Source organism: Trifolium pratense, linkage group LG6 (assembly GCF_020283565.1).
Source record: "Trifolium pratense cultivar HEN17-A07 linkage group LG6, ARS_RC_1.1, whole genome shotgun sequence".
Classification (NCBI taxonomy): domain Eukaryota; kingdom Viridiplantae; phylum Streptophyta; class Magnoliopsida; order Fabales; family Fabaceae; genus Trifolium; species Trifolium pratense.
The window spans coordinates 3369472-3427944 of NC_060064.1; the positions used below are offsets into that span (position 1 = coordinate 3369472).

A 58473-nucleotide genomic window follows, 5' to 3' on the forward strand; every position below is an offset into this window, starting at 1 on the left:
TTTTGATTTGGTGATTGGCAGTGGCGTCTTCGAGTTTTTGGAGGCTCTGTGTAAAACATGAAAGTTGGTCTTTAATAAAAAAATAGTAATTTTTTTTTATAAAAAATCATCATCGATTTAAATTGCTAATAACATAAAAATATAATCATTAAGATTCATAGTCTAACAATAACAACAAAAAAGATTCATACTACTGTCGCCGATGATGGTGGCATGTCGACGTCTGGCGGCGGTGGTGGTGGTGAATTAATGGAGTTTTTTAGAATAGAATGTTTTTGATCGTACTGGTATAAGCTTCTCTTCTCAGCTACTTATTTTTTTTATTTTTTTTTATAATTAAAAAAACGGGTTGGGCCTTACAACATGTTATAACATAAATAATTAATTTTTACACCCCTTACCTTACTAATACTACTTTTCTATAAAAAAAAATTTGTGACCCTCATTTTTAAGAGACCTTGTGCCACGGCCCATGTCGCACATGGGTCTGGGCCGCCCCTGGTGATTGAGGTTATCAATGGTGTATCTGGCTGGTGATTGGGGTTATCATTAAGGAGATCTTGTCTCTAAATCGGTGTAAGAACAAGACCGTTTTGATTAATTACTCGGTGGAGTAATTTTTGGTGTGACTAACCTAGCAGTGATAGGGTTCATACATTTATTGGTGACGGTGTGGTTCGGAATAATACCCAACTGTGGGGTACCGAACCTTAATACCCAACGGTAGGGTATTTGTGTCCAATGGTGGGACAACTTACTCTGCGGAGCGGTGATATCCGGATCATATAAGGTGCATTAGAGTATCATGTAGACTAACCTCTAGGATTTGGTGAGACATTGGAGGGTGTAACTATGATGTCATGTGGTAAGTGATTGATATCTACTTATTTGATTGTAAGTGCATGAAACACACTTCACAATGTCACACCTAATTAGAGGATTACTACCACTAGTTATAAATCAGATTTGGATCATATTCAATCTTCCTTTATTTTTTCTCTCATTTTATTTAATCCAATAATTAATTCTCTATAATTCACCAACCCTTACATTAAAAAAAAAAAAAATAAGAAAAAATTGAAGAGGATCGAAATCCTTATAAATGTAACCCATGATTAAAAAAACTTTATTCTGAACTTAGAGGAAGGAATCAATTACTTGTGTGATCAGAATCCACAAAGTACCATGTACCACCAAGAATCAACAATGATCTGACGTGGCATGGACCCTCACTAACTAATGACTGTGTTTGTATCTGTTTTGTTCCTTAAAAACAACTCAACAACATGTTTGTTTGGTACTATTCCCAAAACACTTTCAAGTCCACACACACCAAATCTCATCTTACTCCCTTTTCTTTGATCTCTCTTTAGTTCCTTTCTTCCATTTCACATGATCCTCTTTTCTTCTTTTCTCCCATGGAAAAAAACCAACCTTTTCTTCTAACCAACCGTCAAAATTTACCCTTTTCTTCTTCAAAATCCTTCAACGATTTCACCACCTTACAACCACCACAACCACCACCACAATCATCATCATCATCATCAGAAATTCAATCCTGCAACAACATCACTCCACAACAACCATTTTCACCTCCCAAACAAAAAAAACTCAGCCGTTGCAAAACAGCACCAGCCATGTTCATTCTTTCAAACCTTAAACCAGAAAACAATCATCCTCAACTACCTAAACCACAAACAAATTCCATTATCCGACAAGGCATTTGGCTTCTCTTAATTTACCTTTCTGTCGGTGTCACTATTTACTCTTTCAACACAAAAAAATTCTCTGGCATAGAAACTCACCCTGTTGTTGATGCACTTTATTTTTGTATAGTTACTATGTGTACAATTGGTTATGGAGACATAGCTCCATTAACCCCTTTTACTAAACTTTTTGCTTGTGTTTTTGTTTTGGTTGGTTTTGGATTTATAGATATACTTTTAAGTGGACTTGTTAATTTTGTTTTGGATTTACAAGAAAACACGATTTTAACCGGGCTTAAAATGGGTGCTAGGGGAGGTTTTTCTGCTAGGGATTATATTGTTGATGTTGCAAAAGGTAGAATGAGGATTAGATTGAAGGTTGGTTTAGCACTTGGTGTTGTTGTTTTGTGTATTGGTGTTGGGAGTTTGGTTTTGTGTTTTGTTGAGGATTTGAATTGGGTTGATTCGATTTATTTGGCGGTTATGTCTGTTACAACGGTTGGTTATGGTGATCGAGCGTTTAAGACGCTTCCTGGGAGATTGTTTGCTGCAATTTGGTTGTTGTTTTCTACTTTGATGGTTGCTAGAGCTTTTCTTTATTTGGCTGAGGCTAGAATTGATAGAAGGCATAGGAGATTGGCTAAGATGGTTTTGCATAGAGAAATTACTATTGAAGATTGGCTTGCTGCTGATATCAACAATACCGGTTTTATTAGGTAACATAACATACAATGCTTCTTTCTTTTATTTTCAGTCTAATCCGTAGTTCTAAATTGTGATCCGCGAGTGATTGCAATATAAAGGCTTTACTGCTTTAGAGATCACTGCAATTGTAGCTGCATTTGCCTGCATTTTGTTACAGTTTCAAGCTCTGCAGCGTAACTGCGACTGCATTTTTGTTAGCAATGCACACACAAAAACATGGTAATTTACACTTTTTATCATAAGTAGTTTATAATTGTGGTCGCACGGTTGCATTTCTGTAGCATTGTGATCCTTGCTGTTGTAGAAAACAATGGTCAAATGTTACTGATACGACCACAATTATGGTTACAATGCGGTTAGAGAAACATAAAATGTTCTCAATGCAGCCACAATCACAATTGCAGTCAAAATTTGTAAAACTTTGCCAAAGAGTGTTCGCTATTGAGTTCAGGAATTAGTACTAGTAGAACCATAGAAGTACTAATCACGGTTGCCCAATTGAATTTCACCTGCATTGTAATCCTTGCTATTGTGAAAAACTATGTTTAAATGCGGCTAATGCTACTAAAACCTTCGTTAGAGAAACACAAAAAAAACTTGATGCAGCCTCAATCGCAACTGCAGATAGATTTTTTAAGACTTTGCTAAAGAGTGTTTTGACTATTGAGTGCAGGATCAATAAGACACTGCTATCAATTGGGGGTCTGATAGCAGTATTTTGGTCGTCAAACCAAACAAGAATACAACCTTGGATGCTAAAATAGGATAATCTAATTAAGTTTACTGCTTCTTAAGATAATTAGTTAATTACAACTAGCTATAATCATCTGTGGCTTATGTAAGCATTAGTCACTAATCATGATTTCTAGATATATACCAATATATTCTTAGTCATAAGCAGACATAATTATAATTTGTTTAATACAACATTAGCTTAGATGGGATTATTTTTTACTATTGTTTATTTTAGCAAGCTGTCATCTCTTATAAAAATATGTTATTAACAAAGTCACTTTCTGGAATTAGTCTTATTAAGATGTTTCATGCATTATGCATCACAGTAAACAAGTAGGGGCATAATGTGAGTGTGACATTCAATAATGTATGCATTATTCAAATATTTTGTATGGTAATTATTTCAAATGATTATATATATTTTTAGATTCTTTTCTCACTAGAATTTTCATTGCTTTGTTTTTCAGTAAGTCAGAATATGTGATCTTCAAGCTGAAAGAGATGGGAAAAATACAAGATAAAGATGTAATGGAAATTTGTAATCAATTTAGAAAGCTTGATCCTTCTAATTGTGGGAAGATAACATTACCTCATCTCTTGGAGGGTAGGTCATGACAAAATAATTATAAAAATATAATTGTTTTAGCACAAAAGCTAGTGGTGAGGCATAATCAATAGTGCAAAAAATCTACAAAATGTACATGAATTGTTGGGAGGGAGATTTTGTACAAAAATTATAATTTTTGGGATTAGAGTGAAGGAAGAAATTATTAGAAGGTTGATAGAAAGAAGAGACTCACCATCATGAATATATTAGGGGCATTATTTCATCTCTTTATGCTGAAATTTTAATACTATTTTTTATGTCTTATAATTGAACCACATCAAACCTGTCCAAATCTAACCAAAGTTTTATTAACTTTAATGAAATTTTCACTTTTTTAAAATATCATGAATAATAGCTGGTCTACTTTATAATGATTTATTGTTTGAAACAAACTACTAATTGGTAGGAAGTAATTTTATTTTGATATATTATGTCAAATGATTGTGTATAGTACAATTTAGGTTTGTTGGTGCAAAGTTAAGACTATTTTTTTTATAAAAACAAAATATTAGATGAAATAAATCAAAATGTTTTCCATTCAAGAAATAACAAATCAACTTAATTTTTAAAATTCTTATTGGCAATGTAATTTTCAACCTCTCTTATTTTTTTTTTTATAATAATTTTGGGCCCACTGGTCAAGTCAAAAATCATTTTCTTATTTTCTCATCCTGTTTATCTGGTACAGTAGAAGTTTTCATAACTACTATATCTATGATTATTATGGACGTTTGCCAATGCTATTATTGGCAAGGACCACAAAGTCACCAAGCGAAAGAAATTGACACTTTTATAATGATTGTTTATTTGAACAATTAAATAATTACTTACTATACCAAAACCTCATTTACTTTTGTATATATAAAAAAAACTTATTTATTTAAGTAGGACTCTTAACACACCAAGCCACTAAGTTTAGGGGTGAAAATTATATTTTTATAAGTTATTTTATCTTAAACTAACTTATAATAGTACATATTGATTCAAAAAAACTTATAATAGTATATAAAAATTTATATATTTGCATATGCTGTTTGAATAAGCTGAAAAATAAGCTAATCCAAACGGGCTCTTAATCTAGCGGTAAATAATTTAAGTAGTATGCATATTCTGTGTTTAATCATCCACTCCATTGTAAACTCTTAACACACCCTTATATTTAAGACCGAATATTTGGAGTATGATTCGAACATTTACTTATAAACTCGTGTTAAAATTTTATCTTATTCAAAGAAACTAATCACATTAATCATGACAAATTTTGTGATTCATGTTAGTGATTCTTGTTAATCATTGTCAAGAAATTAAATGATTCATGTTATTTTTTGTTAGTGTAGTCACATGCTTCACATACTAAAAGAAAGGCTCAATAGTTCAGAAGTTTTAGTTCAACTGATAAAAAAAATGTCAAAATTAATAAAGCGGACGCCATAATTATGGTTCAAAACTCTGAGTTTCTCACCCGTGTATATGAGTTTATGATGATTTTATCTTTACGTCTATATATATATATATATATATATATATATATATATAAACTTTCTAAAAAAAAATAAAATAAGAAAAAATCCAGTAGTACACCATTTTCTACACAGTGGGCCCGGTAAGACCCACTTCACCAAATCATAAACCATTTTTGGATTTTTATTGTGTTAACAAATAAAAGAGGTGTATGCTGTATGCACATGACATGAAAAGGGAAAAAAAAATGTGCAATGATTCATTTTTCTTATTTAGAACTTTGTTACGATTTAGAAATATTCTTTCCTACCAGGCATATGGTAACGTGTGTAACTTGTAGATATTTAGGTCCCATATATCTATCGACCACAAATAATATAAAGCATTGCAATGTATTTTTTTCTTCGTAGACAAAATTATAAGTTATTGAAAATTCACATATATAAAATGAAAGAATCGGAGTTTGAACCTCCAGTCATAACGTCCGACCTAGTAATTGCTACAAGTGGAGTTAGAATTTGTGAATGCAATATATTTTTATCTAATAATTTAATGTAGTTAGTTACAAATCTGATTTACATTATTGGGTGTCAAAGTTGATGATAATTGATAATTAATTTTTAGACCTTTTTTGGTATTACTACTTAATGTTACAATACTACGATATATCAAAATTTGAGTTGGTAAGTTAAGAAGAAAGCATTGTAGCCTAATGGAGACATGTTTCAATTCAACTTGCAGTACACAGTACAACGATTGTAGTGAACTCATATTTGATAGTACATGCTTGTGAAAATGTGAAGTACATCATAGTACTACTACTAGTACTAAGTTGTTGTTAGTTATTATATATATGGAGTTGAATTGCATCATGGGATGATTCAAAACTGTGCATAATCTAATAATTTGAGAAAACATTATTAGAAGAGTGAATTTATTTTTCTTCTTGCAAAAACATCACGAAACATGTAGTGCCTTTAAAGCAAACCATCTTACTCTTAAATTAATTGGTGAAAAACATGGCATGTAATATGTTAAAATAGCCTATCATATTACTTTAGGATATATTCGGGACAATTTCTTTCGGGATATCTAGCATTTTTCTTTTATTTGATGATGATTGCTCTTCTCTCATCTTCGTATTACTCAAAACATGCAAAATACATTGCCTGAAACTAATTTGTTCCGATAAAATTTGGAGGAATTCGGAGCAACACTAGAGAAAAGAGCAATCATCTTGATATAACTAACATCAAAGGACTTGGATAACTGAATAGGGGGAAATCACATAAAAATGAAGAAGAAAAAAAAAACAGCATCAAAACAAAATTTGTATAGCTACAAAATATATTTAAGCACATATATCATACAATTTCCTATAATTGAATGAACATGGTGGAATCAACATGTTATAACAAATATATTCTAAGAGAACTAAATAAAAAGGGGTTTACAAGCTTTAATTATCATCATGAGATGATAAGATCAAAGACTCCTTACTTTCAACAAGGGCACTAGGCTGAATTTCTCCAAGTTTATAATCCAATTTTCCAGATTCTATAACATGCAAGTCCTCAAGAAGGATCACATAATGCTGTTGAACCTCCCCTGCACTCTTCTCACCCCCAACCATGGCTGCAACTACCTCCCATCTTTCGGGGTGTTTCTCGTCTACCATTGCTAAAGCAAGCTCAAACAACTTGTTCTCTTTCCAACTCCACTCACAAAAACTCCTAGCCACCATATCATCCATGTCCCTAGCTTCACTCACTTTGATTTTGTTCGTGTTGCGATTCGTGTTGCAATTGCGTATGTAATGTGTAAAGACATAAAAATTCTTGATGACACACTATATCAAGGCAGCCAACATTTTTATAGAACTCTACTCTTCATGGTATGTTGATTTTCTGAACAAATGGTGGATTCTCTTGCAATTCATTCACATCATGGTGAGTATGAAGAATATCTTGTACATTGAGAATGTCACTGACATCTAACTAGTTTTATATAAACTCTTGAACAAAACTTGACACCCCTTGTAGGTTGGGGGAGTCAGATGTTACATACAATATGACATGCCAATTAGTTTCTTTATCAAGAAAATGTATTTATTTGAATATACAAAATTATCCATCTTAAATAGGTGAAATGGGTGGGTACAATTTGGTCAAACCCGTTATCTTATTTGAATTGGCTTATTTAAGTTTATCTATTTGCGTAAGTGTTTGGAGACAAATTGGATGAACTTATGAAAACAGTTTATAACAATTTTTATAAGTTTTTTTCAACTCATTTTCATAAGTTCTTCGATATAACATAGGAAAACAACTCATAACATATATAAAACAATTTATCTTTATTTCATCTTTTTGCTATAAAAATATACATAACTCCAACCATGATAAGTGTTTATATCATAAGCTGCAAATATGTATATTTTTCTCTTAAATTGACCTGATTATCCCGAATCTTAAACGAGATTTGGTATAGTGGTTATGATATAACGTTGATAATGAAAGGTGCATCTTTTTGCACTGAAACAGGAAATATAACATAAAATAAATACACATTAGAATACCTTATCATCAATTTCTTGCAGAAATAGGGATATCTTGATGTCATGTGGACCTAGAACCTGAGTCATGTTGAAAAGCATATATACGTTATATTTCTACAATTTATTTCTAGAACGTAAACGAAGAATAAACGCAAGCTATCTATTTGTCATTTATTTTTTCTTTTCAAATTTCAATATTTTATCTTGCAAGAAAAGCAAGTGACTTTTGTGGTTACGAAATTATTAATGCGTTTATCATTCTAATAGATTTCACGCCATTGTAGCAGGGTCATTTTCAAGTGTTTCTATGTGTAGAAAGACCAAGATCTTTGAAACCAGAAATAAGTAAAGAACCGCTCTCGGCGTCCCGAAAGAGCACCGCAGTGTTGTAATGACAGGACAAAAAGTGGTGGGTGTGTGATCATAGATTCGATAAAGATTAGAGTAAGGAAAAATAAAATAAGATTTCTTATCATCGACAACAATAATTAAGAGAACTGAGTTTGGAATAACAATCATCTGCTATATAGTATATAAAGCATGCATATAATACAAATCTATAATTTTCTTTTGACATTTTTCACTCTAAAGTGAAAAATTATTTTAGAAAAACTAAATGCATGTTATTATCATGTAGTCAAACACACATCATTATATGACATGCTCTTCCTCTGCCTAACATCTCACGAAAAATATGAAACTTTTTTTTCTTTTCAATAAGTGAATTACAAAAATAAAACATTGAACTGATATTTTAATGTTAAGCAAAATTTAACACACTGGATTTATGTAGACGAACTAAAAGTTGCAATTGCATCCATTTCTTCTTTCAGAAGAAGAGCATCAATGAAGACATCAAGATTCTCTCCTTGCATCACATCTTCTATGTTGTGATATGTGATACCAACTCTATGATCAGTTACACGGCCTTGAGGAAAATTGTATGTTCGGATGCGTTCAGATCTGTCCCCACTACCAATCTGAACAATATGAAACGTGAGTCAATCCAGAAAGAAAAGAAAAAGGTAGAACAAACTGACAGAGTTTACAAAGAGATCTCATCTCTTCTACCTGCTCTGATCGAAGCTTTGATCGACTACTTTGAAGTCTGAGCCTTTCCATTTCATATAGCTTTGCACACAGTACCTTGAGAGCTTTGGCTTTATTCTGAGCAGAAATGTGAAGGCAGAGGTAGCACGTAAGAAGAAGAAAAACAACAAAAAGAAGAGAAATTGTAGAACCTATCAACTATGTCAAATACCTCTTACAAAAAAGGAAAAAAAAACAGCACATTATCATTAGCAGTAAAAAAATTTAAATGTAAATCATGCCAAACATTTTGGAATATTTACCATATGCTGAGAACGTTCATCTTGTATAGCAACCACGATCCCAGTTGGAAGGTGAGTTATTCTAACAGCACTGTTAGTTGTATTTGCATGCTGACCACCTGAACCACCAGATCTATACGTATCAACTCTCAACTCTTCATTCTTTAACTGGACATCGACCTATAACAGGGGCATGCACATAATATAAGATTCTAGAAAGAACATCATAAAATTGACTGCAAAAGATATTAACCAGCCCTTCACAATTCCATTAATCAGTCATCAACCTGACAGAACTGAAGGGAAAATACAGACGGATAGAAATTGCATTTGTATGGGATGATTTTTATTTTATCGTTATTTTAGAAGCCAAAGTTAAAAAAAAAAAAAAAAAAAAAAACAATCAGGTTCCATATCACAGGGCATTGTTTAATAATGGAATTTATTAATTACCTCATCAGCCTGAGGAAGAATTGCAACAGAAACAGCACTGGTATGAACACGTCCCAGTTTTTCAGTCACAGGAACTCTCTGTTAAAAAAAAAGAATGTTACTAGTTGTTGAAAGAGATATATTCATATATCTAATGTGAGAGGCAGTGACAAAAACCTGTACTCTATGAATTCCACTCTCAAATTTTAGTTTACCAAAAACACCAACTCCAACAATTGCTGCACTAGCCTCCTGAGAAAGTGAAGTGAAAACCAAAATACATCAATTGATAGACAAAAAATTGGGGTACACATTATAATGGGAAGGTTCTAATGCATGGTGGATGATGAAATGAACAATTCAAAGCACTTCACAGGAATAATTACAGTACTGAAAAACAGGTCATATTTAGTACACATTAATGCATGAAATACATACCTTGAATCCCTTCATATCAGATTGAGCTATATCTACCACTTCAAACTTCCAACCTTTGTTGTGAGCATACTTCTCGTACCTACATTATGCAAGACAAGATCTCTTTTAAAAAACTATGACAACAGTTTATGAATGTGACCACAGTGATAAATGTAACCTTACATCTTAAAGATATTCATTGCAAACAAGGAAGCTTCCTCCCCACCAGTCCCTGTAAAAATAGTATAAACAAATGAACATGGGAATAACGGAAAGTGTAGGGAGACATGCTAACAGCCATAAAAGTAAAACGATCAACAGGACCTAAGACAAGTTGGCGGACATTTATTAAAAGATGTGTTAGATGAAAACAAACGATAGATCTCCATTTTCAACAGTGATAATTTACCTGCTCGTACCTCCAAAATGCAATCTCTTTCATCAGCATCATCCTTAGGAAGTAATGACTTCAACAGCAAATTCTGCACTTTTCTTTCTTCCTCTATGGCCTGGCCCATTTCCTCTGTTGCCATATTAAGCATGTCTTTGTCTTCAGAACATTCAGTTATTAGTGACTTCAGGCCATCAATTTCCTGCAGAAAGTAGAAAATAGTATCAGATGATATTGAAAAAAACCAACAGCCAAAATTTAACTTCTAAAAATAGAACTAATATTATCTTCACAGCTTCATCCTTATCATTTTCTCTTTAAACTCCAAAACACAGTAAATAAATCAACATGGGAAATGTAACTAGAAAGTATGCCACCTAAAGACATAGAAAAATAACCATGGAAAAAATAACAATAACAATGACAACTTTTTTCAACTAAGTGGAGTCATCTACAAGAATCAAATGACAGTTATGTATTATATCATGAATCAAGTCTTGGAAATACATAAACAAAAAGTATATATATCTTCAAAGACATATCTGCTAAGCATATATGCTTAGTTGAACACAAGAATGAAGTCAAAAACATATCTTTAGACAGCAAAATAACACTCTCTCCCCTTTTAAGAAGGATAAATCTAGTTAAACTCCGGTCCACTATTAAGCCACACAATACTTCCAATTTTAACTAAACTTAATAACATAACTTAGTGATTCTTCAACATAAAAAAGTAGTCTTTTTTCCAAAATAAGATCGTCTATGCTGCCAAATCATTAGTTGAATATCATAACTTCAAGACAAAGAACCACACAACCATAAAATTACCTTCTGTTTGGCCTTCAACTCATTAATAAGTTGCACAGAACCACTTAGCTTTCTAAGCTCTTTGTTAGCTCTTGCATACTCTGCCGGTGTCGCTTCTGGCTGTCTTCAATCAATAACATAAATTAAACATAATAAGATAATTAACTCAAATTAAATACCATATTCAATTATTATAACAACATTATACAATTAAGTAAATTAAAATTGCATTACCTGATTCATAAGATTGTCAAGACATGTAGCCCTATGCTTAATAGCAGAAAATCTTTGCTCCATTATGTTTAACAGATCCGGTGAAATTTCAGTTTGCACTTCTGTTATCAAAAATCACTTCATTCATTCATTCATTCAAAAAAGTAAAAAAAAAAAATGCAATCGTTAACACATTAAATTTTTTTTTGAATTGAAAATTGAATAAAAACCTAGAAATTTTGAATGAATAGATTGAAGAGATGAAAGAAGGAACTAAAAGTTACCGGAAGAGTAAGAACGAAGCAGGAAATTTCGAAGTGGAAGTTCGGACTTTGATTGGAAGTGATTCCGCAACCGAAAAAGATAACTGAAATTGAGAAATCTACCATCAATTCTCATCTTTAACGCAGAATTCGAAGTGAATTGAATGAAAATTCAGAGAATCTATAAGCTATTTTGCTGCAAGAATCTATAAGCGCTTCTTCTCTGCTTTTCGCGTTTCGGCAGAATTGAAAGTGGAAAAACAATTGGGCCGCCTTAATAAGCCTAAAGCCCCATTGGGCCGGCCTGTTCGATCTGTTTTACCTCATTTTATATTTTGACACCCCCCTTCCTTTCCCATAATAAGAACGCATCATGTTCTGAGTTTGAGGTTTTTGAGAGTAAAAATAGAATACTTATCCCTTATGCATGAGAAAGGTATATATATATTGATACGCAGGGCCATGACCTTCAATGTGAGGGTAGATTCGACGGTCTCGATGTTGATGGTCGTCGAAATAACAGGGGAAGAGCCATAATTGACCGTAAATATCAATCATTCTGATATCAGCCGTCGTTACAAGAATGCAAACTTATGTGACCGTTGAGTAGGAACGCGTGGCCTTAAACTAGAGTGTGATTGGGCTGAACTCAACGCTTAAATGGGCCATACTCGACTCCGAGTTGGACTAAAGTTGAGTCCATAACAAAGTAGGTTTTTTTTTTTTTTTTTTTTTTTAGAAACAATATAGATGTTGAAACTTGAAAGCAATTTATTGTACAAGTTAAAACTATAAGCTTCTAAGTCTCAATATTTTCTGTAATAAAACTTCTCCGAACTATACTGAAAGCAATTTACACCAAGAGTGCATTCATGATAAACTCTTAAACAAATATACCTTTTATTGTTAAAGAAGTCTCACATCGCTTGCGAGATGGCCTGAATATGTGTTTATAAGTGAGGACCATCCTCACCTTACAAATCGGTTTTGTAAGGATGAGTCAGACTAAATACCCAATTCTAAGATGCGTTATATATGTATTTTAATGTATTTTAAGTTTCTATTATTTAATATTCATCCGGTTGTATTTTATGTATGTTTGTATTAATAAATAGTATTACCAAAATATACTATAAAGTGTCTAAAATATCATTAAACTTGTAAGTATCAAGAATAAGTTTAAGGTTTATAATTTAACTTAGCAGTTATAGATCATCCCAACTAATATTAAATTGAGCTTGTATAAATGTTGCCATCGAACAAAAAATAAAAATTTAAACCGTATCTATAAGTTATACTTGGCTAGACCAAACATAGCTAGATGCAAACATGAGGATTATCAATTATGATATAATAATACACAAATGGTACAATGCATGATTACATTACATTACATAATAATACTACTATTAATTCAAAGCCACACAAAAAAGAAACTAATTTTCCCCCGAAAAAGAGGCAACTCTAGAAATGGTTTCCTTCAGCTAATTTTAGGCAACACTAATTTGGATCAACTTTGTCTAATTCACCTCAAAATACAAATTAAACTTATTATAGAAATGTTTTGTTTCAAAACATCACAACAAACTGCCACATTTAGAAAACAAAATTAGTGGTAGATTGTTTCAACTTATTCCTAATGATAATTATGTGCCTATCATTTATGAAATTGCTAAATATAGATTTTCTCTTTGGTTGGCTGAAATTTGTGAGTTACCTATAAAAGCCAAACATGTCTCAGCAAAATCTCCAATAAGCCTCCCCAACCAACACCCAAAGGGGAGGAGTCTAGTGTTCTAATAAAATTTCTGAGCAGAAAAATAAAAATATAAAAAAATGTCAGGAAAGATAATTGTATCAGTTGTTTCGCTTATCCTTGTTGTAGGTGTTGCCATCGGTGTTGTTGTCGCTGTTCACAAGAAAGGTGAAGATCCTGAGATTCAAACTCAACAAAGATCTCTTAGAGTTATTTGCCAAAATGCAGAAGACCAAAAACTATGCCATGAAACTCTTAGCTCTGTCAGTGGCGCCAACGCTTCAGATCCTAAGGCATACATAGCGGCTGCAGTGAAAGCAGCCACTGACAATGTCATTAAGGCATTTAACATGAGTGATAGACTCACTGTTGAGTATGGCGACAAGGATAGCGGCATCAAGATGGCTCTTGATGATTGCAAAGACTTGATGCAGTCTGCTTTAGACAGTCTTGATCTCTCCAACACATTGGTTCGTGACAACGACATTCAATCTGTTCATGCCCAAAATCCTGATCTCAGGAATTGGTTGAGTGCAGTTATCTCTTACAAACAAGCTTGCATGGAAGGATTTGACGATGAAAAAGAGGGTGAGAAGAAGATTAAGGATCAATTACAATCTCAGACTATAGACCGCGCGACAAAGATCACCGCTGTTGCACTTGACGTTGTGGCTGGTTTGTCCAACATACTCCAAGAATTCGGTTTGAAATTGGATCTCAAACCCGCTTCTCGTCGTCTTCTATCTGAGGAAATCCATAACGAGCAAGGATTCCCTGCATGGGTCTCTGCTACCGATCGCAAGCTTTTGGCTCAAATGCAAGGAAAAGGATGGAGATCAAAAGTTAAGCCTAATGTTGTTGTTGCCAAGGATGGTACTGGCCAATTTAAAACAATTATGGATGCCATTAACTCTTACCCTAAGGGAAACAAAGGAAGATATATTATCTACGTTAAGGCTGGTATCTATGACGAGTACATCACTGTCCCCAAACAGTGCGTTAACTTGCTTATGTACGGTGATGGCCCTCAAAAGACCGTTATCACCGGTCATAAGAACTATGGCAAGGATGGTATCAAGACCATGCAAACCGCCACCTTTGGTACATAATTCAATTCCTGTCATAACTTAATTTTATTTTATTTACATTATGGATGAGATTACTAATTGATTATCCATGCGTGCGTGCAGCCAACACCGCAACTGGGTTCATTGCAAAGGCAATGACATTTGAGAACACTGCCGGTCCTGATGGTCATCAAGCTGTTGCTTTGAGAAACCAAGGAGATATGGCTGCTTTCGTTGGTTGCCATATCTTAGGTTACCAAGACACCTTGTACACTCAAACCAACAGGCAATTCTACCGCAACTGTGTCATCTCTGGTACCGTTGATTTCATCTTTGGAACATCTCCCACCTTGATCCAACACTCTGTGATCATCGTAAGGAAGCCTAACAACAACCAATTCAACACAATTACCGCAGACGGATCAGCGGATTCTAAGAGCATCAACACTGGTATTGTGATCCAGGACTGCCAAATCGTACCAGAGGCAGCATTGTTCCCCGTAAGGTTCCAAATCAAATCTTACTTGGGCAGACCATGGAAGGCATATGCAAGGACAGTCGTTATGGAATCCACCATCGGTGACTTTATTCATCCAGATGGATGGGCCCCTTGGTCAGGTGATCAGTTTTTGGACACACTTTACTATGCAGAGTATGCCAACACTGGACCTGGTGCCAATGTTGCCGGAAGAATCAAGTGGAAGGGTTATCACGGTGCCATTAGCCAGGCCGAAGCTACGAGATTCACCGCTGCTGAATGGCTCCAGGCTGGACCCAAGTCTGGAACCGATTGGTTGAAGGCTCTTCATGTTCCTCACTACCTTGGCTTCAAAGCTTGAAAATTAATTAAATATGTAACTTACAATATGAATGATGGCACACAGACAAATTGTTATTCTTTGTAATTATCTTTCCTGTTTTTGTCTAGGAGATTCACCATAAATACATCTCAAAATTTGCTCGGACTAAGATTTATTATAAGCTTCAATTTTCATATTTTATTCAGTATCTTTATCTCTCACTTAGCCTTAAAAATATATTCTGAAGTCCAAAAAACAATCTATTCTCACATAATAGCCGTTCTCGTATGCAAGTGAGAAATAGATTGACTTTGTAATTGAAATTACTCTATTATCAAAAGAAATTACTCTAATAATGTTCATGATTTCTTATGAATCAGTTTTGCTTCAACTAAATATATGCAAGTAAACAAATCATTACCTTTAACTAAAGAAATTGCTCACATAATCCGCTCTCATCTAGACGAAGGCAAACCTTCATGGAAACAATTATCACTCACGCAAAGAAATACGTTCCTTGACTTATTTCAGGTAATTAATGTTAGGATCTAGATAAAAGGGGTGCAGCTAAGATGTCGCAGATAATGCAAGACGTTCGAAAAGATTTAGAAAATAGACCAAGTTGGATGGGAGAGAGAGTGTGGGATATGACTTGACAAAATATTGGAAGTCGTCCAAGTTCAAAAAATCATCTGAAACAAATAAAAGAAATCGCGATTCTATGGCCGGTGCATCTCTTCACACCGGCGGATCAATTACTCATTGTTTGCATTGGAATAGAATGGTATCATCAGTTATTTTTCAGTTAGTTTTACAATGACAATTCATGCTTCTTGTTTCTGTCTTTGAAATTTATTTCAGCACAACATGTTTGAAGCTGTCTCATTTAGTTTTTATAATATTTCATAATTTAGTGTTTACAATTAATGACACTAAACCTTTTTTTATAATTTATAGAAAAAGGAAAAAGGTGAAGATTCATCTTCTCAGAGTTTTATTTTCGTACTCATCGGAAAAGGGATCAAAGTTGAGTGTGTGAATCATGCTGAATCTGCTTATATAAGTCTTTTTATACCCTTTGCTTTATAATTAGAAGATGGAGAGAACTAGAGAATTTATAATGTGATTAGAAGAATGGGATTATGGATAGGTCTGCATCACTATATATGTTTTTGTGGTAATGGCTTTATATATAGAGTGTCCTTATCCTGAGAAATTCTTAGGTACACTATACACATACAAGTGTTGTTGCTAACTCATAAGAGGTTAAGTTCATGCTTTAAATGAGTCGTTACAAAGACAAGAACAAAGAGAAGTTGCAGATGAGGCAACATTAATTGCAACGACAAGAGCACGAGATAAAGGAAACAAACAAGAAGCTCTCTTTTTTTATGCAACATCTTCGATTTGTAGTATCTTATTCTCATCCACCACAAGCTAACAATGAAAAGTTCACTAATGAAGATGAAGATGGCAACAATGAATTTGAGGAAGACCTTATGGAAGATGACAACAGTGAATTTGAAGACCTTAATTAATGATCAGGATTCAGGACATTTTGATGAAGACTTTAAGTATGATTAGGACATTTTGATGAAGACTTTTTGATTTGTTACTTAATATCAGGATGCTAATGATTAGGACATTGATGATTTAATGTTATGTTAGGATATTCCTAGAGTAATTTAACTAAATGGTCATTAGGAAGTTCTTGCGGATTTTACAGAAACATGTTTCCTGCAGAATGTCCTGCGAAAACACGTTTCCTGTGGGTATTACTGCAGATTTACCTGCGGATTTGTTCTTATTTTTGGTAGAAAATTTCGCAGGAAAATTTCACGGGGATTCAAAAAAACGTAGGAAACAATTATACATGAAGGTTTTAGCTGGAACCCGAATCCGCACGAAACCTGTTTCTGATTTTTTTCCCCAAAGCAGCAGAAAAATAACAAATTTCTAGTAGTGACTACACATGCAAATAAGTGTGTGGGTCAATTTTGGTCTAATTTTGGAGCATTTCATTTCATTTTCTCTATATCTCTCTTTGGACTGATCTATCAAATAGTGCATGGTGGATAATCATATATAAAATATAAAATGCTATACTTAGCTAAAAAATAGCAGTAGATTGTTTCAACTCATTCCTAACGATAATTATGTGCCTATCATTTGTGAAATTGCTAAATATAGATTTTCTCTTTGGTTGGCTTAATTTTTTTTTGAGTTACCTATAATAACCAAACATGTTTCCATATCTCAGCGGGATCTCCAATAAACCTCCCCAACCAAACACACAAAGGGAAAGAAGCTAGTGTTCTAATAAATTTTCTGAGCAAAAAAATAAAAATAAAAATAAATGTCAGGAAAGATAATTATATCTGTTGTTTCGCTTATCCTTGTTGTAGGTGTTGCCATTGGTGTAGTTGTAGTTGTTCACAACAAAGGTGAAGATCCTGAGATCCAAACTCACCAAAGATCTCTTAGAGTTATTTGCCAAAATGCAGAAGACCAAAAACTATGCCATGAAACTCTTAGCTCTGTCCGTGGCGCCGATGCTTCAGATCCTAAGGCATACATAGCGGCTGCAGTGAAAGCAGCCACTGACAATGTCATTAAGGCATTTAACATGAGTGATAGACTCACTGTTGAGTACGGCGACAAAGATAGCGGCATCAAGATGGCTCTTGATGATTGCAAAGATTTGATGCAGTCTGCTTTAGACAGTCTTGATCTCTCCAACACATTGGTTCGTGATAACAACATTCAATCTGTTCATGCCCAAAATCCTGATCTCAGGAATTGGTTGAGTGCAGTTATCTCTTACAAACAAGCTTGCATGGAAGGATTTGACGATGAAAAAGAGGGTGAGAAGAAGATTAAGGATCAATTACAAACTCAGACTATAGACCGCGCGACAAAGATCACCGCTGTTGCTCTTGACGTTGTGACTGGTTTGTCCAACATACTCCAAGAATTCGGTTTGAAATTGGATCTCAAACCCGCTTCTCGTCGTCTTCTATCTGAGGAAATCGATAACGAGCAAGGATTCCCTGCATGGGTCTCTGCTACCGATCGCAAGCTTTTGGCTCAAATGCAAGGAAAAGGATGGAGATCAAAAGTTAAGCCTAATGTTGTTGTTGCCAAGGATGGTACTGGCCAATTTAAAACAATTATGGATGCTATTAATTCTTACCCTAAAGGAAACAAAGGAAGATATATTATATACGTTAAGGCTGGTGTCTATGACGAGTACATCACTGTCCCCAAACAGTGCGTTAACTTGCTTATGTACGGTGATGGCCCTCAAAAGACCGTTATCACCGGTCATAAGAACTATGGCAAGGATGGTATCAAGACCATGCAAACCGCCACCTTTGGTACATAATTCAATTCCTGTCATAACTTTATTTTATTTTATTTACATTATGGATGACATTACTAAATGATTATCCATGCGTGCGTGCAGCCAACACCGCAACTGGGTTCATCGCAAAGGCAATGACATTTGAGAACACTGCCGGTCCTGATGGTCATCAAGCTGTTGCTTTGAGAAACCAAGGAGATATGGCTGCTTTCGTTGGTTGCCATATCTTAGGTTACCAAGACACGTTGTACACTCAAACAAACAGGCAATTCTACCGCAATTGTGTCATCTCTGGTACCGTTGATTTCATCTTTGGAACATCTCCCACCTTGATCCAACACTCTGTGATCATCGTAAGGAAGCCTAACAACAACCAATTCAACACAATTACCGCAGACGGATCAGCGGATTCTAAGAGCATCAACACTGGTATTGTGATCCAGGACTGCCAAATCGTACCAGAGGCAGCATTGTTCCCCGTAAGGTTCCAAATCAAATCTTACTTGGGCAGACCATGGAAGGCATATGCAAGGACAGTCGTCATGGAATCCACCATCGGTGACTTTATTCATCCAGATGGATGGGCCCCTTGGTCAGGTGATCAATTTTTGAACACACTTTACTATGCAGAGTATGCCAACACTGGACCTGGTGCCAATATTGCCGGAAGAATCAAGTGGAAGGGTTATCACGGTGCCATTAGCCAGGCCGAAGCTACGAGATTCACCGCTGCTGAATGGCTCCAGGCTGGACCCAAGTCTGGAACCGACTGGTTGAAGGCTCTTCATGTTCCTCACTACCTTGGCTTCAAAGCTTGAAAATTAATTAATTAAATATGTAACTTACAGAGTGTGAATACGAATGATGGCACACAGACAAATTGTTATTCTTTGTATTTATCTTTCCTAATTTTGTCTAGGAGATCCACCATAAATACATATCAAAATTTGCTCGGACTAAACTATATTATAAGCTTCAATTTTCATTTTTGTTTTGATCAATTATATATCAATTCCATATTTGACTATAGAAACAATCAGTTGCTAAGGAATAATTGATCATTCAAGAAAAAATATACTAAATTAGGATTCAGAAAAACACTTACCTCATTACGTTGAGATGAGAAAGATAGTCTGTGTCTAGACTTTACCCCTTATGACAAGATAAACCACATGCAAGAAATCTAAAAAGCAAGCGATAGTTTCTTGACGCTATAGTTTCTTGTTACTTGTTATACAAAAACATTTATCATCAAGTATTTGGCAAGTCAAACAAAAAAATCGGGCAAAAGTGGTTAATGAATTCCCTCTAGGACGAATAGTTCGGAAAAATTTGAGTTTGATTTCTAATGAGAACAATTCTTGGTAAGATTTTACTTACAACCGAATTTTGTATAACCGAACCCCTTCCCCAAAATTCAGAGGGTTAATACTAAAGAAAATAAAGTATTTGGTAAATCAAGCCTTATACATTTCATTCTTGTTAAAACTTGATTTTCTATTCTTAGTGAATTATCATTCTTAATAACAGTCCTTAACTATTTCAAATATATTATCTTTCAAGCTTAGTACAGTATATGAATTCAAAAATAGTCTACTTCAAAAATTGATCTTTACACTTAAAATTATTGTTCAACCCACTTTTTATAATTATTATATTTTCAAACTTAAATCATTTTACCTTTACTTCAATTTTAGTCAAAATAAATTTTACAAAATCAATAACTCGATCAATAACCAAACAAGCTTTTAGTTCATAGTAACAAGCTTGTAGTTCATATTTCAAATACTGCAAATAACCTTCACTAAAATAGATATGCTCAGAACACATTATTTAAAATGACAACCAAATAAACTACAAGGCAGTTTGATGCATGTGTATCCGATTTGTATTACATGTAAGTTTGCGATGAAGATTTGGTATAAGATTTGTGTATCGATATCCCACTGATTGATTTAGTTGGCTAAAGTTTGCAGTGATCATTAACAGATGTAGAAGTAGAACAACAATCTGCTACCAAAGGTTGGAAGAAAACAAGCCTTAGGAGAAAAACTGGGATGAAGAAAATTCAAGATTCTTGGAAGACCTTCAAGCAAAAAAACCTTCTAAGGCTTTTTCTTCATCCCAGTTCAAGATTCTAAGAAATTCAAGATTTTTGGAAGATCTTCAAGCGAAAAAACCTTCTAAGGCTTCTTGAAAGAACTTACTAAATAAGAATCTTGAATTTTTGTCTCATTGTTCTCATCCTAGTCCTGCTACATTTATAAATATTTTAAATTGTATTCAATCGATTGTTATGAATAAAATCATTTAGTCAATTAAATATACATCTAAAAAGAGACATCCATATATGTCCAATGATTATTCAACTAAATTTACCTCTATAAATACGACACAGTAGATTCATCCAATTTTTTTTTAAATCTTTATCGAAAAGAAACATTTATATTTATAGTGTCTAAGGATTCTTCGAATAATATTTTCTTTAACAAATGAATGCATATAGACTCATTCAAAATAACTAAAGTCCGGTCTAAACTATAAGAAATAGAAACAAGAAATTGTTAGAGAAGTCCTAGTCCGATTTTCTAGTATTGGCAAATGTTGCACCCATTTTCTATCTATACAAACAAAAATTGCCACTAGCAGATGGAAATGTACAAAAGGTGTATACAACTTGAAGTCATTTATCATTCAAAGATTTGTCATTTCCTATATTATATATATATAAAATATAAATGGTCTATTGTACTAAAAATAGTGGTAGATTGTTTCAACTCATTTCTAACGATAATTATGTGCCTATCATTTATGAAACTGCTAAATATGGATTTTCTCATTGGTTGGCTGAATTTTTTTTGAGTTACCTATAAAAACCAAACATGTTTCCATATCTCAGCAAGGTTTCCAGACTCCCCAACCAACACCCAAGGGGAGATCTCCAATAAGACTCCTCGCCCAACACTCAAGGGGGAGGAGAAAAAAAAAATGTCAGGAAAGATAATTATATCTGTTATTTCTCTTATTCTTGTTGTAGGTGTTGCCATCGGTGTTGTTGTTACTGTTCACAAAAAAGGTGAAGATCCTGAGATTCAAACTCACCATAGATTTCTTAGAGTTATTTGCCAAAATGCAGAAGACCAAAAACTCTGCCATGAAACTCTTAGCTCTATCCGTGGCGCCGACGCTTCAGATCCTAAGACATACATAGCGGCTGCAGTGAAAGCAGCTACTGACAATGTCATTAAGGCATTTAACATGAGTGATAGACTCATTGTTGAGTACGGCGACAAGGATAGGCACACCAAGATGGTTCTTGCTGGCTGCAAAGAGATGATGGAGTTTGCTTTGGACAGTCTTGATCTCTCCACCACTGTGGTTCGTGACAAAAACATTCTATCTGTTCATGCTCAACATGCTGATCTCAGGAATTGGTTGAGTGCAGTTATCTCTTACAAACAAGCTTGCATGGAAGGATTTGACGATGAAAATGAGGTTGAGAAGAAGATTAAGGATCAAATGCATGCTCAGACTATAGACCGCGCGACAAAGGTCACCGTTGTTGCTCTTGACATTGTGTCTGATTTGTCCAACATACTCCAGGAATTCGGTTTGAAGTTAGATCTCAAACCTGCCTCTCGTCGTCTTCTATCTGAGGAAATCCATAACGAGCAAGGATTCCCTGCATGGGTCTCTGCTACCGATCGCAAGCTTTTGGCTAAAATGCAAGGAAAAGGATGGAGATCAAAAGTTAAGCCTAATGTTGTTGTTGCCAAGGATGGTACTGGCCAATTTAAAACAATTATGGATGCTATTAATTCTTACCCTAAAGGAAACAAAGGAAGATATATTATCTACGTTAAGGCTGGTGTCTATGACGAGCAAATCACTGTCCTCAAAGATTGCCGTAACTTGCTTATGTACGGCGATGGCCCTCGAAAGACCATTATAACCGGTAGTAAGAACGAAGCCAAGGATAAAATTGATATCAATCATGGCGCCAGCTTTGGTACATAATTCAATTCTCGTCATAGCTTTATTTTATTTACATTATGGATGACATTACTAATTGATTATCCATGCGTGGGTGCAGGCAACGATGCAGAGCGATTTATTGCAAGGGACATGACATTTGAGAACACAGCCGGTCCTGATGGCAAACAAGCTGTTGCTTTGAGAAACCTAGGAGATATGTCTGCTTTCGTTGGTTGCGAAATCAAAGGTTACCAAGACACCTTGTACGCTCAATCCAATAGGCAATTCTACAGCAACTGTGTTATCTCTGGTACCATCGATTTCATCTTTGGAATGTCTAGCACCTTGATCCAAGACTCTAAAATCATCGTAAGGAAGCCCAAGAGCGATCAATCCAACGTAATTACCGCAGATGGAACCGTAGATTCTCAGTATACGAACACTGGTATTGTGATCCAGGGCTGCGAGATCGTCACAGATGAAGATTTGGTAAAGTCCCAAATCAGATCTTACTTGGGCAGGCCATGGAAGCCATATTCAAGGATGGTCTTCATGGAATCCACCATCGGTGACTTTATTCATCCAGATGGATGGACCCCTTGGATAAAGGATGGTATTGAGATAAATATGGATTTATGTTACATAGCAGAGTATGCCAACACTGGACCCAGTGGCAACATAGGACCTGGTGCCGATGTTTCCAAAAGGATCAAGTGGAAGGGTTATCGCGGTCTCATTAGCCGGGATGAGGCTGAAAGATTCACCGCTGCTAATTGGCTCAAGGCTGAAAACACATCCGCAGCCACCTGGTTGAAGGCTCTTCATGTTCCTAACTACCTTAACTTCAAAGTTAGATCTTAATTAAATATGTAACTTACTCATGAATATGAATGATGGCACACAGACAATTCGATATTTTTTTGTAATTATCTTTCCTGTTTTTATCTAGGAAATCCACCATAAATACAAATCAAATTTTGCTCCGACTAAACTATATTATAAGCTTCAATTTTCATTTTTGTTTTGATTTTTTTTACTGATCAATCATATATCAAATCCATATTTAACTATAGAAACAATCAATTGCAAAAGAATAATTGACCATTCAAAAAAAATAGTCTTGTGTCTAGACTTTACTTTACCCCTTATGACAAGATATATACCACATGCAAGAAATTCAAAAAACACACGATTTTCCTAATTAAGGTTGTGAGTGTTTTGTTTGTGAGTGTTACAAACAATCAATCAAAAATGGATGCAAATGAAGCCCTGAACATACAGTTGTAATTATAGGAGAAACTGAATGTTGATGAATGATTTTATATACCTTATTATATTATTTCCCCAAATTCAGTACTGGTTATTGACTTACAAAAGTGTTTAAACTCCTCAGCTCATCAATCCTTAAAATAATATCTTTGATATTTTAGTTCAATTCACAATTTATACTTAGAGCATTGCATCCCATGAATCATGAATAGCGTATGGCCATATAGCGAAAAACTACGTAAATATGATCATATTTTACCTATATATTTCATTATTTTGCCTTCCTCCCCAGCTCCTAATTTGAATGAAACATTAGGTTGTTGTCCTAGTATACTAGCCCTTATCTTCCCTACTGCTTTTTTTTTTATATCTGGTCATGCAACTTCTTTCAAAGTACTGAATAAAATTCAAAACACAGGTGGAAAAGGAGAAGCTTCAAATTCAGGTGAATTCCTATTCCGAATCCTCAGTTCTGTGCATCATTTAAAAGCAATTTCCCTCCTTCTCTTTACCTTATTTAAATGTGGCATGATTGTTATTCATTAACATCGAAACCTATATGCTACTGTCGCGCAGGGCTTACAAAAGGCAAAAGGAGGACTATCCTTCACACAATCCATTTCTTCCTTGATGACTCCTGAGCAGGAATCATGCATGCCTGAAACTTTATTCTTATATACTTCAATTTCAATTGATGGTTATTAATACTTAGTATATACTCCTACAATTTATTATATTTAAATGTAAGTGAAAATGAATAATTTGAATCAATAAAAGTTTACATGATCAGTGATTGCAAAGTGAACTCATCCTGATTCTTTGAAGGAATGACAATCCATTTTATTCTTGCTCTTCCTGGGCACACTGAAGAGCCAGCCTTCCCTTTGTCTTCCTGGGCACATGTAATAATCTTCATGATTTCTTATGTTGTGAAAATCAGTTTTGTTAGCTTCAACTAAATATATGCTAAAGTAAACAAATCATTACCTTTAACTAAAGAAGTTCTTTTTGTGTGCTGATTTAATTTCCATCAAATATGTAGCAAATTTGGTCTTAACTCTAGTTTCTTGTTACTTGTTATACAAAAACATTTATGATCAACTATTTGGCAAGTCAAACCAAAAAATTGGGCACAACTGGTTAATGAGTTTCTTCTAGGACGAATCATTCGGTAAAATCCGAGTTTGATTTATAATGGGAACATTTATAATGGGAACAATTCTTGGTAAGATTTTATTTACCTCGCGGCCAAACTTTGTATAACCGGACCTCTTCTCCTGAAAATCCGAGGGTTAATACGAAAGAAATAAAGTATTTGGTATGTCAAGCCTTATACATTTCACTCTTGTTAAAACTTGATTTTCTATTCTTAGTGAATTATCATTCTTAATAACAGTCCTTAACTATTTCAAATATACTATCTTTCAAGCTTAGTACAATATATGAATGGTTCTTCTAGAGAGGCCAAGATTGATTCTAGAAATGTATAATTGATTTTGACATGTTTTATTTCTCTAGTGTAAAATAGGTTCTAGTTGAAGTTAGAAATTGTAGTCTCTACTTCAAAAATTGATTTTTACACTTAAAATTATTGTTCAACCCACATTATAATTATTGTATTCAAATACTGCAAATAACCTTCACTAAAACTGAAGATGCAAAACTGAAGATGCAATTACATGTAAGTTTGCGATGAAGATTTGGTATAAGATATGTAATTGGCTATAGTGTTCATTGTACTTTCTTCTGGGGCGAGTACCCCTTATACTTCAAGTCAATTTGTGGAGAAAAGATAGCAGGGAAAGCAATGCCACAAAATTAAAAATCTGCAATGATCATCAACAGATGTAGAACAATAATCTGCTACCTAAGGTTGGAAGAAAACAAGCCTTAGGAGGAAAACTATTGAAACTGGGAAGAAGAATTTCAAGACTAGTGAAACCTTCTTTTCAATCCATCTTATTAGTTGTTTAGAGCACTCAAAGTCTAAAGATCGATCCCCCGCAACCGCGATCGGGAGGGGGCTGGAAACAATTGATGCCAGGACCGGCCCCCGAACCAGATTCAACTGGTGGTGAAAAACCAAAAAACAAAAAAGAAACTATACAAAAGTTGAAAAGTACATGTTCTAAAATATTACGATGCATATGTGATTCTGATAAACTCATTTTGATCAAATTGGAGCATTTCATTTCATTTTCTCTATATCTCTCTTTGGACTGATCTATCAAATAGTGCATGGTGGATAATCATATAGTATAAAATATAAATGATATACTGTACTAAAAAATAGCAGTAGATTGTTTCAACTCATTCCTAACGATAATTATGTGCCTATCATTTATGAAATTGCTAAATATAGATTTTCTCTTTGGTTGGCTTAATTTTTTTTGAGTTTAGCTATAAAAACCAAACATGTTTCCATATCTCAGTACGATCTCCAATAAGCCTCCCCACCCCAACACCCAAGGGGAAGGGGTCTTATTCTAATAAAATTTCCGAGCAAAATATTAAAAAATGTCAGGAAAGATAATTATATCTGTTATTTCTCTTATTCTTGTTGTAGGTGTTGCTATCGGTGTTGTTGTTGTTGTTCACAGAAAAGGTGAAGATCCTGAGATTCAAACTCAACAAAGATCTCTTAGAGTTATTTGCCAAAATGCAGAAGACCAAAAACTCTGCCATGAAACTCTTAGCTCTATCCGTGGCGCTGACGCTTCAGATCCTAAGGCATACATAGCGGCTGCAGTGAAAGCAGCCACTGACAATGTCATTAAGGCATTTAACATGAGTGATAGACTCATTGTTGAGTACGGCGACAAGGATAGGCACACCAAGATGGTTCTTGCTGGCTGCAAAGAGATGATGGAGTTTGCTTTGGACAGTCTCGATCTCTCCACCACTGTGGTTCGTGACAAAAACATTCAATCTGTTCATGCTCAACATGCTGATCTCAGGAATTGGTTGAGTGCAGTTATCTCTTACAAACAAGCTTGCATGGAAGGATTTGACGATGAAAATGAGGTTGAGAAGAAGATGAAGGATCAATTGCATGCTCAGACTATAGACCGCGCGACAAAGGTCACCGTTGTTGCTCTTGACATTGTGTCTGATTTGTCCAACATACTCCAGGAATTCGGTTTGAAGTTAGATCTCAAACCTGCCTCTCGTCGTCTTCTATCTAAGGAAATTGATATCGAGGAAGGATTCCCTACCTGGGTCTCTGCTACTGATCGCAAGCTTTTAGCTCAAAAGCAAGGAAAAAGATGGAGATTGAAAATTAAGCCTAATGTTGTTGTTGCCAAGGATGGTACTGGCCAATTTAAAACAATTACGGATGCTCTTAATCACTGCCCAAAGGGAAACGAAGGAAGATATGTTATGTACGTTAAGGCTGGTGTCTATGACGAGCAAATCACTGTCCTCAAAGATTGCCGTAACTTGCTTATGTACGGCGATGGCCCTCGAAAGACCATTATAACCGGTAGTAAGAACGAAGCCAAGGATAAAATTGATATCAATCATGGCGCCAGCTTTGGTACATAATTCAATTCTCGTCATAGCTTTATTTTATTTACATTATGGATGACATTACTAATTGATTATCCATGCGTGGGTGCAGGCAACGATGCAGAGCGGTTTATTGCAAGGGACATGACATTTGAGAACACAGCTGGTCCTGATGGCGAACAAGCTGTTGCTTTGAGAAACCTAGGAGATATGTCTGCTTTCATTGGTTGCAAAATCGTAGGTTACCAAGACACCTTGTACGCTCAATCCAATAGGCAATTCTACCGCAACTGTGAGATCTCTGGTACCATCGATTTCATCTTTGGAATGTCTAACACCTTGATCCAACACTCTACGATCATCGTAAGGAAGCCCATGCAGGGTCAATTCAACGCAATTACCGCAGACGGATCAGAAGATTCCAAGAAGTTGAACACTGGTATTGTGATCCAGGACTGCAAGATCGTCGCAGAGCGTGAATTGTTCCCTGTAAGGCACCAAATCCAAACTTACTTGGGCAGGCCATGGAAGACAAATGCAAGGATAGTCTTCATGGAATCCATCATGGGTGACTTTATTAATCCAGATGGATGGGTCGCTATGAAAGCTAAGGACGGTACTGATCTATATTTGGACACATGTTACTTAGCAGAGTATGACAACACTGGACTTAGTGCCGATACTTCCAGAAGGATCAAGTGGAAGGGATATCGTGGTAAGATTAGCCGGGACGAGGCTAGAAACTTCACCGCTGCTAATTGGCTCCAGGCTGAAAACACTTCTGCAGCCACCTGGTTGAATGTTCTTGATGTTCCTCACTACCTTGACTTCAAAGTTGGAAATTAATTAAACATGTAACTTACTCATGAATATGAATGATGGCACACAGACAATTCGATATTTTTTTGTAATTATCTTTCCTGTTTTTATCCAGGAGATCCACCATAAATACAAATCAAATTTTGCTCGGACTAAACTATATTATAAGCTTCAATTTTCATTTTTGTTTTGATTTTTTTTACTGATCAATCATATTATATCAACTCCATATTTAACTATAGAAATAATCAATTGCAAAAGAATAATTGACCATTCAAGAAAAATAGTCTTGTGTCTAGACTTTACTTTACCCCTTATGACAAGATATAAACCACATGCAAGAAATACAAAAAGAAAAAACACACGATTTTCCTAATTAAGGTTGTTGTGAGTGTTACAAACAATCAATAAAAAATGGATGCAAATGAAGCCAGAATCCTACTCGGTTTCCCGCCCAATTCGCGTCCAACTCCTTCCCAGGTAGTTACTTCTTTCTTTTTAGGGTTTTTATTATTCTTTCAATTTCTATTTCTATAATCTAAATTCAATCCCTTTATCAACTCAATTTCACTTTTTGATCCCGACCCTCTTTAATTCACTATCATAATTTTCCAATTATCACCTTCGTGCTTTGTTTCCCTAATTTTCAATCATTTCTTAATTATTAACTTGATGATGTTTGTGTTTAGGTTAAATCAGCTTACAAACAGAAGGTTTGGGAATCTCACCCTGACCTTTTTCCATCTCATCAGAAGCCTCTTGCTGAGTCCAAGTTTAAATCAGTGAGTCAGCAATTCAATCAATTTCTTTTCCTTTTTTTTCTATCTCGTCATAAGAATTTTGGTGATGAATTGTGATGGTGATCTTGGGGATTTCACAAGATTTTTTTTTTTTTGTATGTAAATTATTAGTGGTTTATTTGTTTGTTAGAGGAGGGGAATTTGTTCTAGGAGTTCGACATAATATTACAACATTTGTTATAAGCCAACCCACTTAGGTTGGTCTGGTGGTATTAGCTTGGGACGTGGGAGTGTGCTCCTCCTTAAGGTCTCAGGTTTGATTATCTCTGGTGCCAATTTGGGTGGGCTAATTTAGTTTCTTCAAAATTACAACATTTGTTATAAGCCTAGTATTGTTCTAGTGTTTTAATCTTGTGGCTTAAGGTGTGTTGTGATTGTAAAGAGGAAACTGATATGAGTATGTGACTCAGAACATAAAAAGTTCGTCATAACATCCTCACAGGTTAATTGTGTCTTGAATGAATATAGTGGCTGTTTATCTGTTTTAGAGATTCGTGTGTCAATGTAATAATTTCCGTAATATTGATTTTAGTTGGGAGTTTTTTTCTTCATAGAACACTTTGAAGGCAGTAATTCCCCTTTGTTAACTGGAAGACGTGATAAGTGACTGAACTTATGTTTTGCTGCAGATTTCCGAAGCTTACACATGTCTATTGCCCGGTAATTCTCCAGAGTCCTTGTAGTCAGAATAAATATTCCAAACGTCGTTCATGGTATGCAAACCCCTGAACATACAGTTGGAATTATAGGAGAAACTGAATGTTGATGAATAATTTTATATACCTTATTATATTATTTCCCCAAATTCAGTACTGGTTATTGAATTACAAAAGTGTTTAAACTCCTCAGCTCACCAATCCTTAAAATAATATCTTTGATATTTTAGTTCAATTCACAATTTATACTTATAGCATTAGCATGAATCATGAATAGCGTATGGCCATCTCAAAATGAGTACTTTGACTACTAGAAGATTGGATTATTGGAAAAAATAACTTTCGAAAAGCTCCACTATGTTCTTGATATATTCTGGGAGCTATCAGCATCTATAGGCAATTTCATGCTTGAATGTCTATGATAAATATGCATCATGTAGCGAAAGATTATGTAAATATGATTATATTTTACCTATATATTTCATTATTTTGGCTTCCTACCCAGCCCCTAATTTGAATGAAACATTAGGTTGTTGTTCTAGTACTCTAGCAGTTACAATTTTTTTGTTTCTTTTGTCTCACAATTCCATCTTCGGTAGTGGCAACATGTGATTAAGTTACCTAGAGCATAGATAAGGGTCTGTTGGGTCTGTTTACATTCTTTTTTTTCATTTTTTCTTTTCACTTTTAATTGCATAATATCACATTGTTTTTGCTTTTTATTTTCTGTTTTCAAATAATTATGTATAAAATATTTTGAAAACCAAAACAAGGTGAAAACAATGTTTTTTATAATTGAAAGTGAAAATTAGAAATGAGAAGAGAAAATTGAAACCAAAACAGGTCCTTAGCTTCTTGATGTGAACTCATTGGGAAATTATATTATTTGTAAAAGGCCCTTATCTTCCCTACTGCTTTTTTTTATATCTGTCTTGCAACTTCTTTCAAAGTACTGAATAAAATTCAAAACACAGGTGGAAAAGGAGAAGCTACAAATTCAGGTGAATTCCTATTCCGAATCCTCAGTTCTGTGCATCATTTAAAAGCAATTTTCCTCCTTCTCTTTACCTTATTTAAATGTGGCATGATTGTTTTTCAGCTGAATATTGGCGAGTTGTGAGAACCGGTGTTCCAAGAGCCAATGGAGGAAGAAAAAATCATGCCATGATTAAAGTTCCATTCCTTTTAATTATTCTGGGAACAGTTGCGCTTGGTGGCTTCAATGCTTCAAGGTGCTTGCTTGACTACAAATTTCGTGGCTTATGTTTCACTTTTTTTTTGTATTTTGTATATATATTACTACTACAAATGAACCTCGCACTTATTCATTAACATCGAAACCCTTTATGCTACTTTCACGCAGGGCTTACAAAAGGCAAAAGGAGGACTATCCTTCACACAATCCATTTCTTCCTTGATGACTTCCGAGCAGGAATCATGCGTGGAACTTCATATATACTTCAATTCCAATTGATGGTTATTAATACTTAGTATACTCCTACAATATATTTAAATGTAAGTGAAAATGAATAATTTGAATCAATAAAAGTTACATGATCAGTGATTGCAAAGTGAACTCATCCTGATTCTTTGAAGGAATGACAATCCATTTTATTCTCGCTCTTCCTGAGCACACTGAAGTGCCAGCCTTCCCTTTGTCTTCCTTTCCTGGGCACATCTAATAATCTTCATGTAAACAAATCATTACTTTTAACTAAGAACTTCTTTGTGTTTGCTGATTTCCTCAAACCTGTAGCAAATTTGGTCTTTACTCTATAGTTTCTTGTTACTTGTTATACAAAAACATTTATGATCAACTATTTGGCAAGTCAAACAAAAAAATTGGACACAAGTGGTTAATGGGTTTCCTCTAGGACGAATCGTTCGGGAAAATCTGAGTTTGATTCTAATAGAAATAATTCTTAGCAAGATTTTACTTACCTCGTCGTTGAACTTTGTATAGACGGGCCCCTTCTCCGGGAAATCAGAGGGTTAATACTAAAGAAAATAAAGTATTTGGTAAGACAAGCCTTATACATTTCACTCTTGTTAACAGTCCTTAACTATTTCAAATATACTATCTTTCAAGCTAAATTAGTACAACATATGAATGGTTCTCCTTTTGGAGATGCCAAAATTGATTCTAGAGATGTATAATTGATTTTGACATGTTTTATTTCTCTTAATTCTACTTGAAAATAGAAATTGCAGTCTCTCTACTTCAAAAATTGATTTTTGCATTTAAAGTTATTGTTGAACCCACTTTTTTTTTTTGCCATGATTGAACCCACTTTTATAGTTATTGTATTGAAACATAAATCATTTTACCTATACTTCAATTTTAGTCAAAATAAATTTTACAAAATCAATAACTCAGATCAATAACCAAACAAAGTTTTGTGTTCAGAACACATAATTTAAAATGACAACCAAATAAACTAAACAGGCTTGTCTTAGTCTACAGAACAAATCTGAAGATGTAACCATTTGATGCAGTACAGTCAGGAGGCTGTTTGATGCATGTGTATCCGATTTGTATTACATGTAAGTTTTCGATGAAGATTTGGTATAAGATATGTAATTGGCTAAAGTGCTCAATGTACTTTCTTCCGGGGCGAGTACCCCTTATACTTCAATCTAATTTGTGGGATAAGTGCTCGTTGTACTTTCTTCCATTTGAATAATAAATTTATGGTTAAAAAAAAAAGTATCCGATTTGCATGCCATGCATTTGAGTCTGGTTTCTATTGTTCACAGATTATGGGTTCAGGAGATGCTGTATGTTCTACATGGTTCATTTCCATATTTGGGAAAGAATTGAGATATGGGAGGTTGTAGAATTGCAGGAAGGAGCTATATGTTTTGTTTAGTGCTTATGGATTGTGTTGTTGAAGATAATTGGGACGTATAAAGTTGACTGTAAAGTTGTATTCGAAAGTATTCTAATTTCGATCGATTATTTAAAAAATGGGATTTTAATGGATTTTGATGGACTATTTAGTGAATTTTAAGCGATATCATGAGATTTCTGGATTTTTATTATTTGCTTTTACATATCTCTTCTCTCCTTCTATCTCATGTTTCTACCTGGAACGTCAGTGCTGATTTTCTTGTCGCGATCCATGGTCAAGGGAAGGATAGAAGCAGAGGAGGGCGAGAAAAGATAGCAGGGAAAGCAATGCCACATAATTAAAAATCTGCAATGATCATCAACAGATGTAGAACAATAATCTGCTACCTAAGGTTGGAAGAAAACAAGCCTTAGGAGGAAAACTATTGAAACTGGGAAGAAGAATTTCAAGACTAGTGAAACCTTCTTTTCAATCCATCTTATTAGTTGTTTAGAGCACTGCAGATTCTAAAGATCGGCCCAACGTAGTATCATAAAAAATTTGTTAGATTCTAAAATATTTTACAAAAGTTGAAAAGTATATGTTCTAAAATATTACGATGCATTTGTGATTCTAATAAACTCATTGTGATCAAATTGGAGCATTTCATTTCATTTACTCTATATCTCTCTTTGGATTGATCTATCGAATAGTGCATGGTGGATAATCATATATAAAATATAAATGCTATACTGTACTAAAAAATAGCAGTAGATTGTTTCAACTCATTCCTAACGATAATTATGTGCCTATCATTTATGAAATTGCTAAATATAGATTTTCTCTTTGGTTGGCTTAATTTTTTTTAGTTACCTATAAAAACCAAACATGTTTCCATATCTCAGCAAGGTCTCCAGACTCCCCAACCAACACCCAGGGGAGATCTCCAATAAGCCTCCCCACCCCTACACCCAAGGGGAAGGAGTCTTATTCTAATAAAATTTCCGAGCAAAATATTAAAAAAATGTCAGGAAAGATAATTATATCTATTGTTTCTCTTATACTTATTGTAGGTGTTGCCATCGGTGTTGTTGTTGTTGTTCACAAAAAAGGTGAAGATCCTGAGATTCAAACTCAACAAAGATCTCTTAGAGTTATTTGCCAAAATGCAGAAGACCAAAAACTCTGCTATGAAACTCTAAGCTCTGTCCGTGGCGCCGACGCTGCAGATCCTAAGGCATACTTAGCGGCTGCTTTGAAAGCAGCCACTGACAATGTCATTAAGGCATTTAACATGAGTGATAGACTCACTGTTGAGTACGGCGACAAGGATATGCACACCAAGATGGCTCTTGATGGCTGCAAAGAGATGATGGAGTTTGCTTTGGACAGTCTTGATCTCTCCACCACTGTGGTTCGTGACAAAAACATTCTATCTGTTCATGCTCAATATGCTGATCTCAGGAATTGGTTGAGTGCAGTTATCTCTTACAAACAAGCTTGCATGGAAGGATTTGACGATGAAAAGGAGGTTGAGAAGAAGATTAAGGATCAATTGCATACTCAGACTATAGACCGCGCGACAAAGGTCACCGTTGTGGCTCTTGACATTGTGTCTGATTTGTCCAACATACTCCAAGAATTCGGTTTGAAATTGGATCTCAAACCTGCCTCTCGTCGTCTTCTATCTGGGGAAATTGATAATGAGGAAGGATTCCCTACATGGGTCTCTGCTACTGATCGCATGCTTTTGGCTCAAATGCAAAGAAACAATTGGAGATCAACAATTAAGCCCAATGTTGTTGTTGCCAAGGATGGTACTGGCCAATATATAACAGTTAAGGGTGCTATTGAATCTTACCCTAAGGGATACAAAGGAAGATATATTATCTACGTTAAGGCTGGTGTCTATGACGAGTACATCACTGTCCCCAAATATTGCACTAATTTGACTATCTATGGTGATGGCCCTCAACAGACCGTTATCACTGGTCAAAAGAGTGGTAACAAGAATGGTATCAAAACCAATTATACCACCATGTATACCGCCACCTTTGGTACATAATTCAATTCATGTCATTATTTTATTTTATTTACATTATTGATGACATTACTAATTGATTATCCATGTGTGTGTGCAGCCAACACAGCACCTGGGTTCATTGCAAAGGCAATAAAATTTGAGAACACAGCCGGTCCTAATGGTCATCAAGCTGTAGCTTTCAGAAACCAAGGAGATTTGTCTGCTATTGTTGGTTGTCATTTCATTGGTTACCAAGACACCTTGTACGTTCAGACCAACAGACAATTCTACCGCAACTGTTTTATCTCTGGTACCATCGATTTCATCTTTGGAACGTCTAGCACCTTGATCCAACGCTCTGAGATCCAAGTAAGGATGCCCAACAACGACCAATTCAACACAATTACCGCAGATGGATCAGAAACTTCCAAGAAGACGAACACTGGTATTGTGATCCAGGACTGCCAGATCGTCGCAGAGGAAGCATTGGTAAAGTCCCAACTCAGATCTTACTTGGGCAGGCCATGGAAGATAAATTCAAGGACAGTCTTCATGGAATCCACCATCGGTGGCTTTATTAGTTCAGATGGATGGATCCCTTGGAAAAATAATGTCACTGGTCTTGATGAAAATTTCGACACATGTTACTATGCAGAGTATGCCAACACTGGACTTGGTGCCAATATTTCCGGAAGGATCAAGTGGAAGGGTTATCACAGTGCCATTAGCATGGCTGAGGCTAAAAATTTCACCGCTGCTGAATGGCTCAAGGCTGAAAACATGTCCACATCCACCTGGTTGCATGATCTTCATGTTCCTCACTACCTTGGCTTCAAAGCTTGAAAATTAATTAGACATGTAACTTACTCATGAGTGTGAATGATGGCACACAGACAATTTGTTATTCTTTGTAATTATCTTTCCTGTTTTTATCCAGGAGATCTACCATAAATACAAATCAAAATTTGCTCGGACTAAACTATATTATAAGCTTCAATTTTCATTTTTTCTTTTGATCAATCATATATCAATTCCATAGTTGACTATAGAAACAATCAATTGCTAAGGAATAATTGATCATTCAAGAAAAAATATACTAAAGGATTCAGAAAACACTTACCCCTTATGTTGAGATGACAAAGATAGTCTGTGTCTAGACTTTACCCCTTATAGTTATGACAAGATAAACCACATGCAACTCCTTCCATATTTTTCCATTATCTTTATCTCTCACTCACCCTTACTAATATACTCTAATATCCAAAAAAACAAATCCTATTTGCACATAATAACGTCACGTAGCGTATATGCATGTGATAAATAGATTGACTTTGTAATTGAAATTACTCTATTATCAAAAGAAGTAAGTATAAAATACCATAATTGAGAGCATTGAGTATCAACTTATAAATTTTATGTATATTTTTATTTTATTTTTGAAATTTCACAAAATTATATGTTAAAAGATGGATGTCAATTCTGTAAACTATTGTTAATCCAAATTTTAAAATAACAGTCCTTAACTATTTTCAAATATACTATCTTTCAAGCTTAGTATATGACCGTTCTCTTCTAGAGAGGTCAAAATTGATTCTATTCTAGAGATGTATAATTAAATTTTGACATGTTTTATTTCTCTAGCGTAGAATTCATTCTACTTGAAACTAGAAATTGTAATCTCTACTTCAAAAAATTATTGTCCAACTTACTTTTACATGATTGTATTCAAACATAAATCATTTTACTTTTACTTCAATTTTAGTCGAAATAAATTTTACAAAATCAATAAGATACCAAACAAACTGGCTTTGAGTTCCAAATAACCTTCACTAAAATAGATATGTTCAGAACACATAATTTAAAATGACAATCAAATAAACTAAACAGGTTTGTCTACAAAACAAAACTAAATTGAAGATGTAACAATTCGATGCAGTACTGTCATGAGGCTGTTTGTTGTAGTATCCGATGTGCATGCCATGCATTTGAGGCTGCTTTCTGTTGTTCACAGATTATGGATTCAGGTAATGTTGCAGGGTTCATTCACTATTTGGGAGAGAATTGGGATCTAGGAGGTTGTAGAGTTGCAGGAAGGAGCTATGTTTTGCTTAGTTCTTATGGATTGTGTTGTTGAAGATAATTGGAATGCGATAAGTTGACTGTAAAGTTACCTACACATCAGCAAATAAGTGTGCGTCAATTTTGGTCTCATCGTTCTCTTCGTAATACTTTTATGAATATTTCAAATTCGAAGCCTAAGAACTAGTCCTATGTGGTATCGAAGAAAATTTGTTAGGTTCACGACGAGTCATCATATCATATATTACAAAAGTTGAAAAGTATAGCTTTTAGAACACTATGATTCTAATAAACTCATTGCAAACCATCACAACAAAGGATTAGAAAGAAAAAAATATATCATTTAGTCAATTAAATATTCATCTAAAGAGACATTCATATGTGCAACAAAATTTGCCTCTAATAAATACGACATTCATCCAACAAAATTTAAAACTTTTATCGGAAAGAGACATTCATATTTAGTGTCTAAGAATTCTTCGAATAATATTTTCTCTAACAAAAGAACGCATATAGACTCATCCAAAAGAACTAAAGTCTGGCCTAAACTATAGAAAATAGAAACAAGAAATTGTAGAGAAAAGTCCAAAACATATATTAGTATAGGCAAATGCTGCACCCATTTTCTATACCATAAAAAAGTTGCATTTTCTGTGTCAAAAAACAAAAAGAAAGTTACATCTTCTATACCAACAAAAATTCCCACCAGCAGATGGAAATGTACAGAAGGTTGTATACAACTTGTAGTCATTCATCATTCAAAGAATTGTCATTTCCTTCATATACCTAACTAGAAAACCTCGTATCCTTGTCAAACCTCAGATTATGTTGCTATATTCTTGGTGTGATGTGGTCATAATAAAGTCACTACATTTTGATCCAGAAAAAGACCACAATTACTATCTGTATCATCAATTATCATCTTTAGCCTCTGGAAGTGAAATGCTAATTGGCTGCCATTTAGAATGATAATCAGGTATAATCCATTTCTTAGTTGTGATTATAATCTCCAATATTTTAAGTACATCACCCAACACAAGCTCTTCAAGGCACAATCTCTTAAGAATTAAAGATGCTTCATATCTAATAAAAACAGATATAAAAGTTAAAATCTTATTACATCAGTAACTTAACAACTAATAAAGTTTCAAGAACCTAACAAAAAATTTCAAAAAAAAAAAGTACCTAATGAAAACAAACAATAAATACATACCTGCTAGGAGAAGCCAAAATTGCCAATCTTCCTGAGGATGAAGCAAGGAACTTCTCTATTCTAACCCAAATTGTTGTGGGGAAATGACTCGGTGATCCACCCAAAGGATTCACACACTTCCATAGTTTCTCATTCGCAACAACATACAAATGTAATGGACCACAGCATTGTTTAACTACCCTCCGTTGCTCAATTGCACAATCCAAAGCCTTTTCAACATCAATTTTTTGATACTTAGGATCACCGTAACGAATACAATCAGTTATATTTCCTTTAGTTGGAAGAATCATTTCATTCTTGAGTGTATTCAATGTTACTAGAATACCATCAACAAGTTTTGACGACTTTGATTGTTCAGCAGAGCTATCATTGTTGTTATCATCACTATCTGGTTCTTGAATTTGAACAGATTCTATTGAATTTGGTTTAGGTTGATAAATGAGTTTATCAGAGAAATTAGGGTTTTGATTTGTAGCATTGTTGTGAGGGGGACCGCCGGAAATAAGTGTATGCCAAGACCAAACAAAGTTAGCGGCGGCGACAAGAGTTTGGGAAGCACAAAAAGGGTGAGCAAGAAGAATATTATAGCTTCTCATACGAAGATTATGAAGGGCATTTGAAAAAACTCTATTACCAGAAATCAACAAATAATTTGCAGGTGCAGGATTATCAATAGCCCATAGTATCATATCAACAAGTATATTCTTATCAACTTTCCCACCTAAAATAATGAAAAACGATGAATGAATCAGTAACTACGATAACAACTTCAAAAAAACAACAACAACAACTAGGGGGATTAATGAATGGTACATACCGGCGGGGACATGGTTGAGGGTGACACCTGTGGAAGTGATAGCCTGTTGAACGTGAGAAGGGATACCAGTGGTGTCGGCGTAAGCGGAGATATAGATGGGGCCGTGGAAGTTGGAATTGATGAGGGCGGAGGTGATGTTTATAGCGATGGTGTTAGGGTTGAAGTTTTTGGGGACTTGACAGTTTTCTATGTCCCACCAGACTGAAGTTTTTGCTGAAGAGAATGGATTTTCTTTCATTTTTCATGCAAACAAACCAATGGAACCGCCGCCGTTTGTTCACTTCTTATTTATCGTACCTGCACCATGCACCATGCACCACATCGAATGAATGTTTTTTTCTGCCTACTATAATACTCTACTAGTACACAACACAACAAGAGAACAAGGACTTAGGCTCTTTCTTAAAAAAAAAAAAAAAATCAATAGAGAGAATCCATAACAAATGAATCTGATTTATTATTTTTTTTATAACAATAAAAAAAGATTTTTTTTTTATAATAGTTATTTAATGAATTTAAAAAATAGAATTTTTTATAGTTTTAAAAAATAAATTTATACTTATAATTAAGAAGTGAATAAATATTGGGATCAGTGTTTTAAAAACCGGACTGGTCATCGAACCGGCGAGGGCACTGGGTCACTGGTTCATTTGTCGAACCATTGGGTCACTGGTTGAACCGCATGACAAACCGGATTAAATCAAATTAAATCGGTAGAATGAATCGGTCTTTATATAGTTATTGAACCGGTCTCTATATATGTAGTTAAAAAAATTCATGAACTCATAATGTCACATGTTCTTAAATTCAAATCCTAAACATTGTCATCACACACGTTAAAATAGTACAAAATACAAATCCAAACAAGGAAGGATCCATGAATTTATAATACGGGGGGCCGACGTACTACCTTAAATCGTGGTTCATCGGTATCTACTATTTGCGTAACAGATGGCAATGCCGACGTACTACCTTGACAATCTTCATTAGCTTTTCTTTTAAAATAAGCATGAATGGTGGATGATTTTCCCATAAGTCTCACTAAAATAATATTAATTTATAGTTAATAAAACAGAATTGACAAGAAAATATACAAATGCACATACATAAAATCTTTAAATTGATTTACAATATAGCAGTATTTGAAAAGAAAATCATTGAAGGCAATGAGAACTAACTTAATTAGGTTGAGAAAATTAAGGCTAATTTTGTGGGATTTGGAGTTAATTGTTATAATTACTAAAACAAAAACAAACAGAAAGTTTGCGGTGGGTGCAGATTATGCAATTATTTTGCCAGGCGGTGGTTAATTATCAAATATCATACATCATATGTGTGTATATATAAGTATATGGAAGAAAAAAAATATGTCAAGAGGGGGGGCTCAGCCCCTACTTGCCCCCCATGTCTCCGTCCCTGAATCCAAATAAATTTTAAACATCAAACACAAATAAGTTTTAAACAAAGTGTAGTTGTAACATAAAACATAAACGGAATAACAAAGTATCTAATAAATTAATAAAGTGCCTAATATATATCGAACTGAGTCGGTTGTATAATTTTTGCCGGTACAACCTGTTATCCAGTGGAAAAAGAAAAAATTATCACTATTGAGATGTGTTTAAGGAGTGTGCTAGAGGGTGTGACCGTAGCACCCTCAAATTGTAATTACCTCGCCAAAAAAGATCAAAAATAAACCTCACGCTCTAGCATAGTTGTAAGAACATATGGAAATTGAATTCCCTTCCCTTGCAACCAACACTTTCCCGCAGTCATGACGTTGGTGGCCGCACAAAAAAAACTGATTTTTTTAATATTTTATAATTATAAAATACTAAATTTAAATTTAGACTATCCGATAAATCAGACAGCCACCAACGTGTGACTACATGAGTGCAGAGACTTGCTTTGCTTACTATAGCAAAACTGGGTCCAAACGAAGAAAAAAAAATAGCTTTATTCTATTACATTCCAATTTCCATTCTAAGTACTAAGATGGAGGTAGATCACCAAGAAAATGAGAAGCCATAGCATTGTCAACCGTTGTCATTTCAAATTAACAGTCAGTAAAAACAGTTAAAAATAAATATCGAGTACACTAGCAACTTCAGAATCATCGATCAGAGTTATATCGATCCATGTGGAACAAATAGAACCTTCATTGCATGGTCTAGCCAGAGCCTATACAAAATTGAATCATCAATTTACTAATGAATACTTACTTCTATAACATTAAAGAAATCAACTCTGCCGAAAGAATAGGTATGTTTCCTCTGCTCTGTTTTCTTTCTTCATTTGTTTTTCCTCCCACTTATAAACGATGTCTTTATACGTTCTTTTGGGATGAAAGGTTAAGACATTTACTTGATTTGGTTCCTTAAAACTCAGATTGTTGATAAGTTAGCTTTCTTCCAAGATGAATGTTCTTTTGCCTCTAAGCTAGATTGCAGCTAAGCTGGTTTTCTTCCGAGATGAGATATCCGTGATGAATACATTAAAGGCGCTTCTTCATCAAAATGAGAATGATGATGAGAATCAGAAACTGAATTATTCCATATATCCTCATCATTATCATCATCTCCCTTTTTCTCCGTTAGCAGCTCCTATATATTGATTTAGAATTAGAAAGGAAAGAACAAAATTTGAACAACCAATGTATATGCTTCCTCAAAAACAATCATACACAAGTATATATTGCAAAGATACTTGAATCAAGAGCTATGTTATTATGCAAAGATACTTGAATCAAGAGCTATGTTATTATTGAATAAAACTAAACATAATGGCAGAAAGGAGAGGGGATGGTGAGATCAGATTAATAATCAGCATACACTGATACTATTGTTTGAATAAATAAATTATCAAGACAGAAAGCACCGAATTAGATTCTTAAAGAACTTTACTTAATTTTTTTATCCATAAGGCGGCCAGGCTATAAATAAACACTCCCCTCAAGCAGGTGTGTACTAATAATATGGACCAAACTTGTGAAAAATGAACTGAATATGATGAACTCAAAAATACTTTTGAGAATGTCTGAAAGCTGTCACTAGAGTTGACAAACTCTATAGCAATTTTGTGAGAACTTTTTCACAGATAGAGTGACAATGAATTGATATATGTTTGGTTCTTTCATAAAACAACTTGATTGTCGTAAACAATTTCAACTCATCAATACTTTTCAACAGATGTGGAACAATTGGGTATTTCCTCGGAACATGTGGGGAAGTATGAGACGTGTATCGGGTATCAAATAAATGTTCAACACTGATGATTTTCCATGTTTGGAGTACCTGAGCTTCATAGTTGTAATGTATTGGATACAATACACCACATTGTTTTCTTATGTTTTCTTTATGATACATTGAATAGTGATTGAACTTGAGAAATCATAAAATTAATAAAATGGAAAATAAATGAATGTGTGTTAGGAAAAACAAATAAATCTCATTTCTCAGAGAATGAAATCACCAATCCCACCTCTCTAGTAAGGAATGGTTATGGAATGGAATCACCGTTCCACAATTTTTTCTACTAACATGGGAATGTGAATGGAATAAAGCATACAATGGAATCATTTTTCAATATAGCATAAGATAACAAAGTCAAAGACATTTTAATAATGCATGAATACTGATCAAACTAGAAAACAAGCAAAGTTTACTGAGAAGGCTGACCTTTGCTGATTCGTCGGGGTTAATTTGAAGTTGAGATCTGCGCACATCCCTGATCTTCAGGTAGTTGTAACAAACAACACCGCTTAAAGCTGTCCATTCAAAAATAATTCATATAAATAAACGCTTGGAAGAAAACCATGCAAAAAATGAATTTTAAATTGCCGAGATGTCTTTTCAATGAAGAAGCATATACCAATAGCATAGCCAATGACATTCAGTCCTGTAATCTTTGATTCAGGAAATAAGACAGTTGAAAGAGAGATAAGTAGCCAGTCTTTCAAAACTCCAGCCACTCGAATAGTTACAGCCCCAGTTCTACCAATCACCAAGAACGTTGAGAAGTTCAATGCCAAAGCACAAAGAGCATTTGAAAAAAATATCCAGAAGTTAAACTCCATATGTGGAGCTTCCATCTCAGGCTTCTCAAGGATATACCATGGAATAAAAAGGAACACAAAGCTGCATAAAATAATAAGTAAATGATCATTATTCAGCTAGATAAATGAATATATAGGTTTGAACTTTGATGTACTTATTGACATTTTCAATACATATGTATCCCAAAAATGTGCCTCTCAGCTCCACTCCTGTTTTTGTTTCAAAATGAGTATGGTATAAACAAGCATAAACCGGTACTCAAGCAGGAAGCAACAGAGCAATCATTAACATGTGAAGGACGCAAAAAATGGCACACATAATATTTACTCAGAAGGGCAAAAATGAGATTATCATCGGATTAGACCAACATCACATCCTGCAGCATTTTGACCGTAAGCTTGTCTGAACACAAAATAAGCTAATTCAAAGTTCAAATACACACAAACAGCCAGATGCAGTAGTGAGGGAAGCTAACCACACCATTTTCAGTACCAATATAAAAAGCACGGTTCAAAATCAAAATTAACTAAAATCAATAGAAAGGGTTTAATTTTCATGAGCTTTTTTTCCCTCCCGCCAATATAAGCAGAACTATCTACATGTTTTCAAATACATAAGAACATAACTACCTGCAGGGGGCTATGTAATACAGGCTGGTAATAGGATTTAGTGTCAAGCCTTTATTTTGAAGAAGAACTTGAGTTAAGACCAGCCTCAATGCTTCAGCAGCTATTCCCGATACTTGATAAACCGTACCCAGCACGTTAAAATGAATTTCCCCGTAGGAGGAAATGACAACTCCAACACTAACCAACACCATGTTCCAGAATACGTCACACCTTAATTTCTCAGTTCCAAGAGTAACAGCCACAAGAAATGTTGCCACTGGCACTGTAAATGAAAAAACAAATAAATCAAAAAGGAAAAGAACAATACTTCCATTAAGGAATGTTATAAAAAATATCAGATGGAAATATGATAAACAAAAACTGACTCACTCAGGGCTTTAAGCATCTGGATGAAAGCCACAGAAATGTACAAATAAGCAGTGTTCCCAAACCTAAACAGACAATAAATCAATTAAATTAAACTAATCTACATACACACACACACATAATACACACCCATGCATCGGGAAGATAGTTTTCAAAGTATTTAATATAACTTCATAGTGCATGTAATACAGTAATCACTACTAATACAACTGCAAAAACTATTTAAGATAAATAACCTATTGTGCAATATAAAAACAATCCAGTTCATTAAATCTCCTAAATGATATGCAATTGGCGATTTTAAAGTGGTTTGTTAACTTACAGGAAAACTATTGTGAAAACATGAGTTCTATCAGCTAAATTCCATCTAACTACATATCGTAGTCAACAGAATGAATAACAAATATATTATAAGATTATAGGCAACCCATAGTATGTTATCAAAATCTTCTTAATTTATATAATCGAAAACAGAAATTGGTGATTATACATTACCGGACCATATTTGTTTCAGTCAACTTTGTAATGAAGCCTTTTGTTTTATTTTATCAGAAAACTTCAAACTGAATGTAGAAGGTGATCAACATAATGTTAGTTGAGAATTTACAATCATCCTTTCTGTGCTATAACATTTTTTTGCACGGCTTCACACACATGAACATGCATGCACACAGAAAAACTTTCATGACCCAAATGAGTATTCGAAAATGAAGACCACAAGCTGGAAGCATAAATCTTGATAATACTGTACTGGTCAGACTTTTATATTAAAAAAAAGAAGACAAAAACACGATCATCAATTTCAATAAAATGCTAGCAAAATTTTACATTGGCATCAGCTAACTTTCACCATCATAGAATTGAACATGGGACTGTATCAGACTATCAGGCGCATACATAATACACTTTACAAATAGATTTGCATGAATTAACATTTGATCAATATCATCAATTGCTTACCACAGACTTGCTGCAAAGAAGGCGCTTATAGGGACCACACAGGTTATATATCTGCAAATCAAACATTTTGTGTGAAGCCAGCCAGAAATATTACATGAAATTTAAAACAGGGTGTCTGTGTAGAATTCTTACATGTGAAATGTCATTTTAATAGGCGCTACAACCTGCAAAAATTGAAAAGACAAAAAAAGAAATGGCATCCAGTTAATTCGGTCATATATCAAAGAAAGGCTAGTCTAAAACTAGTGATCCGACAAACTCAAACAGACACATACCTTCAGAACACGGATAAGGAAAAATGCAACTCCACCAGAAAAAGCCATATGGATCATAGTGAGTGTTATTGGAAATGGAAAATTAAAATACAGCGTAGAGAGAACCCACTGCAATAAACCAATGCCCACAAAAGGAAACAGGTTGAGCATAATATATTGCAGTACAAGATAAACCACAAAACATAATCAAAAGAAATTGTTGAGAAATTCGTAACCCATTACCTTGTTATACAAAATAACACCCGAGGAAAGTGAAATGTAAACCAGAAGGTAGATGTAGGTCAGCAAATGCTGCCTATTCATTATTGTCGCCATGACTGCCATATCTCAATTCTGCAATACATAATGCAATGTAGCATGTGAAAGATCTCAACATAAAAACACCGGCTATCACTGTTAATTATCATTGTGGTATAACCAACTTCATTAAAATTGCAATTTTTCTTCAAATACTCTATTAGATTTTTATATTAGGTCTAACTCATCCTTACAAAACCAGCTTATAAGGTGAGGATTGCTTCTACTTATAAACTCATGTCCAGACCAACTCACATCTGTTGCGGGACTTCTTAACATACTCGGCCACCCGGTTTAGTATTAAAGGGAATGAGATAAATATCGTGATAAAAACATGAGAAAGCAATAAGAATCGTTGAATCGATAATCAATTAACAAGTACCTACCCCCTTTCAATTAGAACTTCCCCTTTCAAAATCACTTATACCAAAGATTATCACTTATAGGGAAACTTATTAGCAACAAAAACATAATTACTTAGCTAGAAAGGCATAAATAGTGAAATGATTTTGTTTTATTTTAATTTTAATTATTAGAAAAAGTGTAAAGCATGAACTAAAGTGGTAAACTCAAATTAAGAAAAACATACTCAAAATTGGATTCCTATAATTAAAACATTGTAAGCCAAAGCTAATGTTTGTTGTGTCTGTCTGAGAGGGAAAAAAAACATCCTAGTGTTGTTGTACCGACCAACATTAATGCGACCTAATAATAGACCTTAGAACTACAACAACGAGGATACTGTGTGATTCGTTATGTATTTGAAAAGTTTAGAAACTACAAATACAGTTTCGATTTAACGGTACAATGCTGAATTCATATGATAGAATACAAAATCATAATAGAAATTAACGAGAAGAAATGATAAAAGAGAAAGATTAATAGAGAGATTTAGAGATGAGTATGTTACCTAGCGAAGAAGAATGGAATGAATGAATGAATGGTATAGTGATCTGAAAAATGGAATACAGAGAGAGAGAGAGAGAGAGAGAGAGATTTGAGAATACAGAGCGAATAAATTTGCAAGAACACGCAGGATGGTGTCAAAACGAGAATTCCGAGATTTTGTCTTTTCACTTCAAAGGGAAAAAGGAAAACAATTTCATCTCCAATTTTTTTTTTTTTTTTTTATTTTTTTTTTTTTTTTTGTCTATTAGTCTGGTTGTTAAATTAGGGTAGTGTCCGGAATTCGAATATCGACTTTTGCGTATATAGTGTGATGTTCTACCGACTGAGTTCAGCTCACTGAGACAATTTTTTAAATTATTTTACAATATTTTGACATATATGACTCCATTATTTCATTTAATCTTCATACTTCTTTATATTTTATTTTTTTACGGTATTTCATAATTCATTGGTTAAAAATGTAAATATGAATGTCCGGTGAATTAGCTGAGTTGATAGGGATATGATAATATATATGCAATGGATTGGTATTCAAACTCTAAACATTTCACTTATTCATCTTAAACACTTATTCACCTTAAGGGTGAATTTGATCTGTTAAATGATAAGTACCGGATAAAACAGAACAACCCAACATATGACAGAATAACACAAAACAAAACAAATTTTTATGATATTCACAAATTTTTATCTTATATGATGTTTAGTGAACAAAATGATATTTTGGTATTTTAAACAACTTATACTTGACGCAAAAAGTTATGTTGGATTTAGTGAGTGACAAAAATTTCTCTTTTGTCCCTGGCCTCCCGGCAACCAACCCTAGATGTAGAATTTTTAATCACTATAGTGCTTGACAAAAAAACAAGGCTTTTAAATATAAAAATTATCCCTGCAAATATTATAATTTTACAAGGACTAAAATGAAAAAATAATAATAATTTTAGGATAACTAAAATCAAAACTCTTTATGTTTCCGGTGACCATTTTCATATTTAAGAAAGAAAGAAAAAATGAGTTAAACTACCAACATGTTTGCACAATGTGAATGGGAAAACATGAAACATTGTATACAAGAAAATAAAATACTTATGAGTTAAACTATTTTCATTTTCCATTAAAATTTTGGAATGTAAAAAAGTTTACACCATTACCATTAGCAAGTTATGATTAAAGTTATAAAAGTAGCAAATTGATTTATTTTTGGTTTTCAAAACACTGGAATTGTCATTTGAATCTAATCTTTAATAGATAAAAGTAAATAAATACTTATGAAGAAGAAATGAATTTTATTCTTTTATGAAATAAAGTACTTATATGATGATAAAGTTATACCACTACATCAACATATGATGTAAGTACATAAGGTACACAAAAAATAAATAAAACACAAAAACAAGAAAAATGAAATTAAAACAATAGAGTGACCATGAAAGCATGATGTCACAAAATCCCTAATATTTTTTTTAGCGAGAGACAAATTTTAAAGGGTGAAATCCAAGTTCAGCTCCTTCGAGGTTGATTGAGTTGACGATGAAGACCTGTTTGAATTTGTTTGAATTAGGCCTTCTCCAATAGGACTAGTATGAGGCTCAGCAATTAAAGGGGTTTGATTAGCTTGAGCAAAGAGTTCCAAACCCGAAGTGTCCGACCTTTGTGGAATTGGTAATGCAATATTTTGACCTCCGCCCAAAAAATTTGTTGTCCCTATTGTTGTGAGGGATGAACTTGGCATTCGCATTGCAAGTTGGGGTATTGTGGGGGGTGTATTTGGCATATACAACCCTCCATAGCCACCATAAGAAGAACCACTAGCCCAAGAAGGCATGGTATTGTTCGTATGGTGACTAATTGGGTGGTGCAAGTTAGCACTACCTAAATAAGAATACCCTTGGTAGTGATTAGGGCTTGAAATTGGATAAGGGTATGGTTGATGAACAGATCTAAATCTAAGATTTGAAATCAGTTCATCTTCCCTCCTCTGTTTTTCCATTTTTATGAAGGCACGCTCACGCTTATGAGCGTTTTGGTGTCCTCCAAGTGCTTGAGGAGTGGAATATTTCTTATCACAATAAGGACAAGAAAATTCCGTCACTTTTTGCTCGTCATTTAAAGGTTCGACATCAACGGTTTGGGGTAAAGGTTCAACAACGACATTTTGAGATGAATGTGAATGTTCACCAATCTCCAAGGATTTGATAGAGGACTTGGTGTGAATGCCAAGGCTTAGATTAAGTAAATCTTCAGCATTGGATTCAGAGGTCGATGACATGACCTTCGATTCCTTCTCAGGTCTCGACTCTGAGTGCTCCTCTATTCTACGCTTGAGCTTTCTGTTCTCATCGTTTCCAATGGAAATTTGCTCAGACATTATTTAAAATTTAGAGTTAAAACTTTTCAGTGAGAAAACAAACTTGTGTGATTTGAAGATTGTTGGAAGGGGTATTTATTGTTGTTCGGGTCACTGATGAATGATCTCTACAAGTAAAATTTAATTTTACGGTCAATATGGACCAAAACTTTTAAGGAAATATCCAACATTTAATTTTTTACGGTCAAACATTTGCAATAATGCGACTAAAGAATATATTTTTTTTATCAAGTTATTTTGACTATTACATATTATGTTTTATATTAAACGCGTGCTGAAGATTATTATTAATATTATTTTGACTAAGACTGATAAAATATTGTCAAAGTTAATTAAAAAAAATTGTTATTTATTAATTTATGGGTTTACTTACCTTCTAGGATGAATTTTTTGGGAGAATTCGAGTTTGATTTCTAGTGAAAACAAATTTTTTGTCAGACTTTACTTACTTCACGCTGAATTTTTAATTAGCGGAACTCCCTTCTCCCGAGAACCAGAGGATTAATAAAAAAATAAATTTACTTATTTAAAAATAAATTTTCTTTTTTGGTGTCAGTGACTCACGTTTTTTTAACTTAAAATTTAGCAAATTACTTAATTGCCCCGAATATCTTCACAATGTTCATTAGGATTGATTCACTAACACTCTGAAACTCGCATTCTTCTTAGGAAACTCTCAAAATCCCTAAATGCTCCAATATTGAATCCCTAATTAACCACACTCATGTTCATCACGATTCAGCACCGAATCACACTCAAAATCCTCAGTGTTCATCACAATCAACACTGAATCCCTAACTCACTCTCGTTCTCGTTCATCACGATTCAACACCGAATCCAGAACTCGGTCTTGTTCATTCACACCATCACTTCTTTAGAGTAATTTTAGTAGCAATTGAAGACCAAATGCAAGCAAATACCTAAAGTTACGAAGTTACTTAACCAAGGATGAAGAAAAGTGGAAAATGCACAAAAAGGGCAGAAAAGGAAGAAATTGAAGAAGCCATCATACTTATGGTGGATGGTCATCGTAGAACGATGAAGAAATACCACATCGTACCAAAAATGCCATAACTTGAGCTACAATTGCCCGATCGAGGATCGTGACCATGCGTTGGAAAGCTAAGACAAAGAGACAACTTTCGTGTTCAAGAAAAAATCAAATTATGGACGCCATCGTGGCTACGATGGGTTACATCGTGGCCACGATGACAAGCAAACATGGCCGAAAATGCACAAACTATTGTACCCACGATGAGATTGATCGCAACACGATGAAAGGCGGTTTAACAACAAAGAATATCTGAAGCAAATCTTTCACCATACCACGATAAGACCTATCGTGGCCACAATGAGGCGAATTTGAACGCCATCATGGCTACGACGGATCACAGGAAAAAGCTCAAACCCAGCTGAAAAACTATAAATAGAGCTATCCTCCACAATTATTCATTTAGAAGTTCCGAGAACTATAAGCTCTCTAAGGAGCAAAGGAGGAGGAGGCAAGGAGGGCTAAAGAGCTCTCAAGAGAGGGAGACTCTCTCCCACCATCGGGAGACGAAACTCCCTCCGCAAGGAATTGAGTTTATTTTTATGCATGTTTTCTTTATTGTTCAATATGCTTAATAGTAGTTAAGTCCCTTTAGGTTAGGGCGAGTAGATGAACTCCCCTAGGACTGCTTGAGACATGTAATCTGGTTATTTTCCAAGTCTATTTACAAATTGTTATTCATTTATTATATGTTAGTATCTGTATTTATCGTTTTATACACTAGCATATATGAACGCGCACATATTCTGTTAGTAATTAGGGTCGAAGTGGATATCGTGACACGTCTAAGACTTCGGAAACAAAGAGATACTATAACCTACTTATATTAGACCATTAAATTCAGTATCTGCAGTTAGGTTTGAGATTAAGAATCACACATAGTTAAATTCTGTACTGATATTAGGGAACCAGTCACGCTACAGAACCTGTTAAATTAGTAACCTAGTTTGATTAAGAATCACACTAAAGATAAGGATGCCCATTAAAGGTTGAACTCGTTAAGGTAAGGACAAGAAATAACGAATGCTAAACCGAGTTTGATTGATTCACCCTAAGCATATTACAATAGAAGTAAGTATAGTTATATTAGACTTACTTTAATAAAAATTAATCTCAAGATAATGTTTCAATAGTGAGCAGATATAGCGCCAGTTACCAAGCAAAAATAGCGGAGGGATTCGAAAGCACTTAACATACTTTTATCATCTTGAACTCTTTCTTTTATCTTTAGTCTTATACTATATAACTCTGTCTCAAAACCTTTATCAAACAAAGCGAAAGCAAACTATCCTAATTCTTAACTGAAACTGGTAGCTTTGGCACAATCCTTGTGGATAGAGCTGCCAAAACGGGCGGGCCGACCAATTTCGGACCGGCCCGGTCGGGCTTCGTCGGGCCGGGCTAAAAAGCCCGGATAAAAAATGGGTTACCAAAATTAGTGCCTGAGCCCGGCCCGGTACGGGTATTCGGGCTTTCGGGTGGCCCGGTTTATTTTTTTTTTTATTTTTTTTTACTTCTAGTGCTCAAACTCAACCATGTAAATAGCATATAATAATTCTCGCGCGCCGTATTTTTACTCATCTCCTATCTACGAGTTTCTCACGCGCCCTATTTTTACTCATCAACTACCTACGAGTTTCTCGCGCGTCATACTTTTACTCATCCGCTACATACGACTTTCTCGCGCGCCCTATTTTTACTCATCCGCTACATACGAGTTTCTCGCGCGCCCTATTTTTATTCATCCACTACGTACGAGTTTCTCGGGCGCCATATTTTTACATCATCTACTACCTACGAGTTTCTCGCGCCCTATTTTTATGCATCCGCTACTTACGAGTTTCTCGTGCGTCATATTTTTACTCATCTTCTACCTACGACTTTCTTGCGTGCCCTATTTTTACTCATCCGCTACGTACGAGTTTCTCGCGCGCCCTATTTTTATTCATCCACTACATACGAGTTTCTCGCGCGTCCTATTTTTACTCATCCGCTACCTACGAGTTTCTTTGGTGCCCTATTTTTACTCATCTGCTACTTAAGTAGCGGACGGTGTTTTATAATTTATATTACAAACTAATTTCAAATCATCCAAAACAAATTATTTATTTTTATATTTTATTTTATTTTTTTAATTTTAATTTTTTCGGGCTTGCGGGCTGCCCGCAGCCCATTCGGGCTAGCCCATATTTTAGTCGGGCTTTGTCGGGTCGGGCTAAAAAGCCCGGAAATAATCCGGGCTAGGATTTTCAAAGCCCGAGCCCGGAAAAAAATCGGGCTTGGCGGGCCGGCCCATTTTGACAGCTCTACTTGTGGAGACGATAACTTACTACTTTATTACTTGGTAGCGTTTCTGTACACTTGCAGAGCCACCATCATCAACTAGCAGTTGACTAACGGAAGTCCACGTGGCGTCGACACGTTGGATTCCATTGACATTGGCATCCTACGTGGACTGCCACATCATTTTTTTTACTTTTTATGTTTTTTAAATAAATTAAATAAATTTTTTTAATTTTTTTTTTTTGCCAATAATAAAAATTGATGGAATTGAAAAGGTGCGAACGAGTGAGAAAGAGCGATGGAAGAGAGCGATAATAGAAAGGGGTTAGGATTCTTTTGTTTTAATCTTTTTTTATCAAAATCTATTTTTTTTTTAGAAAAAAAAAAGCAATGTTTATTTTAAATCTTTAAAAAAAAAGTAAAATAAAACTGACGTGACAATCCACATTGAATGTCATGTGTCAACAAAATTCAACGAACCTCCGTTAATCAACTGTTAGTTGACTTAATAGTTGAGACTAAAATCAAAACTAAAAATTAATTGAGGACTAAAAAGAGTGATTTTAAAGTATAGAGACGAAAACCAAAACTCAATATAAAAGTAAGTCACTGTTATAAGCAAAAATTTATTTTTGAAATTCATTAAATAATTGATGTATGATTTATCTTATTCACTAAACTTGAAAAATAACTTTCTATATATAACACCGATAGAAGAAAGTAGTTATTTTAAAATGAAGAGAGAGCAGGTGTTGTCCTTTTTTTTTGTCAAATTCATCTTAAAGTTGAATGAGTTAAATGTTCGGAATTTGAACTATGACTTATGTACATATGGTGCGATGTCTATGCTAACTGAACTAAGTTCATGAGAACGCAGATGTTGTCACGACTCATTGGGCTTTTTTCATAAGGATAAATTATTGGCATGCATCTTGACAAAAAATAATGAATTATTGGCATATATTTGTCAAAAATAAATAAGTTATTGGTACATACATATAACATTCCACAGGAACATTTAGCTGAAAATTTAAGAAGGGAGGGACAAAACAGTGATCATGGATGACTAAGAAGGAACCGATTTAACCGACAATGATTGATTGTGTTGTTGTCATGCAATATTGTGAGTTATATAATCCTACGACTCACTGCGTTAGAAAACATGTTCTTAGCAATAATGGTGTTTTTAAGTGCATTTTTTAAACTTCATATAAAACAAATGTTGTTAGCTAGGAACGGAACTGAACAAATTTATGCATGTTGTTGCTAGATTATATTCTCATTAGTAATCATATTGCTATATACAACTGCTTAATTAGTATAGTATAGTGTGTTAATTAATTTATTAATTAAAACGGTCCACGAGATATGAAATATCAGCTCAGTAATAATAAATTGACGCGAAAAATATAACTACAACAACAGAAGTTTAAATTTTTTTAGCAACAGTTTTAAAATGATCATTATTTCACTTTAACTAATAGTACCATTTTTGTTCTTACCGATTTTTTTTAAAGGAAATTAAAAAATAACAGAACATAAAATTGAGGTTTTCTGTTTTGGGTTATGCCAGCTTCTTATTGTTTTGTGCTCCACTTTATGTGTGTGCTTTATTTGGACTATATCACTATTCCATTGAGAACATGGGTTATAAGGAAGGAACAATGGAGAATATTTATTCAGCTTTAGTTGGATTTGTGGGCTCTTGCATCATGATCGATTGATGAGATTGGTGACATCCTGGTTGGAAATGTTGGAAATCAAACAAATTTGCATCTTCTCACATTCATGTTTTTGAGATATCACTGATCGTTTGATTAATTTGGTTGGACGATGTAAGAAAATGAAAAATTATTTTAATTATCGAATTTAAATTTCTAATTTTTCATCTTTGATCAAATAATCATCGGTATTTTAAACGAGTGAATAACCGAATATATTGGATACCTGAAATGGTATCCAGGTTCAAACCAAACTCCACAACCCTTCCAATTTCAATAGGAACTTTGGACCACACATGCAACTATGGTGTACAATTTGCAAACGCAATCTATAAACAAAATAATGAGCAAAAGTTTGAATTGGCGGAAGAAAAATAAGCTTTTTAGAATATATATATATATATATATTATAAGAATTTAAATATATGCTATGAAACAAAAAATAATCAAAGATAAATAATTATGTAGCTTAAAATGAGATTTTGGAATGCAATTTAAGATGGCCAAAAATGAGGCTGGCAGGGAAAGAAAATGACTCAAAGTGTTTATGTAATGTAATGTTGCATGATGTGATACGGGTTATCTTAATTAGGCCTAAGAAATGGTTGCATCTTTTCTAATTTTGTATATAAGCTCTTGGAGTTAACGGAACGTATTAAAGTTGTGCATGTGAATAAAGTTTGCGACAAATTAATGTGAAAAGTGGTGGGAGGCATATTTTTTATTTTTTTGTTTATAATGAAGCTAAGAATTGAACCCATAATCTCTAACATAATATTCAAATTTCTTACCATTAGATTAAATTTAGTGGCTTAATTGGAGGTGTATTTGTTATGAATGTTGTTGTATTCATTATTTAGTTTTTATTTTAATAACATAGAAGGCATAAGCTGGAAAAAAAGATAAATTTTTTTTATAGTAGATTCTATATCACAACCTATATAAGTTAAAAACATCGATGCATTGATTTGTTTTTGCGGTGTGAATGGTAAATCTCCTCCCTCCCACACTACACTAGCTCTAACAAGTTTTGGATTTTCTGAACAAGAGTCCCTCCTATAGACTATAGTCCTATGATATTATCCACAAAACCTGTGGAAATCAATTGAGTCACCACAATTTAACTTTTGCTTTTTTTTTTAAACTAAGATATGATTCAAGTACAATTGTAAAGATGCAGACTAATTTATCGAGATAACTGAAATTTCTTTAAAAATTGACTACTAATAAATATTTTTTCATATGCATCCGTCAGAAATCAAACTCTGAACTAAATAATTATTCGAACCAAAATATCAACCACTTATCTCATACTATATTAGTGTTGTTGTTAGGGAGTAATCAGCTAGTTTATTCATTCACAATGTGGCCTTTTATAGGCAAGGTACAATAGATTGCAATCCAAGCCAACCAGTTGGCTAGCAAGCCTGCAGGCAAGGCAAGGCAGGCCAGGCCAAGGCACGCGCGCGCACATCTGCAGGCCAGCAGGCTTGGCTTGGCTTAGGCTGCAACTAGTTACTTAACATACAAGCTAACCAATCATAACATACCCTCCCTTAATTGAACACATACAAACACAACACAAATGTTCAATGTACAAGACTACTAACATCACACATGCCTAAGCCCTCCCTTAATTTGCAAAAAGCTTCCAACTTCAAAGGCTTAGTGAGCAGGTCTGCTAACTGCTCCTCACTTCTGCAGTGAACTAATTCAATAGCTCCATCCTTAGTGAGATCTCTAAGGAAATGAAACCTGACATCAATGTGCTTTGATCTTCCATGCATAATTGGATTCTTTGAGAGCTTTATTGAGGAACTGTTGTCACAATAGATCATGATACACTCTGATTGCTTCAACTTTAAGTAATTCAACACATTTTTCAGCCATATCCCTTGACAAGCACAAGCAGCTGCTGATACATACTCAGCTTCAGTGGTTGACAGAGTCACAATTGGTTGTTTTTTAGAAGACCAAGAAACAGCACCACCTCCCAACATGAACACAAAACCTGTAGTGCTTTTCCTATCATCCAAATCACCAGCATAATCTGAGTCACACCACCCTTTCAAACACAAACCAGACTTGGAATTAAACTTGTACTGAATTCCAAACCCTAAAGTACCTTTCAGATATCTCATAATCCTTTTTACAGCAGTCACATGCATCTCAGTTGGCCTTTCCATGAATCTTGCCACCAGACACACTGAGTAGGCCAAGTCAGGCCTTGTAGCAAGTAAATACATTAGGCACCCTATCATTTGCTTATAGACAGTTGCATCTGTACCTTGCTCAGTTTCATCTTTGACAAGTTTGCAACCAGGCACTATAGGACTGCTTACTTGGTTACAATGTTCCATACCAAACCTAGATAGAACTTCTGCTGCATACTTCTGCTGAGTAATGAAGATACCATTGCTGTTTTGATGAACTTCCACACCAAGAAAGAACCTCATCTTTCCCAAATCAGTCATAGCAAACTTCTTCTTCATAGATGACTTAAATTCATCCATCAATTTCTGATTGTTCCCAGTGTAGATCAAATCATCTACATACAAACTTACCAACAAAATCTCATTCTCCATACCATACTTGACAAATAAGGTATGCTCATATGGACACTTTTCAAACTTCTCTGTGCTGAAATAGGACTCAATTTTGCTGTACCAAGCCCTTGGAGCTTGCTTTAATCCATACAATGCCTTCTTCAATCTATACACCATGGATTTGTCTTTGCTGATATATCCTAATGGCTGACTTACATAAATGTTTTCTGACAATTCACCATGTAAGAAAGCAGATTTAACATCTAGCTGATAGATTTTCCATCCATTATTGGCTGCAAAAGCTAGAATGGATCTGATGGTGTCCCATCTAGCAACTGGTGCAAAGACCTCATGATAGTCAATGCCATGCTTCTGTGTGTATCCTTTAGCCACTAGTCTTGCTTTGTGCTTATCAATCTCTCCCTTTTCATTATACTTTGTCTTGTAAATCCACTTCACACCAATGGAGTTGCAACCAGCTGGTAGAGTAGTGAGCTCCCAGGTATCATTATTCTTGATTGACTCCATCTCAATATCCATTGCATTTCTCCAAACCTCATGTTTAACTGCTTCATTGTAAGAAACTGGATCATTGTTGGTGTTAATCATTGCAAGATTGTGCAGCTCCAACTCATCTTCATCTACTTCTGCAGCCTGACCAGTTACATAGTCATTCAATCTTACTGAGGGCTTTCTTATCCTTGGACCAAGTGGTGAGCTTCTCTCAGCTTCACTATCACTAGATGTTTCATTGACCATATTTTCATTGTTGGTAGCTGGAAATTGATCATCATCATCAACTGGCTTCTCATCATTACTACCATCTGCTGATTCAATTTCCTCCCAATCATCATCAGTTCTAGCTGGCTTCTTTGACTTGTTCCAATTCCAGCTCTTAGATTCTTCAAATATCACATCTCTACTGATTATGATCTTATTCTCAACAGGGTCATAAAGCTTGTATGCTTTAGACTCTTCACTAACACCAAGCAAAACACACTTTTTGCTCTTGTCATCTAACTTCTTTCTTTGACTGTCATGAATGTGCACATGAGCCACACATCCAAAAAATTTAAAATGATGCACAGATGGCTTCTTCCCACTCCATGCTTCTTCTGGTGTTATATCTTTTACACTAAGTGTAGGACTTCTATTCATCACATAGGTTGCCCATTTGACTGCTTCAGGCCAGAATTTCTTTGGAACATTTCTTGCATGAATCATACTTCTAACAATGTTCAGCAATGTTCTATTTTTCCTCTCAGCTACTCCATTCTGCTGTGGAGTATAGGCTGCAGTTAGCTGTCTTTTAATCCCTTCCTTACTGCAGAAATCACTAAAGGCATTAGAGGTATACTCACCACCTCTATCTGTCCTAAGACACTGTATAGCACATTTAGCTTCTTTCTCAACAAGGGCCTTAAAAGACTTGAAACACTCAAGAGCAAGGGACTTTTCTTTTAACACATACAGCCAAGTTTTTTTGCTAAAATCATCAGTGAAGGTTATGAAGTACCTGCTTCCTCCATTTGACCGAGGAGTAATAGGGCCACAGATATATGAATGAACTAATTCAAGTTTTGCAGATGCTCTCCAATTTGCTTGTTTTGGGATAGAGTCTCTGGATTGCTTACCAGCCAAGCAATCAACACAATTATCTTCTATTTCTTCCAGCTCTGGTAATCCCTTAACCATTTGCTTCTTGGAAAGGGTGTTCAATCCCTTGAAATGCAAGTGACCATATCTTCCATGCCACAACACAGTTGACTCTTGTTTTTCAGACATCAAACATCTAGGGTTGATAACAGTTGCAGAAATCATATACATTCTATTACTAGACATAGCAGTGGTGAACAACAAACCCTTTTCTTCATGATAGATCTTGCAAACATCATCTTTGAAGATAACTGTGACTCTTTTATGCTGTAATTGGCCTATACTGATGAGGTTGGTTTTTAATCCAGGCACAAAGTACACATTGGTAATCACATGAACCAAATCATTAATCTTTAACCTCACATTGCGTTTTCCCATCACAGCCATTCTTGAATCATCACCAAGTTTGACTGAATCTCTATAACTATCATCAAAATCAATAAACCAATCTTGATGACCTATCATGTGATTACTACATCCAGAGTCAAGATACCATGGTTCAATTGCATTGACTTTTGATTCTTGATTGGTTCTTGACATGAGTAGCATTTCTTCTACACTATTGTACTCAGCATAATGAACATTACCTTCATACTCAGGACACTCACTATGATAATGTCCAAGCTTGTGGCACTTGAAACACTCAACAAATTCTTTGTTTTGCCTTCCCCTGCCACGACCTCTACCACCATTGTTTCTTCCTCTCCCTCTACCAGCTCCTTTCTCAGGATTAGAGATTTTCAAAGCCTG

At 34.6% G+C, this 58473-nt stretch overlaps 12 protein-coding genes across 13 annotated transcripts; 7 read left to right on the top strand and 5 right to left on the bottom strand.

Annotated features, from left to right (window-relative positions):
* Positions 1 to 1128: 1128 nt before the first annotated feature.
* Positions 1129 to 3976, top strand: LOC123891051 (two-pore potassium channel 5). Its single transcript, XM_045940836.1, has 2 exons — positions 1129 to 2422; positions 3614 to 3976. The coding sequence occupies exons 1-2, from the start codon at positions 1419 to 1421 to the stop codon at positions 3759 to 3761; spliced, it is 1152 nt and encodes a 383-aa protein (XP_045796792.1). The 5' UTR covers positions 1129 to 1418; the 3' UTR covers positions 3762 to 3976.
* Positions 3977 to 6525: 2549 nt separating this feature from the next.
* LOC123891053 (protein RADIALIS-like 3) lies at positions 6526 to 7108 on the bottom strand. The gene has a single exon (XM_045940838.1). The coding sequence runs from the start codon at positions 6965 to 6967 to the stop codon at positions 6674 to 6676; it is 294 nt and encodes a 97-aa protein (XP_045796794.1). The 5' UTR covers positions 6968 to 7108; the 3' UTR covers positions 6526 to 6673.
* Positions 7109 to 8273: 1165 nt separating this feature from the next.
* On the bottom strand, positions 8274 to 11878 carry LOC123891052 (peptide chain release factor 1, mitochondrial). Its single transcript, XM_045940837.1, has 11 exons — positions 11647 to 11878; positions 11384 to 11484; positions 11171 to 11269; positions 10361 to 10544; positions 10135 to 10183; positions 9973 to 10051; positions 9712 to 9786; positions 9556 to 9633; positions 9124 to 9282; positions 8843 to 8938; positions 8274 to 8751 (listed from the first exon to the last, which is right to left on the bottom strand). Exons 1-11 carry the CDS (start codon positions 11759 to 11761, stop codon positions 8557 to 8559), a joined length of 1230 nt encoding a protein of 409 aa, XP_045796793.1. The 5' UTR covers positions 11762 to 11878; the 3' UTR covers positions 8274 to 8556.
* Positions 11879 to 13353: 1475 nt separating this feature from the next.
* On the top strand, positions 13354 to 15627 carry LOC123891055 (pectinesterase-like). Its single transcript, XM_045940839.1, has 2 exons — positions 13354 to 14482; positions 14572 to 15627. Exons 1-2 carry the CDS (start codon positions 13462 to 13464, stop codon positions 15285 to 15287), a joined length of 1737 nt encoding a protein of 578 aa, XP_045796795.1. The 5' UTR covers positions 13354 to 13461; the 3' UTR covers positions 15288 to 15627.
* A 1880-nt stretch (positions 15628 to 17507) lies between these two features.
* LOC123891056 (pectinesterase-like) lies at positions 17508 to 19732 on the top strand. Its single transcript, XM_045940840.1, has 2 exons — positions 17508 to 18625; positions 18715 to 19732. Exons 1-2 carry the CDS (start codon positions 17605 to 17607, stop codon positions 19428 to 19430), a joined length of 1737 nt encoding a protein of 578 aa, XP_045796796.1. The 5' UTR covers positions 17508 to 17604; the 3' UTR covers positions 19431 to 19732.
* A 1783-nt stretch (positions 19733 to 21515) lies between these two features.
* Positions 21516 to 23702, top strand: LOC123891057 (pectinesterase-like). Its single transcript, XM_045940841.1, has 2 exons — positions 21516 to 22621; positions 22706 to 23702. Exons 1-2 carry the CDS (start codon positions 21601 to 21603, stop codon positions 23446 to 23448), a joined length of 1764 nt encoding a protein of 587 aa, XP_045796797.1. The 5' UTR covers positions 21516 to 21600; the 3' UTR covers positions 23449 to 23702.
* A 2562-nt stretch (positions 23703 to 26264) lies between these two features.
* On the top strand, positions 26265 to 28344 carry LOC123891058 (pectinesterase-like). The gene is made up of 2 exons (XM_045940843.1): positions 26265 to 27394; positions 27479 to 28344. The coding sequence occupies exons 1-2, from the start codon at positions 26374 to 26376 to the stop codon at positions 28210 to 28212; spliced, it is 1755 nt and encodes a 584-aa protein (XP_045796799.1). The 5' UTR covers positions 26265 to 26373; the 3' UTR covers positions 28213 to 28344.
* A 5-nt stretch (positions 28345 to 28349) lies between these two features.
* On the top strand, positions 28350 to 31265 carry LOC123891059. 2 transcript variants are annotated; one of them, XM_045940844.1, is made up of 6 exons: positions 28350 to 28665; positions 28875 to 28967; positions 29615 to 29645; positions 30616 to 30642; positions 30741 to 30873; positions 31005 to 31265. In XM_045940844.1, the coding sequence occupies exons 1-6, from the start codon at positions 28600 to 28602 to the stop codon at positions 31057 to 31059; spliced, it is 405 nt and encodes a 134-aa protein (XP_045796800.1). In that variant the 5' UTR covers positions 28350 to 28599; the 3' UTR covers positions 31060 to 31265. The 2 variants fall into 2 exon arrangements, 1 of the variants encoding a protein (XP_045796800.1); XR_006802994.1 differs by lacking the exon at positions 31005 to 31265 and having other exon boundaries at positions 28452 to 28665; positions 29615 to 29698; positions 30741 to 30854.
* Positions 31266 to 33414: 2149 nt separating this feature from the next.
* Positions 33415 to 35477, top strand: LOC123891060 (pectinesterase-like). Its single transcript, XM_045940845.1, has 2 exons — positions 33415 to 34529; positions 34614 to 35477. The coding sequence occupies exons 1-2, from the start codon at positions 33497 to 33499 to the stop codon at positions 35336 to 35338; spliced, it is 1758 nt and encodes a 585-aa protein (XP_045796801.1). The 5' UTR covers positions 33415 to 33496; the 3' UTR covers positions 35339 to 35477.
* Positions 35478 to 37485: 2008 nt separating this feature from the next.
* On the bottom strand, positions 37486 to 38875 carry LOC123891061. Its single transcript, XM_045940846.1, has 3 exons — positions 38605 to 38875; positions 37788 to 38508; positions 37486 to 37657 (listed from the first exon to the last, which is right to left on the bottom strand). Exons 1-3 carry the CDS (start codon positions 38840 to 38842, stop codon positions 37486 to 37488), a joined length of 1131 nt encoding a protein of 376 aa, XP_045796802.1. The 5' UTR covers positions 38843 to 38875.
* A 1733-nt stretch (positions 38876 to 40608) lies between these two features.
* Positions 40609 to 46252, bottom strand: LOC123891062 (probable sugar phosphate/phosphate translocator At1g48230). The gene is made up of 11 exons (XM_045940847.1): positions 46097 to 46252; positions 45112 to 45222; positions 44890 to 44997; positions 44747 to 44778; positions 44615 to 44665; positions 43658 to 43719; positions 43289 to 43550; positions 42475 to 42740; positions 42282 to 42370; positions 41061 to 41207; positions 40609 to 40785 (listed from the first exon to the last, which is right to left on the bottom strand). The coding sequence occupies exons 2-11, from the start codon at positions 45211 to 45213 to the stop codon at positions 40681 to 40683; spliced, it is 1224 nt and encodes a 407-aa protein (XP_045796803.1). The 5' UTR covers positions 45214 to 45222; positions 46097 to 46252; the 3' UTR covers positions 40609 to 40680.
* A 1326-nt stretch (positions 46253 to 47578) lies between these two features.
* Positions 47579 to 48466, bottom strand: LOC123889070. The gene has a single exon (XM_045938251.1). It carries the CDS (start codon positions 48464 to 48466, stop codon positions 47579 to 47581), a length of 888 nt encoding a protein of 295 aa, XP_045794207.1.
* Between the last annotated feature and the right edge of the window lie 10007 nt (positions 48467 to 58473).

Excerpts from the sequence above, each read along its gene's own strand:
- LOC123891051 (XM_045940836.1), top strand. The coding sequence starts at position 1,419 with ATGGAAAAAAACCAACCTTTTCTTCTAACCAACCGTCAAAATTTACCC. Across the intron at positions 2,423-3,613 it reads AACAATACCGGTTTTATTAG|TAAGTCAGAATATGTGATCT; the intron begins GTAACATAACAT and ends TTTGTTTTTCAG.
- LOC123891053 (XM_045940838.1), bottom strand. The coding sequence starts at position 6,967 with ATGGATGATATGGTGGCTAGGAGTTTTTGTGAGTGGAGTTGGAAAGAG.
- LOC123891052 (XM_045940837.1), bottom strand. The coding sequence starts at position 11,761 with ATGAGAATTGATGGTAGATTTCTCAATTTCAGTTATCTTTTTCGGTTG. Across the intron at positions 10,184-10,360 it reads CATTTTGGAGGTACGAGCAG|GGACTGGTGGGGAGGAAGCT; the intron begins GTAAATTATCAC and ends CTATTTTTACAG. Across the intron at positions 9,283-9,555 it reads TTCTTCCTCAGGCTGATGAG|GTCGATGTCCAGTTAAAGAA; the intron begins GTAATTAATAAA and ends CCCCTGTTATAG.
- LOC123891055 (XM_045940839.1), top strand. The coding sequence starts at position 13,462 with ATGTCAGGAAAGATAATTGTATCAGTTGTTTCGCTTATCCTTGTTGTA. Across the intron at positions 14,483-14,571 it reads CATGCAAACCGCCACCTTTG|CCAACACCGCAACTGGGTTC; the intron begins GTACATAATTCA and ends GCGTGCGTGCAG.
- LOC123891056 (XM_045940840.1), top strand. The coding sequence starts at position 17,605 with ATGTCAGGAAAGATAATTATATCTGTTGTTTCGCTTATCCTTGTTGTA. Across the intron at positions 18,626-18,714 it reads CATGCAAACCGCCACCTTTG|CCAACACCGCAACTGGGTTC; the intron begins GTACATAATTCA and ends GCGTGCGTGCAG.
- LOC123891057 (XM_045940841.1), top strand. The coding sequence starts at position 21,601 with ATGTCAGGAAAGATAATTATATCTGTTATTTCTCTTATTCTTGTTGTA. Across the intron at positions 22,622-22,705 it reads CAATCATGGCGCCAGCTTTG|GCAACGATGCAGAGCGATTT; the intron begins GTACATAATTCA and ends GCGTGGGTGCAG.
- LOC123891058 (XM_045940843.1), top strand. The coding sequence starts at position 26,374 with ATGTCAGGAAAGATAATTATATCTGTTATTTCTCTTATTCTTGTTGTA. Across the intron at positions 27,395-27,478 it reads CAATCATGGCGCCAGCTTTG|GCAACGATGCAGAGCGGTTT; the intron begins GTACATAATTCA and ends GCGTGGGTGCAG.
- LOC123891059 (XM_045940844.1), top strand. The coding sequence starts at position 28,600 with ATGGATGCAAATGAAGCCAGAATCCTACTCGGTTTCCCGCCCAATTCG. Across the intron at positions 28,666-28,874 it reads CGCGTCCAACTCCTTCCCAG|GTTAAATCAGCTTACAAACA; the intron begins GTAGTTACTTCT and ends GTTTGTGTTTAG. Across the intron at positions 29,646-30,615 it reads TTACACATGTCTATTGCCCG|GTGGAAAAGGAGAAGCTACA; the intron begins GTAATTCTCCAG and ends TTCAAAACACAG.
- LOC123891060 (XM_045940845.1), top strand. The coding sequence starts at position 33,497 with ATGTCAGGAAAGATAATTATATCTATTGTTTCTCTTATACTTATTGTA. Across the intron at positions 34,530-34,613 it reads CATGTATACCGCCACCTTTG|CCAACACAGCACCTGGGTTC; the intron begins GTACATAATTCA and ends GTGTGTGTGCAG.
- LOC123891061 (XM_045940846.1), bottom strand. The coding sequence starts at position 38,842 with ATGAAAGAAAATCCATTCTCTTCAGCAAAAACTTCAGTCTGGTGGGAC. Across the intron at positions 38,509-38,604 it reads CCTCAACCATGTCCCCGCCG|GTGGGAAAGTTGATAAGAAT; the intron begins GTATGTACCATT and ends TCATTATTTTAG. Across the intron at positions 37,658-37,787 it reads ATTTTGGCTTCTCCTAGCAG|ATATGAAGCATCTTTAATTC; the intron begins GTATGTATTTAT and ends TGTTTTTATTAG.
- LOC123891062 (XM_045940847.1), bottom strand. The coding sequence starts at position 45,213 with ATGGCAGTCATGGCGACAATAATGAATAGGCAGCATTTGCTGACCTAC. Across the intron at positions 42,741-43,288 it reads TATTACATAGCCCCCTGCAG|CTTTGTGTTCCTTTTTATTC; the intron begins GTAGTTATGTTC and ends TATTTTATGCAG. Across the intron at positions 42,371-42,474 it reads TGTCATTGGCTATGCTATTG|CTTTAAGCGGTGTTGTTTGT; the intron begins GTATATGCTTCT and ends TTGAATGGACAG.
- LOC123889070 (XM_045938251.1), bottom strand. The coding sequence starts at position 48,466 with ATGTCTGAGCAAATTTCCATTGGAAACGATGAGAACAGAAAGCTCAAG.